The 60,948-nt window shown below is 39.2% G+C and overlaps 2 protein-coding genes across 2 annotated transcripts; one reads left to right on the forward strand and one right to left on the reverse strand.

The window, feature by feature from the left end:
- Nucleotides 1-6: 6 nt before the first annotated feature.
- LOC139954336 (tyrosyl-DNA phosphodiesterase 1-like) lies at nucleotides 7-22,017 on the forward strand. Its single transcript, XM_071954095.1, has 15 exons — nucleotides 7-145; nucleotides 1,241-1,568; nucleotides 2,306-2,479; nucleotides 3,285-3,512; nucleotides 4,150-4,249; nucleotides 5,263-5,394; nucleotides 6,040-6,132; nucleotides 7,188-7,352; nucleotides 8,026-8,104; nucleotides 8,642-8,833; nucleotides 9,816-9,931; nucleotides 10,543-10,650; nucleotides 12,612-12,714; nucleotides 18,165-18,273; nucleotides 20,302-22,017. Exons 1-15 carry the CDS (start codon nucleotides 95-97, stop codon nucleotides 20,376-20,378), a joined length of 2,055 nt encoding a protein of 684 aa, XP_071810196.1. The 5' UTR covers nucleotides 7-94; the 3' UTR covers nucleotides 20,379-22,017.
- An 8,863-nt stretch (nucleotides 22,018-30,880) lies between these two features.
- LOC139940297 (uncharacterized) lies at nucleotides 30,881-60,661 on the reverse strand. Its single transcript, XM_071936488.1, has 5 exons — nucleotides 59,874-60,661; nucleotides 44,191-44,326; nucleotides 40,142-40,265; nucleotides 34,057-34,237; nucleotides 30,881-33,238 (listed from the first exon to the last, which is right to left on the reverse strand). Exons 1-5 carry the CDS (start codon nucleotides 60,307-60,309, stop codon nucleotides 32,820-32,822), a joined length of 1,296 nt encoding a protein of 431 aa, XP_071792589.1. The 5' UTR covers nucleotides 60,310-60,661; the 3' UTR covers nucleotides 30,881-32,819.
- Between the last annotated feature and the right edge of the window lie 287 nt (nucleotides 60,662-60,948).

A 60,948-nucleotide genomic window follows, 5' to 3' on the forward strand; every position in this document is an offset into this window, starting at 1 on the left:
CGCTGTGGCAAACCATGCGTGTTGTGTTGTTCTTGATGGTGTTCTCTGTGCTAATGCTATTGTATTTAGTGCGTTGATTCTTTGATTATAAACAATGAGTCAAGTGGATGCCGATGAAATTTTGGCGAGACGTTTACAAAAGCAGGTTCGCATTAAAATTGTTACTATATTAATGAAATAAATAAATAATAATATTGTTTTTGTTCGCTAAAAATTTGCCCCACCAAACCTACCATATGATTTACCATCAATCCAACATGACCAACATGACCAACCAAGGGATTACCGACTCCAAGTCTAGGTAGTAAGGAAACTTCGGAAACTTCATCCATATGATTGATACACAGAACAGTACACATGCATTGTAATGCAATCTGGGTGGTTAGGTCACTGGGTTTCGATAGGAGACTAGAGTAAGCATTGAGGTAGAAATACAGCGGGTCGGTGAGCTGGTTGGGGGGGGGGGGGTGTTTGCAGCAACCTTCACAGTGTCTGCATATTAATTTAAAATTTTTACAAAATTACAATATGTTTCATATAATTTTAAGGAGTGTGTTGAATACTCTACTGCACAGTGAGCACCTTGTGCAATGGTTAGGATGTCACTGAGTAAGTCTTTGTTGTACTATGGGCATCCTACCAGGACTAACAAGAAACTCAACTTTACCAACAACCAGGGATTGTCTGAATTGGTGGCTATGGATATTATGGCTACAGCTGGATTGCCGCATCATCATGGGTTGAAGTATAGGACCTTCTGACCTTAACAAGAACATCTTTCACACTCACAGCAATCATACTAGCAGTAGCTGAGTCCCCAAATTTGCATACAGCCATCATACCCTGGTCATAAAGTTTCTTCCTTTCATACATAATTTTAATCTTCTTTTTTTCTAGTGCAGCCTTCATGATTGAAGTCGCACTGGTCGCACTGCCAGACCCACCAAGGCGAACCCATTCCCTTTGCGATAGTGTGTACTGGGGTCTTTAGCGTGTGGTGTTAGTTTTTATAACAATGCATGGGACCTGCAGCTTAATGTCCCATCCGAAGGACAAAGCCAAAGTTTCAAAGTGTTTTGCAGGACACAAATGTCACGACCAGGACTCGAACCCACGCTCTACTGATCAGATATAGCAGAGCTCGAGTTCGAAGCTCTTAACCGCTCAGCCACAACAGTTCCACAAATTGAAGCATTATGGGTCAATTATATTTTTAAAATGTCTTCATTTTAAATCACAGTTCGATGAGGAGTTATCTTCCTCTAGGCCAAAAGATCCAAATACATCTGACTCCGATTCTGACACCACCAACGTAAAAGAAGACAGGAAACCCAATCAGGACAAAGAACCCAAACTTTCAGCCAATCATAGAGCAGGATCCTCGGCGAATCAAAGTGTTGCAGCTGTGAGAAAGGGGCTACCAATGAAGCGGGCTGCATCTACTCATGATATTTCTGACTCGGATTCAGGGGATGATGATGGTTCATCTGAAGAGATCTCCCAGTCATTGTTGACAAGAAAAGATGAAAAAAGCCTGGACAAGAAACATCTGCAGTTTGGCTCTAAAGGTGATTCAATAAGTTCCTTAATAATTTTATGGAAGGAGTAAAATGTATTAGGGTAAAAACAAATTATATTCTTTATCCCTGATGCAAAATTAATATTGTGTAGGTACCGGCTGCTAACCCATAGGTTTCAAACTGCCTCCAAGTCGTCTGCACTGGCATTGCCAATGTCATGGGTCTGAATTCCACTCAAGGGATTTGCCTGTGGATTTTTTTCACAGAACTCTGTTAAGTACCGAGTATAGACATTGTGACCTCTGACGTCACACGAAAACCATAGCATGATTCGCGCGCATACCGCCGGGCAAAACCTTTGTTTTTTGGCAGCCAGCTAGAATTAGTACACGCTAATTTACCATGACTATGCGTCTTTTTGCCTGGCGGAACATGACGTGTCAACAGAGGGCGGTTTGAATGTAAATATAGGTCACATCGTCTAAAGGCCTACAGTGCTTAATAAATTAAAAAAATTATACTATTTATAAAAGAAACATTTGTAGAAATGTAACATTTTTCCATTTAAACAATAAGGTTGTTCAAGTTGAGTTAAGCCATTTTACATTGATGTCACGGCTGACGTTTTGCCCATCTTCACTTTTGTAGCCATTTCACTGTTTCAAAGGTAAAATGCCTCAGTTTGGTATCTGGCGTCACATTCCCTGAGTATGAAAAACCTTTTCTTGATTTGTGCTTGAACTGTAACAAAACAAATGTATTCACTTCTTGAATTTCGTCTTCAGGATCGAGCCAAGGGTCACCATTTGACTCTAAAAGTTATAAGATCCCTAAGAGAAGCAACTCCTCACCGGCATCCACCAGTAAGCCATCTAATAAAGAAGACAAACCCAAGTGTCCATTCGGAGCCAAGTGCTACCGCAAGAATCCCGATCATCGAAGAGACTTCATACATTCAGGTTTGTTGACATTCTTATTGTGGTTCACCGGTAGTTACCCTTCGCAGGGTTTGACCTTGTTTGACCTTACTTTTTCAGTGGCTAGCCTGTGCCACCAGTCAGCTTGTTATTTCACTAGTCTGCCAGCTTTCTTTACAAGTCTGTATTCCGTTTTAAAATATGTAAAGAGAATTCTAACTGGTCCTCTGGTGTTTTAACTGGCATCTGGCCAGTAGACTACTGTTAATGGAGATTGCTGCGGTTCTCCAACCTCGCTACCATGGGCAGCACGCCGTATCACCCCCTAACTCTGCGTACGTCTCTAACGTTATGATCGAGCAAGGCATGCTGGGAATAAATGGCGTGGCGAGATCGATCACCCCTGGGAACGAGGTTGGCGGTTCTCTTTCTTTGAGAGTTCTAGCATATAACCATTTTCCAGATTGAGGTGTTTGCTCTGAAAAAGCACTGGACATTAGTATTAGTATTAGTATTCTCACTTGGTGTATCCCAACGTATGCATGAAATAACAAATCTTTGAAAATTTGGACTCAATTGGTCATCAAAGATGCAAGAGAAAAATGAAAGAAAATTATCCAAGATTGTTACTTGGGTGTTTTCAGATGCCTCAAAAAGGCTTCAAGTCTAAAGTCTTTTAATATTTTACCTCTTTCTCCAAAAGAATGTTACTTTAGAGTGAGCCGTTTCTTACAACAGCTCTCCATTGCTCGTTACCAAGTAAGATTTTATGCTAACAGGTATTTTAAGTAATAACTATAGTGTCTAGTGCTTTTAAGCACTTCTGTATTTCCTCGTAACTCACCAGACAATGATGAGCATGGGATGCCCCCAACGAAGAAATTAAAGAGGGATGACTCGATGAAAGCATCCTCCTCCTCGTCAGCAACATCTCCCGCATCATCATCATCATCATCATCAAGGAAGAGGACTTGCATAGATGTCATCAGAGAAGCCTTCCCACTCAACTTCCTCCTGACCAAAGTGACGGGAATTCCTGAGAAACACAACAACTCCCAAGCTGTACATATCTCTGGTAAGTGCTGGTTGCTTTGAAGATTTAAAGATTTTTTAAGATTTTATTTCTAGTAATGAAACCAATGATTTCTCATAAGTGAACTTAGTCACTGTAGCTTGCAAGCCTGAGGAAACAGAAAGATAATGCCTGCTATGTGAACCAGAAACACCAGGGTTAACCCTACTCTTCCTCTATAAGCTGTCCGGGCTCTTTTCATGCACTACCAATCCAGTATACGTCTTAATTTCCCACTATGGGCAAAGCAATTATGGTGGAGTATCTTGCTCAAGGACACAAGTGCCATGACTTGGACTCGAACCATACTTTGCTGATTAGAAACACCAGAGCTTGATGAGTCAGGTGTTCCTAACCGCTCAACCATGACATGCCACAAATTATAATTACAATAAGTGCATTCAGTGCCAGCTTCACCGAAGGGCCCTTCTTGCAACAGCAGCTGCCCAAGTTGTCCTTGTCAGAAGACCCTTGCATGGGCCGCCATCTTTGATGAAATGTGCATGCATGAAAGGCTATCATTGGCTGCGAGACAAGAGCAGCACGGACACGCGTGCACTTTTCCATTGTTTTACATCAAAGGTGGTGGTCAATGACGTCATGTGCAATCCATTTCTACTCTGTGGTGTTTTCTTCGCAGATATCTTAGCATCGTGTATGGGGGAGCTAGTTGCATCAGTTCAGTTTAACTACATATTTGATATACCGTGGCTCATGAAACAGTATCCCGCACAATCCAGGTAGGTGACTTCTGAATAGCTTGTTTTTACTGAGATTTTTATTGTAATTGTGTAATTGTAGTTTTGGAAATAAGTATTAATGATGATGCAATTTTGGTATCTGGATCTGTCTGTTAGAGACAAAAAAATGTAATCACTTGTTTTTAATAATTAAACTCCTAACTCCTCAGAGGGCCAGGAGTTCTCTGCTTTTGGAGGCTCTAGACTTGCAGGTTCGGATAACAAGTGCTTATCACTGAGCAAGCAAACAATCTTAGGATACCCAAGCCTACATCCGTATGGACTGTAAAAGGGGTAACCCTGTTTCAGCCCCAGGAGTAGGTGGCAACGGCCTCTGGAAAAAAACCCATTGTAGCCCACACCTTGAAGTTGCCCTCAGGCCTTGTGTATCTGGCGACTTGCATAAAAAAAAATAATAATAAAAAAAAAATAAACATATTTGTTTAAATCTGTTCACATCAAACAGCTCAAGCACCAATAACTGGATGGTGGTTAGAAAACGATAAGAAATATTCAGTTTTAGATGTGGGAGGAGAATCTCGAATGGGGAAAACCCATGCAATCAGGTAGGGACTGAAAACCAAATCCACTTACAAGGTACCCGGTCTGAGGTGGGATTCGAAGCGAGGTCCACACAAATAAAAGGATGGGAAAAAAACCACTGAGCCAACCCAGTTCCCTTAATTCCCCAAGTTCAAACATGTTGGTGTTGAGCTATCATAGAGTAGAAGAGGGTGAAGAAGGATCTCAAACCAAAGACACAGGGAGTTGAAGGGAAAACGATTTGCACTGTTTCTGTGCTAGGATTTGAAGCAAGTTCCAAAGACTTGAAGGCTGGGATTGAAACAACAGTCACTCTGATTCCACTGACACCAAACATGCTGGTGTTGAGCTATCATAGAGTGGATGGTTCAGGAGGGTCTCGAACCAAAGACCTGGTATGGGGAGTTGCAGGGAAAACAATTTGCACCAGTTTTGTGATTGCATGCTGTTTATTTGTTGATGTTTTGCAGGTCCAAACCTTTACTGATTGTTCACGGAGAGCAGAGACAGAGTAAAGTAGCGCTGCATGAAGCTGCCCATCCGTACCCCAACATCAAATTGTGCCAAGCTAAGCTCGACATCATGTATGGGACCCATCACACGTAAGAAAGATTTCTTTACTCAGCTTTAGACCCCTTTCACAACACACAGTACAGTGGCCTATCCTGGTGCCATCTTGGGAGTCAAAATGTCAAATGTACACCAAGGATTTGACTCCCAAAATGTTTGAAATGGTAGGCATGCATAGTGCAAAGGTTTGTTTCGTGGTGTGACAGGAGTCAACAGGAATGTTGAATGATGACCTTATTCTTTGGCTTAGTTCCTCTTTCTCTGTCCTTCCCCTCAAGTATATGCACTTCATGTTTCAACACTGGTTTTTGATAAGGATACCGGGTCCAAATTTCATGGCTTTGCTTACCCCCAAATTCTGCGCTTACCGTCACCATTCTACGTAAACTGTGCAAGCACCCACTGTCATCTCACTAAACATGGATGGATTTGATGTTCCTGTGAAAAAGTACTGTGACAATTTTCTGCTGTTTTCTCAATGAATGGACACTGTATTCAACACTCCGTGATTCAACAGAAACTTTCACATGTGACTTTCATTGTATCTTTCTTGACAATTTTGCCTGCAAATCAGCATTACGTTGACAAAAACCTAATAATGACCCTACTTATTAGGTCTTTCAGGAATTATTAGTTGATTTAAAATTAATTTGTTTGTATTGTTGTTTATCCCCTAGTAAGATGATGCTGTTATTGTATACAAATGGAATGCGTGTTGTGATCCACACAGCTAACATCATTAATCAAGACTGGTTTCAAAAGACACAGGGGTAAGCAACTTTGACCTTTGACCTCATCTATTGCGACAGTTATCAATGAAGCATTTTTTGGAAAACTATTTTAGTATTTAATACACACCATAATTTTTTTGATGACACCATGTAGATAAATCTCTTTTGAGTGATAGTGGTTCTGAAAAAAAACCGTAGAGCTCAATGTTTTGAACAGCATACTCTGTCCGTCGTCAGGAGACACACAAAAGACGGAGTATACTGTCTGAAATCCTGCGCCCTCCGGTTCGTCTCAGAACCACCATTACTCAAAAGAGATTTACCTAACTAAATGGTGTCTCGCAAATTTTATTATGTCTATTATCCTTCCACCGTGCAAACCTTCAAGTCTTCGTATTTTGTATTTGATCAAAGTTGGAATTGAGCTTACACTTCCTTATGTCCAGCCGAAGGTAGGCAGGCATTGCTTTTGTATTTAAAACAAGAAGACAGTTGTGAGTTCGATTTGAATTATGTCTGGTAATTACTTGCTCAGTCACAAAGGCCAAGTTGGATATGGGACGCAGACACGCTATATTTTTTGTATTTCCACGAGTGCGCGTGTGATAACGTATTTATCTTCAAGCAAACTTGGCGCGTGACATAGAACACACAATACGCAGGTAGTGATATTAGCCGTGCAATATAGGTTTTTATCACCACTCCATTCTGCGAATTGAATTGGAGGATTAGCGTGGACTTGAAGATAATTATTATTATTATTAAGGTGATCCCTCTTTTTTGCAGCTATCAAAGTTCCATCGTAAACATGTGTGAGATCTCTGGCTACAGGTGCATTTTGAATGCCCCCGACTGCTACCCTGAACAAAAACATTGACAGCATAGGGAGACCGCCGACATATAGGGCTAGATAGTCCAGTTGGTACAGTGCCGATACATTAATCCAGAGGTTGCAGACTCAAAATCATATTTTTTTTTTTAAGTTTTTTTTATTTGATCAACCCCAAATTTATTTAGAATTATCCAGTCAGTTGCCTTTAAGAATCATAACCTAATGTTGTGTTATTTCTATCTTGGATTTTGTTTTCTTGTAGGGTATGGATCAGTCCACTCTTCCCAAAGACGGATTCTACGTCAACTTCCTCAGACTCCCCGACTTTCTTTCAGCGAGATCTGGCTGATTATCTGACTGCATACCGGTCGCCATCGTTACAAGAATGGATCGGACATATCAGGAGTCATGACATGTCTGAAGCCAAGTATGTAGATCTGTTATCGATTATCGCACAAGCGGGATTGGAACACAGAAATATAAAACGCTTTTGAGTCCCATATCAAACAAGGATGAAGGCTGAGTTGTATAAACGCAATATGCAATGTCGGAACAGCTGTATGTTTTGTGGAAAGCGCAATACACAGTTAGAACAGCCCAATACCTCTTGTTGCTATGGGTTAACCAATCATAATCTAGGATGTCGATACTGCATTCTCCAAAGGAGTTTAGTTTGTTTCAGGAATGTACAATAACCAATGAACAGGGGTAGTGTGAGGCGCTTTGATACAATTAATGTTTTAAAACACTTGATGAATGGCTGTTATTTGTTTCTGTTTGAGACTTTCTTAGTAGGTAAGGTTTGTGGTGACACCATGTTAAATCTCTCTGTGAGTAGTGGTGGCTCTGAGAAGAGCTGGTTTGTACGGCTCTACTTTTCAGTCAGTGTGGGACGTTTTTCTTATTTGTTCAGTTTTTAATCTGTGGTTCAACAAAATGGTTTGTTTTTGCTTGTTGTAATTCTTCATCTTAGTCAGGAGTCACTTGTCTGTCCTGAAATTAACCAAGAAAGCCACTTAAGATCCATTGAGTCATAACATTTTTTTAATAAAACCAACTTCACAAACATCAAACTATTGTTTTTGATATGACACGTTTAGGGTATTTATCAGTGCTTCCATACCTGGCAGACACACAGGCAGCAATATGAACAAGTGGGGACATCTCAAACTACGTCAGGTGAGTCTAAATAAAAAGCTTATAATTGTGGAAATCTGAGAAAATAATAATTAGCAAATGGCCTGATGCTTCGACACTAGCAGAGTCTTGCTAAAATGCTTAATAAAAATAATAATAATACAATATAATATTGATGTCGATATAGTGTATGCATATGCCAACAAGGTACTCGAGGTGCTTGGTATTATATAAATTTTTTCAGAAAGATATGAATTCTGCGACCCAATATATTACACGTATGTACCACCTTATAACGGTTTACAAGGTGCAATATACATAAATAGGTATACCGTTATTTTTCTTTTTACCACCCCACCCACAAGTTTGAGATATATGATTCACAAACAAACACCAAATTGTTTCATGGGTTGTTCAGTTGTCTATCATAACGAAAAGAAGAAGGACCATTAGATAGACTGATGTTTGAAATTCTTTGAGATCTTTTGTTATAATTACAGTCATAATGTTTTGGATATAACTAAACTAAACGAAGGATTTGCGAGAAAAATTTTTATTAAACCATTTTCTGTAAAACAGGTACTAAAAGACCATGGACCTAAGGAGTCAGATGTGAAGTCTTGGCCTGTGATTGGTCAGTTCTCCAGTGTTGGCTCCCTAGGTCCTGACAAAGATAAATGGCTGTGTAGTGAGTGGCTACAGAGTATGGCGCAATGCAGAGGTGTTGGTAGGAAGATGCAGGGGGAGTCGGGGAACAAGATGTTGAAGTTGGTAAGAAACTTGTTGGATACCTTTTTACATTTGCCAAATAAATAATAATAATAACTATGTTGGTGAAAAACGTTGTTTTTCTGTGTCGTTGTGGACACTATTGGTAATTGTCAAAGACCAGTCTTCTCACTTGGTGTATTTCAACATATGCATAAAATAACAAACCTGTGAAAATTTGAGCTCGATTGGTCGTCAGAGTTGCGAGATAACTATGAAAGAAAAAAACACCCTTGTAACACAAAGTTGTGTGCTTTTAGATGCTTGATTTCGAGACCTCAAATTCTAAATCTGAGGTCTCGAAATCAAACTGTGACTTCAGAGGGAGCCATTTCTCACAATGTTTTATATTATCAACCTCTCCCCATTACTTGTTACCAAGTGAGGTTTTATGCTAATAATTATTTTGAGTAATTACCAATAGTGTCCACTGCCTTATAGCAAAGTGAAAGAGTCTAGTCAAAATGTTATTTATCAAAGGGTAGCGACTTTTGACTGTCACTGGCTCTCAAAGCTTTCTAGTGCATTGTTACTTGCTTTGTTTTTGTATGAAGTGTGCCTGTCCCCTGCTCCGCTTTTGGTTGTGCCGTTGATCATTATTAAAGGGTTCTGTAGATTTAATAAAAGTTTTTAGCCATGGCATGAATCCCTACTCACTGTAAATGAAGAAGTATTTAATATAATTTACCTGTAGAAGTTTCAGCTTCCTAATAATTGTTGAGTTTTTGAGGAAAAAAAAGTTAAAATCACAGAGCAATGCTTTCAGGAGAGTGGCATAAAACCGTTGTACTTATTTTGCTAAAATAATTTTTGTCTCACTGGGACAAAAAAATATTTTCGAGAAATTGTTTTACTCATTTCTCAAAAACTACAGCACCTCAGCAAGTATTTTTTTTAAGGGGAGCTTTCTACCATCATTATCTTTAAATCTTGTACGTTTAATGTAAATCTGTCAAATTGTGTCTCTGTTTTTCTTTTCTTTTAGATCTTCCCTAGCAAGGATAATGTTCGGACCAGTCTGGAGGGTTACCCAGCCGGGGCCTCCATACCCTACGGCATCAAAACAGCAAAGAAACAACTCTACTTCAATTCATTCTTACAGTAAGTGTTCCTCTTAAAGACACTGGACACTATTGGTTATTGTCAAAGACTAGTCTTCTCTCTTGGTGTATCTCAAAATGTGCATAAAATAACAAACCTGTGAAAATTTGAGCTATATTGGTCGTCGAAGTTGCAAGATAATAATGAAAGAAAAAACACCCTTGTCACACAAAGTTGTGTGCTTTCAGATGCTTGATTTTGAGACCTCAAAATCTAATTCTGAGGTCTCAAAATCAAATTCGTGGAAAATTATTTTATACTATCAACCTCTCCCCATTACCCGTAATCAAGAAATGTTATATCATAATAATTATTTTGAGTAATTACCAATAGTGTCCACTGCTTTTATTTGACGATATTCCACTTTAAGCCCTGCCAAAATCACACGAATTGAATTTTTCAAACCCCAAACCGAGTTATCTAAAGAAGGTAATCAACTGTAAACAAGAATGCATACAAAGGAAATCTAGTAACACTACACAGTATTCTCCATTCACTGGTTCTGTACTGTCTTTTTCTTATGGGCTGTTTACCAATCATGTACCCTCCCAGTGAACCAAATAATAACCCGGCCTCTTTACCATATATTATCTCATTCTGATCTTTGGCAGTCAGTGGGTTTCCAACTCTAGAGGGCGCTCCAGAGCTAGTCCACATATCAAGACATACTCCAGAATGTCACCTGATAGTCAGCACATTGCTTGGTTTCTTGTAACGAGGTAAGTTTTCAGTCGAGTGAAGTTGTTTTGTTGGATGCAAAAAGCTTTGTATGGTAGTGATTACATTATTTTTGTTTCCCTGTGTAGTCATGAATAATTTTGTACAATTCTCTCACAATTTGTTTTACAATTATCCATTATTACTTGATATTTGAAATAACAAGTTGCAACATTTGACAAGGCGTTTTCTCTTCTGCCGCTTCCCAGCTTGTAAGATAATCAACTTATGAAGAATGGTTATAAAGTAATTCTGATAACACATTTTTTCAGTTCGCTGGTTCATTTTTGCCGAAAACAAAACATGGACCCCCACAGTGAACCTTTGCCTTGTCTAATACAGATCTCTGTCAAAAAAAACAGGAGACCGCCCAAATTATGGTAGAGTGCTGAAACGTTAATCTGGAGGGTGTAGGTTTAAGTTCCTTTCTCGTGAAAGGCACTGGACACTATTGGTAGTTACTCAAAATAATTGTCAGCATAAAAACTTACTTTGTACTGAGCCATGGAGAACCGTTGAAGTAACATAGTTTTTGAGAATGAGGTATTTTCTCACTCAAATATTAAACGACTTCAGGCCTGAAGCCTTTTTTAGGCATCTGAAAGCACACAAATTTGTGAGACAATGGTGTTTTTTCTTTCATGATTCTCTTGCAACTGAGTCCAAATGTTCACAGATTTTTTATTTTATACACATGCTGGGATACACCAAGAGAGAATAATAATAATAATAAGAAGACTTGTAATGGGCACATATCCACCCTGCTGGGTGTTCAAGGCGCAGTAAAAGACCTGAATACTGGTCTTTGACAATAGCTAAAGGTGTCCAGTGCCTTTAATTTTTCTATTCAACCCAAAATGATTGAAAATTTACAATGCATTATGTTGACGAGGACGAGAAATTCCTGTACAGTTTTTTATTTTTTAGAATATTTTAGAATCCACTAAACTTGTTACAGAGTGTAGTGAGACTTGTTTGTTTTGTGAATAATATCTTTGTTTGAGATGAAAAACATTGATTAATCTCCGAGTATTCAGCTTACAAGTACAAAATTAATTGGCATTTGCTGGCATGATATTCTTCCCACTTACCTCTGATTTCTGATTCCTTATAAACCTCAGAAAAATTGCGATTTAATGGCTTGAAATGCCTATTAAAGCATTCACCATGTGCACATGTACGTCGGCCCTTTTACTCAATAAAATATTGATTTGGTGTTGAACAAATAAAAATTGATGGGAGTGGGACTCAAACCATTAATGTGCTGGCTTTCTATTGGAGGTCGTTAGATCAAGTCCCTCTCAAGTAAATTTTTCTTTGTTCAACCCAAATTCATTCTAAATTTACCCAGTCAGTTTCCTTTTTGGTTTATAGTATGTGATATCAATAAAATAATAATACTTTTTTCCAAGGACCAAATATTCGGGTGGCATGTTTGGCTTGTGCGTTAAGCGCTCGCCTCTCACTCAGGTGACCCCGGTTCGATTCCCGGCCAGGGCCATATGTGAGTTGAGTTGTGCGTTGGTTCTCTGCTGTGCCACGAGTGTTTTCCAGACCATCCGGTTTTCCTCCCTCGGGGAAAATCAAACACTTTCGATCTTGGCTGTGCTCCGTGGTCGTAATGGGTTGATGTGGCTGGCAGCCATAGGCGCCCTTGCATGCCTGCTTCTCAAACACGTTGTAGCCGCGTCCTTCGTAATTCAGTTCTTAGCAGCAAGTAAGGATGATTAGCCCCCCAAATTATTATTTCTGCCTGTATTTGATAACTTTAAGATTGGAGAACCCTTCCAGGTTAAAATGTATCCCTATTTGCAAGTAGACACTGTACTCCACCAACCCATACACTAATTAATCCAATTCCTGCATATTTGATGACTCTTTAGATAAGTTTTTCTTCCATCAGCAAATAGTTTTCCACCCTTTGAAAGTTTATCGTTATTCCATTTCTTCTGCTCATCTGTAGCTCCAACATGTCTAAAGCTGCCTGGGGTGCCCTTGAAAAGAACGGACAGCAACTCATGATCAGATCCTATGAGATGGGAGTCCTCTTCCTTCCAGATATCTTTGTAAGTTGAAAAATTATTCTTTTTCTTTTTAAATTATACTTTGTAAAGGTTTTTTCTTGTTTAGCATTAGTAATTGTTTTTCTTATTCTGTATAGTGACAAACAGTTAGGGAAACTGACTTGATACATTTGTGATAATACATTATTTAGGTTGAACAAAAAATATAAAGGTTTTGAATCAAGGTGTCCATCCGTTTGCCAAAAAATTAAGAATGGATTGCACATTTTTATATATTATGATTTTTTTTATATAAATGACAAATGTAAAAAGGATGGACAAAATGATAAAAAAGATCCCCGTAGATGACCCAACAATCATGGATTTTCATATTATGTGATTTGGTGTTGGTTTGTTATTGTAGCCGAATGCATTGATGGTAACTTGAAGGCAGTGGACACTATTAGTAATTACTCTAAATATTGTTACCACAATAACTTATTTTGTAACAAGCAATGGAGAGCTGTTTACAGTATGAAACATTGTGAGAAACGGCTCGCTCTGTAGTAACGTAGTTTTTGAGAAAGAGGTAATTTCTGACTCCAATAATAAAAGACCGACCTCAGCTGAAGCTTGTTAATGTGCATCAGAAAGCACACAAGGTTGTGCAACAAGGGTGTTTTTTCTTTCATTATTCAGTGAGAATACTGGTCTTTGACAACTACTAAGGTGTCAAGTCCTTCTAACTGTAAACTGTTTGCAAGCAGTCCTAAATTCTCCAAAATCCTAGTCAGCAAGTTGTCTGACTTTGTAGGATTTTGTACTGCAATGCTAAACAAGAAATGGCAATCATTGCGTCTTCATCATTGTCCAAATATTTCGGGTTTTGAGTAACCATAGAGTGGAGGATTGAGGAGTAAATGAGAGTGTCTTCAGTATAGCCTCGGGTTAAGAGTTTTTAGAAATATTGCTGTTGTCATCCCAGAATGCAGGGCTTGATTTGGGGTGAAAATTTCACAAGACCACAGGGCTCATAGCTCTAAATTTTTACTGGACCAACAATTTTTGTGAAAGACCACAAGCAAAAAGAAAACACAATTTTCTTGATTCCTGGCAACATCCATTTGAATTTTATACTTGCACTAAGGCATGTGAAGAAGATTTATTTTGTTTGTCTCTTTTGGTATCACTATGAAGTATACTTGAAAGTCATCATTTGAACATACATTGTAGTTTGTTTCTGTTCAGGATATTACCCAGAGAGGTACACATATTAATACTCAATTGACAAACACAAGACTGCTGCAAATGACAAACACAAGACCACCGGAATTCACAAGAACAAAACTGCAGGACTTGTCCAGTCATAGGGTTACTGGTCGGAGACTAAAACCACTGGCTTAGGACCTGTGGAGTGTGGTCCAGTGACAAATTCAAGCCTTGTGAATGCACATCTCTTGAATCCAAATCAATAGAGCAGTGTACACCTCTGAAATAGTAATAGTAATATTGAGAATAAATAAAAATAAAAATAATACATTTGTAAAGCGCCTAATGCGAAAAGCCTCTGAGCGCATAATAAAAAGAACATTAGAATATACAATGAGAGAAAGATACAAATTACAAAAAGGAGCTTTAAACAAATGAGTTTTCAACAGAGGCTTAAAAATTGTAAAGAACTAGCCTGGCGAATATGCACAGGAAGACTTTTCCAAAGAAACGGTGCTGCGTAAAAAAAAGGGTCTGTAGCCATAAAAAAATGGAAGAAGCTCTAGTAGTTGAAAGCAACGACTGTTGAGATGATCGTAAAGTCAGAGCAGGGGAATAATGATGAACAAGTTCAGATAAATAAGCAGGAGATTGACATGTTTGAGCCTTGAAAGTTAACAGAAGAATTTTGTAAACAGCTGAAAAAGATGAAAGTCAATCACTAAATCACAGCACAAGCAATTTGTTCCAACTGATCATCAGAAAGGTTTTATTTGTATTAATTTTCCTTTTTGTCTACTTTTTGAAATTGGGTAAACATGGCAAGCTGGGATTGGAAAGATAGAGCTGTGTGTCACAAAAATATTGTTTCAGAAACTTTTAATTCATTGCATCGAAGGGACAACCTTGACTTTCATTTTGAATGAAGGAAAAACAAAAAAGTAATCAAGACATTTTCTGGGCAAGAAAAATTAACTTTCAAGTCCTCATAATTATTACATTTGGTATCTTCATAATGCAATCATAGAAGTAAATTGCAAACTGATGTTAGTGTACATGTTCTATACTCCATGTTAGAATGCGGTCATCGCAAATGCTTGACTATCACCAGTAGAAGCATGGAATAATAATTGGGGCAGGTTGTGTGAGCCTTAAAGTCACCTGGAAATAGAATTTTTTTTCTTTCAAACATAAGAGTATATGTTTACGAACAATAAAACAATTTTTTTAGTAATTGTTTGTCACGATTTATATGTTTAAAAAATATATAAAGTTGTTTGGGGGCTGACTCCGCCTACCCCTTTTGTGACGTCAATCGAGGCAGACTTTGCCTGCAATGCGTATAGTAAACACACGTGCAAAGTACATGTACGTCCAAGTCGTGAGTTGATACATTTCAAAAAGTGTTTTTCTGCATTCAGCAGCAATACACCTGGTCGGCATTGCCGGAAAAAAACACACATTTTTTTTTTGAAACCTACAAACTCACGACGTACATGTACTTTGCAATTGTGTTTACTCTACGCATTACAGGCAAAGTCTGCCTCGATTGACGCCACGAACAGCGCCCTCTCGGGTCGGGGTCTACTCTTAAATTTGTAAATAACATAAGAACTCATTTTTTAAAACCTTAGTTAACTGTTTATTCACATTCCACTCATCAAAACACATATATTAGTGACAAAAGCTTTATTTTGAAAAAATACCACTTCCAGGTGACTTTAAGGTCCGTCAGCATTTGAGATAATTTGACGTCCAACACGCAAGGCCCTTAGGTCTCAGCACCTATTAATACTGGGGCGTTATTTCTTTTCACTGTGACACCAAGCTCCAAAACATTTATATAGAAGGGAGACAAATATGTACATAATAATTGATAACTAGTTTCTCTGTGCTGCTAAGCAGTAGTGCCTAATACTAGCAAAGTTAAAATTAAGCTTGGCTCATGCTACAAAAATAAGCGTCAGGATGGGGCCAGTTATAGAGCTGCTTAAGCAGACAATAATCTTGTAACCATTTCTGCTGAGCAAATATAAGCAGGTTACCAGTCACAAATGGTACATGTGGCATGGTTTTTGGCTGGTAACCTTATCTTAGAGTAACATTTAGAATTGTGTTTGGCTAATGTTGTGCTTAATAAGCAGTTCTATAAAAATTTGTACTAGGTATTCGTCACTTACCCAGCTAGCACAGAAGTTTTGTGCTAGCCCTGTAAGCAGTAAGCAGTTGGGCCCTGGGCTGTTTACACGGCGGGTTGTGTCTGTGCTCATAACAGTATAATGTGCGATGAGTACCTCTATCAAATTATCACCAAAACCCCAAATTACACTGAGCTACCTAAGCACCAAACAATTTTTGCTTACCAAAACAAGGTAACCAGTTATAAAATCATGTCATTCATGTGAACTTTTTTGGGATCTGCTTGCTTTGTTTTAAGCAGGAAGTTGTGAAGCAAAATTGTATACTTATCACAGCTTTATTAAACTATGCCCGGATTTAAATAATGCAATTGGAGAATAAGGCTGCTACGAAATTAGCGGCTATGGCTGCCCTTGGCCACAGCCACAGCCTTTAGCCGATTAGGAAATAATTTTGCAGTGCTCTGATGAAGAAGAGAAACATTTTTGCACCCCTTTTTTTTGTGAACTGCTTCTTCAACTTAATAAAGGCACTGGACTCGTTTGGTAATTGTCAACGAACAATATTCTAACTTGGTGTACCCCAACATATGCGTAAAAAATTCACAAACCTGTGAAAATTTGGGCTCATTTGGTCATTTGGTTTCAAGAAAATAATGAAAGAAAAAACAAACATTTCAGTCAGTGTTTTATACTATCAACAGCTCTCCCTTACCAAGTAAGTTTTAAGGCAAATATTTGTTTAAAGTCGTTACCAAAAGTGTTCAGTGCCTTCATTTAACTACACAACACACTTTAGCTTTAAGTCTCATTCAAGGAATACCAGTCCTTATTTCAGATGGACCAGATAGGGGCTGATTTCACAAAGAAATTAAATTCATCGCAAGACATATTTTCAGTATAACCAGTGATTTGTATTGTGACATCACACTTTACTTAGCAACTACGATTGATTTGCAGTTACGATCAATCTTAGATCTTTGTGAAATCGGCCCCAGCAATTACCAGACAGACTCTCCCACCACAGTCTGTGGTTGTTAAATTTGACAGCCATCACTGTTTAACAGGACGAGTGACTTAATCAAGTAAATGAGACAGCTATATGCAAAAAGAAATCCATTGTTTTAATGGACACTTGATACACAAATAACATGCACAAACGTGTCTCTTTTTTTCCACTTGCTATGAATTTTCAGGAGTGAACAAACAAATTTGACATCTAACATGTTGTTCATCCAGAAGAAAACATCCATTCAACAAATTGGTACATTTTAATGATTATTACCTTTCTAAATATCCCCAGCGAAATGAGCATTGCTCTCACTTGCTGCCAGCTAGAGAGTAAAGAAAAACAGAGAGAAGAGATGCACATTGTGGCCATTTGTTGGTCTAGCGTTATTGATTTTGTGCTGATGGCTGTGTTTAATAGATAACACCCCCATCCCCAGCACACCCCTTATGCTAGCTTATTAGATTACACTCCATCTGGTAATGATGCTATAAACTCATCTTGGTGCCCAATACAATCGCCTCGTCATAATTGGAAAAATATTGTGGCAAAGTATTGCTAGAAAATTAAATGCGTCGCTGAGTGGGTTGTTTAATGCGCTGGTGACTTCATTGACGTAGATCGAGGGCACTGGAGACATGAAGAAGATGAGGGAGAATAAGAGACGGTAGTCGACAAAAAAAATAAAGACAACACTGGAAACAAAACTGATTGTTAAATTGAAGAGGCCAGAGTTACTTAAAAGCTTCTGTCCGTGATCATTTTCTTTTGGCTATTCTTTCTCTTGCCATAATTTGTGTAATTTTTGTTTTTAATAATACTCTTGAGTGAAATGAGGTTAGTGACTTGATTGCTTTTTAAAGTGGTTTTTGTTCGATGAATGAAATGGATTGATTGATTGAAGAATGATGGGAAAAAGAGAAAATATCACCGCAGTGGAAAAACAGAACTTGTGCAATTATTTTGTGAAGTAACAAATTGTTATTTTATGAAACTGTGGGTTTATTTATCACTACTTTTACAATAACAACTGTTTCAAAATGTTGGTTTCTTATCTTTACAATAGATCTGGCAGGTTCTCTTAACTGAAGGAAAAAAATAAGTGATTTTTTTTCCCAGTACTTATTAGAGAATGTTTGCTATTTTCTGTCTTTCAGGCATCAGAGGCGACAAGATTTGCCGTGTCCAGATCAGCTGCCTCCGAGGATAGTGAGCTGGTGTTTCCTCTGCCTTGGGACACACCATTAGTGCCCTATTCCAAGGAAGGTGAGAGAACAAAATTGTTGGTTAAAGGCAGCGGACACTATTGGTAATTGTCAAAGACTAGCCTTCACAGTTGGTGTATCTCAACATAGGCATAAAATAACAAACCTGTGAAAATTTGAGCTCAATCGGTCATTGAACTTGCAAGATAATAATGAAAGAAAAAAACACCCTTGTCACACGAAGTTGTGTGCGTTTAGATGGTTGATTTCGAGACCTCAAGTTCTAAATCTGAGGTCTCTAAATCAAATTCGTGGAAAATTACTTCTTTCTCGAAAACTATGGCACTTCAGAGGGAGCCGATTCTCACAATGTTTTATGCCATCAACCTCTCTCCATTACTCTTACCCAAGAAAGGTTTTATGCTAATAAATATTTTAAGTAATTACCAATAGTATCCACTGCCTTTAAGTTGACCAAAATGACCTGTTTCATGGCTCTACTTACCGATAGAAAGAAATGCGCTTACGTCAAGTGTATTTTAACAGGTTAGCTGGGAATTTTCGCTTTTGCATGTGTGTACCCATTACTAGGCATTCGGCACTTACACAGCTAGCCCAGAAATATGGCACTTGTCTAGTAATCGAAGAACGGTGATCGCAAGCATTGAATTCGGCAGTAAGCAGAGCCATGAAATGACTCTGCTAGGTTCGGCCATTAGCTTGACAGAGGCACCGTTTACAATTGTCATAATATTTTCATTTTATTTGCCTTGTAGCCAGTATTTTCTCCCCAGCAACAATGATTGAATTTATTTTCCAGAGCGTTTACTGGAGGAGATATGTGATGTATTTGTGAATACAAGTTTGTGTTGGTGTGCGTTTTACCTTCCTGTCTTATATTTTTTGTTTGCGTGTTTTATATGTTAGTTTTCAATATCAGTGGGGCTGGTGGACTATCTCAGTCTTGATAAAACTCGTATTAATGTTTCTTATTTTGATATCAATTACAATCCTAATATTGTTTCTTGTCGAGTCCTTTTCACATGGCCGACATTTTTAACCATGGTCACTTGCTTTTTACTCGCACTGATTGTTTGTTTGTTTGTTTGTTTGTTTGTTTGTTGTTGTGCTTGACTGATTTACGAAGCTTTCACATGGCCAAAGTGAAAAAAACAAAACATTCATGTGCTTTGACAGTGTACATGTCATTGGTAATCAGCCAACGACTGCCAAATCTGTGGAATGATAACTACACTTAAACTAACTCACGGCCCGCCTCTTTCATTACAGGTTACTGAGTTCACTTTTTGAACACTTTAAACTTCTCATTCTCAATGACCATTATTACCCTTACTTTATAGGTAAATGTATGTATAGTAGCAATCTATGTGTTATATTTCTTTATTTACCTTAACAAATATCAATTCTTATGATACTCTTAGTTCCTTTATTGAAAATCTTCATGTTCGTTTTTAAATGAATGTCGTTGTTTGACAAAAGTGGTACTTTATAGGAATAGACTCAGCAGTACTGTACAATCTGCAGTTATTTTGTCCCGTGTCCTATGCTTTGTCAAATTTTGTAAGCAAATAAAAGTCCACGTTAAACAATTCTCAGTAACTTAAGTAAAGTTAGGACATATTTCTAGATGATGTCTTGTCTCAGTTCCTACATGTTCATACAATTATTTGAGTCAGTTGTAGTCCGTACAGGCACACTAGCTCTTGCCTCATCCTTGGCCTATTAAAATATTGTCCTTTTTTGTGTTTATTTATCTAGCCCTCGTGTGAAATTTTTAGTATTATTACTTCTTTTCTGGTTCTGGTTATTCAGTGTTGTTAGTCCGCACAGGCACAAAAGCTCTTGCTTCACCATAGGCCTAAATGTTGTACTGTTTTGTGATTATTTATCCAGCCCCTATAGGTAATTTGTTACTGTTATTACTAATTTACTGGTTGGCCTGATATATTAATTTTCGCAACTTACATAATGTAATGAATCATGGCAACATTTAAATAAATTTGAAATAAATGTGTTATTTCAGCTTTCTATCACACTAATTTCATGTTCTTTTTATCCTTATCTGCAGATCGGCCGTGGGTGTGGGACATTGCATACACTGACCTTCCAGACTCTCATGGTAACTGTTGGGTACCTCCAACTTGAGCTGGGAGGCAGTGACCTAAGCTGGTAGGCAATGAACTCGGCTGGCTTAGGGACCTAAGTTGGTAGGCAGTGACTTGGCTGGCTAAGGGACTTGTAAGCTGGTAGGCAGTGACCTTGCTGGCTAAGGGACTTGTAAGCTGGTAGGCAATGACCTAAATTTGATGTGGTTGTCAGTGACTTCAGCTGGGAGGCAGTGACCTAAGCTGGTAGGCACTAAGTCCGACCATGATGGGTAGTGACCTAAGCTGGTAGGCAGTGACCTTAGCTGCTGGACAGTGATCTAAGCTGCTGGTTGTCAGTGACCCCAGCTGGTAGGCACTGACAAGCTGGTAGGCACTGACCCAAGTTGGTAGGCACTGACCTAAGCTGGTTGGAATAAAGCTTGTTGGTAGTGACCTAGTGTGGTAGGATGGTGCCACTGGATGTGCTTATGACTTGCAGAAAAAAAGGGACTTGCAGAAAAAGGTTCTTGTAGGAAAAGAAACACATCTCTGTTCTTTCATCATGAAATCAAAGCAAAGCTGCTTGAGGTCAAGAGGTCAAATTGCTGGGTTCATTGCATTTGGGGTAAGAGGTTAGAGGGCAGCAGATAAATGACAAATTTCACCCAGCTCCATACAGCCTACAAAGGTCATGTAAGCCTTGATCTGCTGTAGAAGCCATGCCATGAATATTCAAATCTTTATCATTGACACAAATGGCTTTTTAAAGTTGGAAGGGAACTCTTTTAGAATCTGATAAAAGTCCTTTTTATGGGCCTTAAGCTCCAGAGGTCACTCATTGTACTCTATCATTACTTGCATTATGTCCCTTGCAGTGTTTTATAACATCATTAACATCTTGTGTTCTGGAAGGGTTGACATCGCAAAGTACTCCAATAAAAAAATAAGGTACACAATTACGCCGGACCACAATTTATTTTCCCCACCCACCTCGGGTGATAGCTACTGCCCCCCCCCCCAGCACCCACCCATTCCTATTACCACTCATGCCTCATGCAAAGCCAATGCCAACTATTATAAAAGCCAAAAATGTGGAAAGGAAGTCACGCCTCCAGCAGATCTACTATTTATCCATTTTAGATGTTCCGTAATGATATTCCCCTAGCAGTGCCATCAAGGCCACTCTATCTCCATGTACAAATACTAACTGTGACTCCAAATGACACTAAATTTCATTTGTCATTCCTTTAGCATCTAAAAATAAAAACTCGGTTCTATACGTGCGTTTGGCCTCGCTAAGGGGCCTGTGTGCTAGGTAATAGAATTGTCACCCCCACAGTTCAGAGACAGTTGAGTCGGGGTTTTTTTCGCTCTTTTTTTTGCCATTATGAAGTAGAAATTGAAAAGTAGAGGGAGGTGAATAAACATGTGGTCGTTTTTTTCTGTGTTTTACCTAGATACATATTTTATGATATTTAGCAAGTAGCCTGAGCCAAAAAAGTTTGCTTCCTGGGCGAAATGAAATCAAGCAACAGTTTAGTGTCTTTTATTATTTTACTGTTGAATGGAATTTGAGAATGCAAACTTCCTTTTTGATGTAAAAACTTTCACAAATGCACTGTTTTATTACAATTTACTATATTTATGTAATTTGATTGTCTGTGAATAAATTTAATTTGAATTCCTTATTTCCCCCTATTTTGATACAACTTGCATGTTTGTTCGTCGGATTCCCTTTTATTCAACCGTTTCCCAAAACTGATTTTAAAGTTGTTTCCAAGACTAGAATAAAAAAATAAAAAAAATAAAAAAATAAGTACGGTTATCGAAATGTTAAACGAAAAAGATACGAATGACTCTATGAAAATGACGTGACGATTGGAAGAGCATCATCTAGGAAAATCCATCCAGGACAATCTTGACGAAGTATCTCGAAAATTATTAACTTAGTAGTTTTTAGCACAGATTTTACAAGCGTGATCACTATAGCCTACGAAGCCCAACCGTTGTATTGGTTTTATATGCTCTTCAGTTTGATCTAATTTTCTCTGCACAATACTTTTAAAAAACCCAAGGCTACATAGTTCCTCTTAACACAGATGATTGGGGGAATTCTGTTTTTGTCCAGAAAGGTTTTACCTCTATCAAAGGTGAACATAAAAGCCATTGATGTGTCGCCATTGACCCGTCAAGAAACTGGTAATGATCGTAGGTGAGCACATTCTGATATCAGTCAAACAAAATGGCTTCCATTATTAAAAAGGTCTTTGAGTCTTCGTCAAGTATACTGTAAATATCCATGCAAGGCAACTCGAGTCCATACAACCCGACGGCCATTTTGATTGGAAATGTCGATGTTGTAAGAGATCGCTTTAGTCAGTGGTGAAGTTAGTATAAACTCTGGACATGGGTTATTACTCAAAATGTTTAACTGACTTGGTAACAAGCAATGACGAGCTGTTGGTAGTACGAAACATTGTGAGAAACGACTCCCTCTAAAGCAACTTACTTTTTGTAAAGAGGTAATATGACATTACCTCTTTTACAAAAAGACATTGTCTCACTCAAAATTAAAAGATTTCAGCTAGACCTGAAGCCTTTTTAAGGCATCTGAAAGCACACACATCTTTGCAACAAGTGTGTTTTTCTTTATTCTTTGGCAACTTCGATGACTGATTAAGTCAAAAGTTTAACAGATTCGTTATTTTATGCATTTTAGGATACACCAAGTGAAAACAAATTGGTGTTCGACAATTCCCAAAGGCGTCCAGTGTCTTTACGTCTATCTTCTTGACGGTTCCTAATCGGAGGAACTTTGGTTGAAGTGTTTGAAACTCCCGTATTGAATCGAGTAGTTGCTTGCAGAACAGCGCTTAATAATGTACTCGATTTCTAATTGAACTGGTCCATTCAGCCACAGCTAAATGGTGAATTTATTATTACCGGTCTCGACAAGATACAGCCATTATTGCAAAAAAAGATGGCCAGGCCAATCTGTGGGCGTCCAGGTATGTGCAACACCTGGCCTAGGTATGTCTGTTGCATGAGCCGACACTCAAACCATGCTGGACATAGTTACAAATTAATAATGGCAGGGCCCACCAGTCGGGTCATCGTGTTTTTGTTTCAGGTAGGGATGCTCATTTTGGAAGTATGGCTCTGCCCGGGTTTCAGGGTCTTCAAAACATCCCGAGTTTAGTGCCGCAAAGTGGGAGAGGAAAAGTCGGCATCTTTAAGAGGATTCTGGGGAGTATTTTTTTGGACAGGTTGGATTGAAAACTGATTTCATCATATATGACGGTGTCTGAGGCCCAATTAGCCTTTGTAGGAATTCCTGTAATGACCAAGTGTCTCTTAATACCGTTTCCCTGTGTTTTTTAATTGGCTCTTTACCGGCTGTGTGGTTGAGGTGACGGGAGCGGGAGGGTGGGGGATGTTGTCCTCTGTACGCGGTGTCGTCATTCTAGAAGTCTGTCGTTAGGATATTGGGCCGTATTCATAAAACATAGAAGTTGCTTTTTCTATGATTTTGCTTACATCTTTATACATACATCTGTATAAACGGAAGCAAAAGCCTAGAAAAAGCAATTGCTATTTTTTATGAATACGGCCCATTGTAAATGAAGGTCTATGGGACCCAAGGTCCCCAAGACCCTCAAGGCAGGAGTGAATCTTGAAAACCAAACAAAATGGTTCATGTACCGTACGCCTAAATTAAGTTACGGAGTAAAACTGAGTGATATTTTGCGAGGATGTTCTTGCCCTCATAATGTTGGGCACATATTCTTGTCCATATTGTCTGATTGAATTCCATTTTGCATTATACATCATGAGCTTGGATTGATACGTGCTAAGAGAAGTAAAACACACTTAAAATGTTAAAGATGCCTAACTGTTTCATTGCATCAAATTTACCTGGAAAAAAATGTTTTCACGTTAAAGTGATTGTTGTGTATTCTGACTAATATACATATTGGCAAAGCCAGGCCTCATTTTCAAGGGGTAACCAAGGTTTGTTCTCCCCGTTAAAAGACACCTTGTGAGAACAAATGTAAATTTCTACCAGGACATTTCTAGCTTGGCACCAAGGCTATGACCAGGGGGCATGGAGGCAATCGCCTCCGTTGCCTCCGTGAAGTATCAGACCCACAAAAGTTAGCGTCTAAACTAATTCTTGAATGAAACAAGTATCGAACATATCACATCACGGCTGTCTTATGAGGCAACTTTTACTGGCAACTTGGAGGCAACCATTTGCCATGCATGCTACAGGATCACTTTGGTAGTCCATGAGTAATTTTCAAACAATTTTTTACAGTCCCCAAGAAAAACATGTGAACATTCAACATAAATGTGAATACCTTTTTCCTCTGCAAATAGCCTTTTGTGACATGGCTTGGTGTTGAAGTTGCCGTCCCACTGTTACATTGTCTTTATATTTGTGTGTAGTTCTTTAGATGTAATTGATTTATTTTAGAGGTGTTTGCTCTGCGTTTATGTGAGATCGTGCATCTTTAAGACTATATCTCAAGACGTTGACAGAATCCATAAAGCTGGTTTATGCCAATACAAAGTGAACCAGTACACACTGTGTGATGATGACACCTTCCTCAGATAGTGACACTAACTAGGTTTGACTGGCAGTACTGACTCGCGCCTGCTGTCAGTAATTAAGTTATCATAACAAATAGTCTGGACGCGGGACCCCGCCTACGCAATTAGCCCTGGACCCAAGTCCCCCGAAAAAGTGACTAGACTGAACTTTTCTTTTGATGCATGGAGAGGGGGTTTTGACTAGCCGGCTACAATTTGGGAGGGGTTGTCGCCCGCAAATTGGTTACCCTGCTGCGTCTGTTGACATAGATGGCACCGGGAACCTCATGAGCGACGAGCCTTGGACGGTGGGTAGCGTGAGTGCTTATTACCGACAAGGACCTCGGTCTCGGCCGCCCATCCCACTTGGGGTTGAGGCCCGACCCAAGGAAACATCCACCCAGAAAAAGAGAGAGTTGTGACGGCGCACGGTTTGTGACAGTTGCATGTCTCCCGCGCACAATTTGTTTTCTGTACATTAAACTAGTTAAGTAGGATTCGGAATTTTGCATGGTGGAAATACGGTGTAGGCCTAGTAAAGTTTACAGTTACACCATGTAATGATAATTTTTAATTGAGTTGGGGGTGATTCTGGAAAAAAAACACGTTTGTTTCTACTCGACGTTACGATCAGTATGCTCCGATCGTCTTAGAATTGCCATTCTGAAAAATTGTCCTGATTTTTTTTAAAGATTCCCTTTTTTGAATCGATTTAGAAGAAACTAAAATTCCCCACTGAAAAGCACTGCGACAGTGGCAATTTTGATGTACAGTAAAACAAATTGACTCCTGCGCACCTTCGACTGTTATGGCCTTGTCACATGAGGCAATTTTTACAGGCAACTTGGAGGCAAACATTTGCAGTGCATGCTACAGGACCACTTTGGTAGGGCACAAGTCTTTTTTCAAATATTGTCTTACGATCAACAAGGAAAGTACATGAACATTGAAATGCGAATGCCTGTTCTTTTTGGAGATTGCCTGGAACTGGTTGCCTGTAAATTGCCTTGTGTGACATGGCCCTTAGCTCTGAGAATGGAATGAAAGTCCTGTTGGCATGGAACGCATTACATCTGGCGTGATTTGTGACCTCCTTCGGCCGTTGTACCCAGCCTAGAGGACGGCCGAAGTTTGTCTGATGACCTCTGGTAACACACACGCCGGGGTTGTGGCCGATTTTTTATTTTATTAAAAAATTTACTTTGAAGTGGGAATTCAACACCACAATATACATCCCAGCGCCGTTTATTGACGACACATGGGGGCATTTTATTTAATTTGAAAACAGCTTCTACAAGGGGACCATGGACGGATGAATGTTTCTTTGCCGTCTGCCCAATGCCACGGCTGCCCTTTTAAATTTAAAACCTTTTGAGAAGTAACTAGCACTTAATGAGTTATTTATTGTCAACATATGAAGTACAATTTTCTCACATGAACCAGATCAACCTCATGAACTACATAATTCTGTCGAGGCCCTTACCCCCAAACGTCACAACGTGAACCATTTAACGGTAGGTCATGAGGAAAACAATTTCCCAGCAAATGAGTGATAGCCTTGTACCGCCCAAACACTATAGAAATATTTCTATCAATCGTTAAACACAAAACTATACGGGAAACACTGCTGAGTTTAGAAATAACCGATACCGGATTAAGAACACAAACAAAACAATTGAAGTTATTGCAATCACTTTTCCTTTTTGTTTATTCGAAATGCACGGATCCTCATTTAGTAGTGTTGATTTAGTGAGTCAACGGTACCTTGTACCATAGTGTCATATCAGGAACTGTTTGGTGTCTTCCAGTAATTCATCTTCATACAGCATTGGGCCATAGAGCAAGATATTGGACCCCCATAAGGATTCCCTTTTGTGGCACTAGACCATAAACATAAATATTTCGCGCAGAATTGTTCCAGCAATCTGCCTTTGGTGCTTTAAGGTTTTTCAACCACAAGTGTACGGAAGCCCAGAGTGACCAACAAAACCCCATCCTAATTAGCCGTATATGAGAGTCCCTGTCACCTTTCAATCACGAGTAATTACGATAGACCACACATCAAGGCACTTTCTGGGCTGAATACCATCGACTCGTCCGGCCGATAAAGAAGCGATTGGACCTGTCAGTTATTAAAGTCTAGACAGCCATTAATAGAGGCCTTAAGAGTGTAGAGGTACCGTATGGATCGGATCTTTTGTGGGTTTGGGGATGTCGGCGTAAACACGCTGACCATTGGGCAAATCTGGTGGTTGGCTGGTTAAAAGCACTGCAGCAGATTTCACGAAACGCTAGGATTAATCCTATCTCGTAACTCGTCCTAACTTAGGATGGGTTCAATGCGTCATAACGTTTATGATCACGGCACTTACCTTGTCCTAAGTCCTAAGATTAATCCTAAGTTATGAAGAGTTTGGTGACATAGACGGCTGGACACCTTGTCAAAGACCAGTATTCCCACTTGGTGTATCACAACATATGCATAAAAATAACAAACCTGTCAAGTACACAAAATTGTTACACTGTGCTTTCAGATGCCTAATAAAAGGCTTCTGCTGATGAATCTTATTATTTGAGTGGGAAATTACCCCTTTACAAAAAACTAGGTTACTTCACTGCCGTTTCTCACATTGTTTTATAATTGTCGTAAATAAGATAAGTTTTTATCTTAAAACCTATTTTAAGTAATTACCAATATAGTGTCCAGTGCCTTTAAACCATTGGACTCATTTAAGTTACCTGCTGGGTGAACATTTTCCTGGACAGATCTTTTGCATCGGCTGCTGTAAAAACCTTCTCTTTTGTCGCCTCTAAACTTTGGAATAGTCTCCCTCCGTCTCTGTGATTCAATTCACATCTTCAAGAAGCATCTGAAATCTCATCTATTAAACTCCACACTGGTTGCTTGTTTGTTTTTATGTTTTTCAATTTGTTATCAATGTTATGCCATGTTTGTTGATCATCACAAACTCCAGCGATCTTGATGAAATGGCGGTCTTTAAAACATTTGTGTATGATGTATGTTCGCACTGGACTTCAATGGTCAAGTTATCCATTTTGCTCGGTTAGTTAGCACCAAAAACGTCCACTGCGAATTAGGCCTATACCACGATTATGCCAATAGATAAAGACCCCTTAATGGCAAGTATGTACATCAGTTTTTCGTCGGTATCTCTGCAAGATTTTAGATTTATAGGAGGAGGTAAAGTGACGCGCTAAAATGAAATAATAGGAAAAGAAAAAGAAAAACCCATCTTTGTATGGTCCTTATTAGAACCGTATTAGGCAACAGGGTAGAACAGCTTCATCAGAATAATCATCTGATTAAAGGCTATAATAAGTACAGGTTATAGACTCTTAATGTATACCGGCAACAGGGGCTGAGTAATTTAGGGTAAATATCACGCGGTGTTGATGAAATAATTAATCAACTTAAATCCGTATTACCAATTCCGAGCTTGACTGCATTTTTGGGACAGCTCCGACTATAAGCCGGCTCCCGAGTACGGGACTGAACGGCTCTCCCCGCCCGCTCCGCAGTCCGATGGGAACACGCTCGGCGGTAGCAGTACCGCTTGACTCCAGTCGCTTATAATCTCCTTACGGGAAATTTACATTATTAAAGTCAAGTTAAACCCCTATCATAACATGCTTTATGGGTTTAATTATGTTCGTTCAAGGCACCGTTAACGAACGAGATCCGATCGCTTGGCCGAACCGGAAAAATGTCAGAAAACAACAGCTATTTTCGTACTTTGGGTGGGTGCCTTTGTGATGGGGCTTTACATTTCCAAGTCCTTCAATGTTCATGTACTATTTGATTTCTTAGCGTTAATCGTATTAGAATTACACTTTCCAAGAACTAATATCCTTCTCTATTCAGGGTTGACGAATTTTAAGAAGCCACAAATGATTGATTAAACATGGAGGAATTAACTTGGAATGATAATGTGCATTAAACTACGCAGCAATGAACATTAAATTGACAACAATTTATTTTTTGAAATTACGACCATGTATAATTTATTTAATCGTGGCTTCAACTAAGTCACACGAAAGTAAAGCCACAACTTTTGTTAACGATGACAACCTGTCTTATATTTAAATCAGCTCTAGATGGTTTGTAACACCTTTTGTTTCAGTAGGCCCACTACAGTCATGAAGGTGATCTGCCAATTCAGTACACCGTTTCGGGGGCCTTTCTAAAGCAATAGGTCTTGGGGGAAGGGGACCGAGCAATGGGCCACCTAGCACTGGCCTTGGATAAAGAGACCTTTTTAGGCCAAAGCATTAGGGCCAATGTTCATAGCATTGCTTTAAAGGCAGTGGACACTATTGGTAATTACTCAAAATAATTATTAGAATAAAACCTTAATTGGTAACAAGTAATGGGGAGAGGTTGATGGTATAAAACATTGTGAGAAACGGCTCCCTCTGAAGTTCCATAGTTTTTGAGAAAAAAGTAATTTTCCACGAATTTGATTTCGAGACCTCAGATTTAGAACTTGAGGTCTCGAAATCAACCATCTAAACGCACACAACTTCTTGTGACAAGGGTGTTTTTTCTTTCATTATTATCTCGCAACTTCGATGACCGATTAAGCTCAAATTTTCACAGGTTTGTTAATTTATGCATATGTTGAGATACACCAACTGTGAAGGCTAGTCTTTGACAATTACCAATAGTGTCCAGTGTCTTTAACAAGGAAATCTGCGCTAACGGTGTAAGAATAACGCGCTTTACCATGTTGAGTTATGCGGTACAGTTTAAGAAATTAAGCACATGCCTTACGTGTTCGGGTAGGCCAAATGACTGTGTCCGGACATTGGTCTAAAATACTGACCAATCATAGGCCTAGCCTATCATCAAGGCGTGGCTTTTGTACTGTCAAGGTCCTGTATGTATCTGTAAAAACAGTTTACCAAATGTGAACTGACAAATCGGGAGAAAAACAACATTGGAAGCACTAATGAAATAACAATCGTGGTTCATTGTGTTGCCTGCCGGCCTTCAATTTTACAGAGGAAAATTTAAGATTAATTTGTTGCAGTTTTCAGTCATGAGTTCCGCGCCGGGGTTTTCTGGGAAAGCCTTCAGAACCAAGATGTAAACAAACATGTCAAGATGATGAAAAATAAACCCTAAAATAGAAATTGATAATTTTTTTCTTCTTATTTTTTTCGTAATACAGTTTTCCTCCATTCTATTAATACACCGTGCTTGGATTACAACTGAAACGTGATCTCAACAAAGCAAAGTAGCCGAGGCCTTCCAGCAGATCTTGATAAAAATTAATAATGACCAAACCCTGAACATGTAACCATGAATGGTATTAAAACAAGTCGACAAATCATAGCCAATACCGGTTATACCAAGTCACCACTCCAGGATGCTACTGTATGCACGCATTCATAAATAATTCAGTTGTGCGTCCAAAATTAGATTTCTTGTATACCCCACCCCCAACTTCCTCATAATGCATCCCTTCGTTTTGACTTAAACTAATTTTCAAGTTTTCAATCATTGTCTACCTATAACCCATCGCAGTATCAAGACACACGTAAAGGCAAACCGTGGTTTTGGCTAGAGAGTAAATGAGGCGCGGTCAGTCCCAGTCACGGCCTGCTTTGATAGTCAATTTACTCAAATTGGAGAAATAACAGTAATTGTTTGACGGGCCTTGCCGGTTCATTGTTTGCTGATTGAGAATCAACCATTCTTGTCCACTGTGGACGTCTTCAAGTCAATTTCAACAATTTTCGAGAAGGGACCTTCAATACAATAAAACGTGTATTAAATACAAATGACAAAATGTGTCTTTTTGTGTATGAATAAAACGTTGAGAGTAAAAACTTAGTATTGAATCCAAGAAGTTACAAATAACTACAGGTAAAGAACACGATATATGGACAAAAACAACTTGTATTTAATATGCATGTCAAGTACATAAATGTATTTCTGTTTGACATAATAGCGGACAATAGAAAAATAATCAAATATTTTGAATAGCTCCAGTACTTCGATATCAGTTATATCGAGTTGAAAACCAAATAAATAGGTCGAACGAAGAAATCAGTGTTTTGACATTTGTCCAGTACTTCGATATCAGTTATATGGAGTTGAAAATCAAATAAATAGGTCGAACGAAGAAATCAGTGTTTTGACACATGAGCAATTTACTTTAACAAGTCTTTTGACTAAGAAAAAGAAAAAGCAAACACCTTCTACATTTTTTATCATTAAAAATGCTTATTTAATTATAAATTTGATAACATTATTATTCATTACACCTTGATAATTATTGGGGGCCAAGTTTTGTTATTGGTTAAATTAATTTGATTTAAAGGCAAGCACATCGGCGTTCTCGACAACCGTGGTCTCCTTTGCAAACACAACTGTCGAGTTTAGCTCGCGGTCTTTATTCTAGATAGTCAGTGGATTTCCTATAATTTTAAATTTTCAAAGAGGACAACAAAAGCATGTTTTCTCCTCTCGACTTCGGCACAACGTTAATTATTTAAAGACCAAGGTTGAATGAGAGTCATGGTTGTATGACCTTAGGCATACATTTCTCCCTCCCTTTCTCGTGGCTTGTTGCCGACCCCGTCACCTTTTCTTCTGTTATACCCAAACAATGCGCAGAACGATCGTCTCATTTTCGATCTCAGCTATCTTAACTTATCGCAGTGTTCTGCACACAGAATAAAATATTTTCTGAAACTGTTCAATCTTTTCTGTAAAATGGACTACTAATGAGGCTGCCATTATTTTAACCCTAACATCTGAAAACTTTCTGAAAAAGAATCCTTTCTCAAAATAGTTGCAGTGCGTCTCACCAAGTAAATTTGGGGGGTAACAACGAAACTATGACCCTACATTTAAAGACCTAGACACTTTTGGTAATTATTGTCTAAGACCAGTATTCGCACTTGGTGTATCTCAACATATGCATAAAACAACGAACCTGTGAAAATATGGGCCCAATATTGGGCATCGCATTTGTAAGAGAATGGTAAAAGAAAAACACCCTTGTTGCACAAAATGTGTGTATTTTTAGATGCACAATAACAGGCTTCGGGACTGAAGTCTTTTATTATTAATTGAGTGAGAAATTACCTCATGCTAAAAAAACGTCGGCCGTTTCTCACAGTGTTTTAAACAAAATCTCTCCATTGCTTGTTACCAAGTAATTTTTTATGTCAATATTTTGAGTAATTATCAATAGTGTCCAGTGCCTTTAAGGACGTTGAAGGGTACATTTGAACCCTTTTTATAAAATTGACCGAAACTACAATAAACCAACGGATCTCTAGTAGAGACTACATCTCGACATTTTCATCAACACTAACTTGCTTCGGACTGCCGACTACTGTGTAATAATAATTAATTAGTGACTGTAGTATTATAATATCTGAGGATGAAAATGTATATTAATCATTACCTGGCCGTCCTCCGTACTGCATGTGCGTTCTGAACAAACATTATTTACATATTTGACAAGTATTTTTACCAACAGTCATAAGCACAAAAAATTCCGAGCAATGCAAAAGACTTCTGAACAATGTTCAAAATAAAAATCCAAAAACATTATGAAAAGGTGTTTCTGTCAAATTCATTAGCCGTCGCCAGTACCTAATCCTGAAGGGTGCATTGTGGTAACTTAACTATAACGAATCTTCGTGTAGGTGAACACATAAACCAATGATTTCACATACTGCACACTTATCGGAATAATTAACTAACAAATTGAAATATATAAAATGAGTAAAATTGTTGTTTCTTATATACAATGTCAATATACTGTGTTAAATGCGGATATACAAAATGAATCTGTTTATAGAAGATTTTCATAGACACAGTCCACTATACTTAAAAAATATACACGTATGAATGACAGTAATTCTATTAATGCGCCGTGAATGTCTGTGGTATTTTCTCGTGCCCAACGGGTTGCCCGAGGGTAGGAAAGTGACTGTGGTCGCGATCGTGCAATGACGAGCGATCATCTGTACCGGCTTCCGACTCTGAGGACGAGCTGCTGATACCGGCTTCGTCGTCACCGCTCCGCCGTCCTGACGCGTCGTCCTCCCCGTAGGACCCTGTCGGTGACAGCCTCGACGGCAAAGTCTGTCCTAGGATCTTCGATGTGTGCTCGATGGCTTTGGCCCGTAGAGACGCTATACTGTTGGAACGAATTTTGTCTTTGTCTTCGTAGCAGGGTTGGTCTGGTTGAGGGGATGGGGATGATGGTCGGTCCTCTTCCCCTGGCGTTAAATCCTTCTCTTTGATCTTTTCGGCAACTTCGATTGATTTCTTGTGCATACCTGAATATTCAATTAATAGAACAAATAATTATGTAATTGCTTTAAAGGCAGTGGACACTATTGGTAATTACTCAAAATAATTATGAACATAAACCTCACTTGGTAACGAGTAATGGGGACAGGTTGATAGTATAAAACATTGTGAGAAACGGCTCCCTCTGAAGTAACGTATTTTTCGAGAAAGAAGCAATTTTCCACGGATTTGATCTAGACCTCAGATTTAGAATTTGAGGTCTCGAAATCAAGCATCTGCAAGCACACAACTTCGTGTGACAACGGTGTTTTTTCTTTCTTTATTATCTCGCAACTTCGATGACCGATTGAGCTCAAATTTTCACAGGTTTGTTTATTGTATGCATATGTTGAGATACACCAACTGTGAAGGCTAGTCTTTGACAATTACCAACATTGTCCAGTGTCTTTAAGGTTAGGTTGAGCCATTTTTTTTTTTTTGCGCATCACGCTGTAGCGTATACTGGAAGTTTATTTCCCTATATGCCCAGACCTGTTGGAATATATCACTTTATATCGAAGAAAGTCGCAAGAAGAACGACTTACATTGCTACCTTGTTTTTGTAAATTGGTGTATGAAATCTTGTTTTTCAATGGCTGAACCACAAGGCTTAAGGCTTTATTCAAAACTCTTGTAATCTTATAAAATGAAATAACGTGAAGTTAAAATTTTGAAATAAACAACCCTTATCGTCTACAAAAGGGGTCTTTGTGTATTTTGAAATCACAGGGCTTTATCAAAATAACACGCACGACACTTTAAAAAAATGATTGTTTAACAAAACTGTTTATTTCAAAATGCTTACCGAGTAACCAAGGAGCGCAACATTCCCCCTTCCCTTCCTCCGATGACTTAAGGATGCTGTCCGGTAGAGGCAGTGAATGCCTGACCATGGCACCATACAGCCCGTACTCGGCCATGACACTACTGCGACCCCAGCATTTCTCCCTCTTGCGCCACTTTGCTCGGCGATTCTGAAACCATACCTGGAATGTAATAAAAGATAAATTATAATTAATTAAACACCGTCAATCACACGCTGTTTCCTTTCATTTCATTTATTAATTCTGGTTGTGAAGCCAATGACTTTTAAGAAAAGTGAACCCAATTTTTTTACAAGCCAACAAACCTCCATGGACGGAAGATGCAGAAGGACGTTTCAGTATGAGGTGTAGGAGGAAGAACCCCCAGAGTTATTATTCCAGGGGAAAGCCCACGCAGTCTTGTAGGGACTGAAAACCCAATCCACATAGTGCCCCGGTGGGATTCGAACCACGGTCCCATATAGGTGGAAGGTAACACTACACCTACTCGACCGTTTATCGTTTAGTAAATCCCCCACTTTGGACTTTGCTGAAGGGATGATGTCTGTTCGCACCTGTATGTATTTTAATGAGCATTATAAAAAAAAAAAATAAAAAAAAATATCATTGTGTATATCGCTCGAATATTTTGCATAGCTTCCATTTGAAACTAAAGCATACATGTTTCTTTGTGTTATTTTTCTTAAAGATTGCCTATATTTTACCAGTATTGGTCTATATAGTGTGCTTTTTGTGATTTCTGATGAGTGCTTTCGAGTGGCAAGACCAATGAATTAAAAAAGAACTATTAATAATAAATAATTAACTCAATATTAAACTTATTAGGTCATTTATAATTTGTGTTAACATAACACGTTCCATAGAGAAACACCTTTGTTGTAGAGCGTTATAGGCCTTAAAAAGGTGTGTGTCAAATTAAGTATGCACCGATGTGTTATCCCAAAAACAGGTTTAGGGAAAAGAGACCAGTTATATAGATACACCGTGTTGATGTATATTTTGTGTCTGCTGTTGTTAGCGATGGTGTTTGGGAACTAGACCAATGGAAGACACCCAATCAGCTGTATGGCCTTGTAACACGAGGCAATTTTTACAGGCAACTTGGAGGCAAACATTTGCAGTGCATGCTACAGGACCACTTTGGTAGGGCACAAGTCTTTTTTCAAACATTGTCTTACGATCAACAAGGAAAGTACAATGTGATTGCTCTTCCCTCTTGGAGATTGCGTGGAACTGGTTGCCTGTAAATTGCCTCGTGTGACATGGCCCTAAGGCCGTGTCCAAATTTGGCGACTATAGCAACGGCTACCGACTGTTGCTAATGGTGTTGTAAACTCAATGCATGATGACGCGGACACTTAGCCGTAGCCGTTAACTGTAGCCGTCAATCCGGACACTGCCTAAGTCTGTCGCTTGATATCTAAGCTCTAGGTGAAGAAACACCCCGAGCACGAGGTTGATGAAACGGGCGTTCATTCAACTTGTTCCCAAGTGTTTTAAAATTAAGTGTCCATTATGATGCAGTCTCCGTCTGAAAACGAATCCTTTCACCTAAAATAAACAGATACAGTATCCGTTCCTGTGGGACGTGAATTAATACAGTTTTGTGTAATTCCTGTCGAATTTCAAACAATTACGATGATGCTGGATAATACTTTCGGCAGTAGTAGCAAACAAGACGTATATTGTAATAATGGCGGGCTTTTGTGTCGCTTTTCATCACTTGACTCTAACCCCACACGGAGTTGCCGTTATCGTCTGCCACTATAGTCCCCTATATAAAGACCGCCGTCCCCAGTGAGCCACGGGTAACGACTTGAGTTTGATGAATGTAACATGATTTACGAAGTGAGACTTTCAAGATTTCAAAATGTTTTAATATGTACTAATGGGTCTTCAATTGATTTCTAATGGGTATTAGAGTCTGAAGCGCTTGTCAATTAGGTCGGCATGATTTGCATCTGGGCTTCACAGAACGTCTACAACAGTGTCATGAACTTCATTTTGAGTCGACATCCCTTGACGAATAATATATATACATTTTATTTAACCTTATTGTTGAGGGTTGTTTGTACAAACTTAAACCCGTGGCTTCTTGGTAAGTCTCACTCTAATACAATGTGATTTTGAACGATGGTAAGATTGTGTGTTTTTTTCTCCCTCAAGTGGTTTTCGTGCCGTCTTTGAATTATCCTTGACAACTGCATATTTAATTTAGTATTTTACGACAAACTCGGGAAAAAAAATCAGCAGACGGTTAATTTGAATGGATTTCCCAGAGTCGGTAATGTCAAACAAGAAACGGACTTTGAATCTGGAAGACAACCAATCTTACAGAAGACAAGAAAAGAAGAGAGAAGACAAAAAATCTGGCGATGCTGAAGAAAAAAAAAGAGGAGTTGGACAGAAATAATTCGAGAGGGCTGCTTGAGCTCACGCGCAGGCAAGGTAATGGGAGCACTCCTACGTGACTAGCGGGTAGTGTTCTCAGCGTCATCCGCAAATCACGAGGCAGTTATAACGTTGCACTCGGCGGCCTGTGTGTATGACCGAGCCTCGACTGGCCTCGCGCGTCGTTTTCCCCGTCAATTCCAATTTCGTGACGTGGTCAGACCTCGCTGGGATGAAGATGGAAACAGAGAGAAGATAGCTCTGGCAATTAGTTCAATGGAAGATTGATAATCACACAATTGTTGATACTAGAGCTCTGTAGAACAACACTGTAGCCGGGTAATAACCCGCCTTCGGCTAACCGTGATAAAAAACACCAACCCATACAATTTAAGCCGTAATAAATTAGTAATTAATTCAGCGCATCCTTGTGTTCACACACGGACAAGGTTTATCTGCCCAGTAAGGAGTGAAATGAAATCCACTATGTATACAGTTTCACTTGTTATTCTAGTCTAACGTCTCTGATTGTCTCTTCCCCCTCCTCTTCTGACGCTAGTTGCCTTAATTTACATGTTCAGTTTGAACTAAGAAGACGAGTGTTCTTTCCCGTACATGTTGTTAATCATTTTTAAACCCATGCAAGAAGGTCTAGTTGTGTCTACTGAAAACCCTTAGGTGTGTTATGATCCCCGAGTACCCTCAGTCATGAATTACTTCAGAACCCCCCCCCCCCTCCCCCGTTAAAGGCAGAGGACTCGAATAACTGGTGGTCATGACAGTGAAACAAAATGACGGGATGTGAACGCTTTTAAGCGTTCATAGCGGCCTACCACACAAAATACCTACGAAGTAAGGGCTAAATCAGTCACGCTACGCAATTTACAGGCACCCAGTTCTCAAAAAAAATAGTTTAAAAACCCATCTATTTTTGTGAACATTTAAAAAAAAATGCCCTTTTTTGCCACCGTACTGAAGTGTTTCTTTTGCATGCAGTTGACTTGGTTGCTTTAAAATTCCCCATACCACTCAATTTCACAGGTTGTTTGATAAGTGTTCGGTGTTCAATGGACATCACAAGTTGAGGATGGAGATTTACACATCCTTCGAAAACCAAAGATGGAGATGCCTCTGATGCATTTGAAGTGTGTTTTTATGAATGAGGCGTCATGAGGTCTTGAAACAAAACGGCAACTGCTCAAATTGTGTTGCGTAAAACTAGCCCGAGAGAATAGTGTCGGCCTGAAAATGGTCGAAAGTAATGACTTTCTGGGTGCACAAATGTTTCCTGTCGTATTATGTCCTGTCGTGTAGAATCACAATAAACACACTGACCTGTATAAGACTTCGCCATTACTCCAGCCCTAAATTTATAGCTACACAATTTGAAATCCAGCATAGAGTTTTCACAATTAATTCACCGTCAACAAATTGAATTTTTTTTGCTTAGAAAAGACACTCGCTTTCGTATGTCGACTTGATTATTTTTACCAAATTTTTGTGAGGTAATCAAAATCGTTCAACGGATAAATTGTGTGCATTCAAGCAAGTGTTTCAGTCGATATTTCCCCTCCCTTGCTAAGAACGTAACTGTGGATGTTATTGCATAGAAAATACACTCATTGTTATTTCATGTTTTGATTTATTAAGTTATTGTTATTTTCATTTATTTTTTTGTGGACAAGAATTTTTTTCGTTGGCCACGTGGTAACAAAAGTCATGTCACGCAGCCGGCGAGCCGCGGTCAGATGATGCAACAAGCCAACAAAAATAATAATAAACTACAGCTCAAATATTGGTTTCCCAACAGAACTTCTAGTTTCTAAGTCTGTAGTTAGGATTATACTCTCGTTTTGAACAAAAATGTAGGTTGGACCAAACCGAAATAGTCCGACACCGAAGTTGCATCAGTGGAAGTTCTTTCAAAAATGGTAGACCAACAATATCTTTGAATGAACCACTGTACGGGATAGATTCATATAACGAAGGATATGATAGATTCCTTACGAAGGGACGACAAACCCCATAATCTTAAAACAATTGGGAATATTTTATTAGGCGTACGTGTTTACGTGATTGCCGCTAGGTTACGCATGTCATATATCATTTCATCTTTAAGCTCCCGAACAAATCCTCTTCCCACACCATCCCAAACCCCCGGGCGGGGATGAGTTTTTGATGACTTACAAATTGCTCATTTTCCAAATTGGAAAATTAAGAACAATTTGCGCTGGGACTTACGGAGTTTGTAACATGGTCCGTCTAATTGCTTCAAGATGCCGAAAAGAACCCATCGGTCTGCACCAATCAGCAGAGGTTTTCTCATTTTATTTTATCAGAGAGTATAAGAAAGGCTTGAATCCAAAGATTCGAGTAATTCTTTCATATAATCCGCTTAGTCTTGAATCCGAGCCGCTTATCTTTGCTGTTCGGTTCCCCGTATCATATTGAGATTGCAGCTTTCCAAGTCTGCAGAGACTTTCCAGTCTCGTACTTTTTTTCATGGGATTTTGTCAGCCGACTTTAATTTTCATCAAATGACAGTCAGAGGAAATCCATTCACTTGCAGTAGATCATTATTGCTTTGATACCGGTATTTGAAACTTGATGAAACGTTCGGTAGATTGATTTATCTGGATCTCAAATTGGGTTTGATGACAACCAAAAAGGTTTCCCGTTGTGTGTTTCAAAATAGACGTCTCTTAAAGATGTACGATCTGTGCTCCTTCATTTTGTTGGTATTTATTGTATATATTCTTGTACAAATTAAACCTTTTAATATCAAAGAGGTTAATTGTCCACGTAAAAGCAGACCGAGTTACGGTCGAAAAAGTGAAGTAGTTGTATGTATTGTTGTCTTGATTGAAAGTACTGACATGTGCCCAGTATTACGAAAGCGTATGAAAAGGGAGTGGGGTTGAGAACTTTTAGACGCCCGAAGTTAGTTTGGTACAAAAAACACCATAATACATAATTTCGGCAATTACTCATAAAACAGAATCCGTTTGCTTAGTTGTCGAACCAATACGGTAGGATTATCTTTTTTTTCTTTTTGAAATCACGAAATACGTTCAAAATCCCAACGGCTTAACTTTGAAGAAATGTAAAGTTCAACAATTTGTCAAAGAATATACTTAAATCGTTTTCAGAGGTCTGAGAGACTTGTAAATATTTGTAAAAGCACTTTATAAAACTGATAATTTTAATAAATATAAGAAAACCCATTTAGCATTGCTATATAAGAAGCGCCTTTAGCGGTGTGCGCCCCGCATAAGCTGTTTTTAAATAGCGCCACCATACAGGAATAATGCGGTTCTTTACTGAATATGAAAAACGTGGTTCATAATACAATTGAACTTGTCTTTAGTCGTTGTGTTTTCGTCTGCAAATAAAATGATGCGGGGTGGGGATCGATGTCTCATAGAAATTTACTCGTAACCCTCCTTATTCATTAGCAATTTAGCACATAATACTTTACGCGGAAACATGGGCTTTTGGGCACGTTGTCAAAAACGGACCATAACGTGTCCCAATGAACATATTTCTGAACATAATTCAGGCAAGTAGTAAAAGTATTTTTAAGGCAAATTGATAAGAAAGTAATATATCATAGAGTACACTTTATATTGAATCTTCTTTGTCTAGTTTTGAGGTTTAGGGTTATATCAAGCATACCTGAATCCGGTCTTCAGGCAAGTCGGTTTTAAGGGCAAGCATCTCACGGGCGTAAACGTCCGGATAGTGGGCATCGGTAAACGCCTTCTCAAGTTCGTCCAGTTGGTAGCTCGTGAAGATGGTCCTGTCATAAAAAAAAGATATACAATTCATAATGATTGAGGAGACTTCTTTAAATCGCTGTGGTCAAGTGGTAAGACTGCATGACTTAACTGCATGACCGTAATCACAAGGTTGGTTCGAATCCGGCCAAGCTAACCGCTGAATATACAATGACCAGATGTATTATAATATACGTTAAAGACAGTGGACACTATTGGTAATTGTCAAAGACTAGTCTTTACAGTTTGTGTATCTCAACATATGCATAAAATAACAAACCTGTGAAAATGTGAGCTCAATCGGTCGTCGAAGTTGCAAGATAATGATGAGAGAAAAAACACCCTTGTCACACGAAGTTGTGTGCTTTCTGATGCTTGATTTCGAGACCTCAAATTCTAAACTTGAGGTCTCGAAATCAAATTCGCGGAAAATTACTTCTTTCTCGAAAACTACGTCACTTCAGAGGGAGCTGTTTCTCACAATGTATTAAACCATCATTACTCGTAATCAAGAAAGGTTTTATGATGATACTTATTTTGAGTAATTACCAATAGTGTCCACTGCCTTTAAACCATGTTTACCTGAGAAAGGTTGGCTGTTGCCATCTTGGTAAACAAACACACCAACAAACAAGCATAACCCCAGATAAGGTTTATAATATTATAAACGAATGCTCAGAAACAAAGGAAGATTATTAAGAAATATTGGAGGTATAAACAAATTCATCTGAAAACAACGTATAAATCTGTCATTGCTAAAAACTTATCATCAAGAAATGACAAAACTGTCACATCTGTATTGCTTTAATAATGAAGCTTGACTAACTCTGAATCACACTGCTGCAATAATGCGTTCATAAAACAAGCAATTCACCAGACTTATTAAATCTGTTTAATGTTTTCACAGTATACTATTTCAATTTGTCGACATTACGACTCGCAAGAGCAAAGTACGGCAGCTCCGAAAAGCCATAGTAAGTTAAAGCCAAAGTTTCGTGTTTCTAATCATTTTGACTCGGGACGCCCGCAGCCGGACACTACATCCCAGTTTCCCACGAGTTTTCGATTCTCAATTTATCAATTTCTCACTTATCAATTTCGGGTGTTCTGCGTCTTTCAACTTGGCTTGCAAGAAGAACAACGTGTTCCTTTAAAACCTTGAAGCACTAATGATCTTCAACACAAATTGAGCACTGTCTATAATAATGGATGTAGACCCAGTCCTATCAGACAAAACAAACTACATGAGATTCTTTATTCTTTTAGGCGCGAACCATGCCAAGGGCGTCCCTGATTTGGCCATGAACGAAGCGAATCCCTAGCACTGTGATCGGTGACGAGCCTCAGCCGTCAGTCAGACTGTCCGAGCCCGCCAAAATTGGCTCAACAAGACTAAACATTTCCGATAACTGACAGCTAAACAGTTACTAATTGGCGGAGGCGAACAACGCACAAAAAGAGGAAAGTTGGCGATAAAACAAGGGGAGAGAGAGTGGTTTTGTTTTTACGAGGCAGACGTCAAGATAAGTGAATGGGGCATTTAGAGCCTGGAGCAACGGCTGGGTTCTGCACGTCGAGTCTTGACTGACTATTACAGCCCGGAATGCCTAGTGCTGTCAACCCCGGTGCTGTCCACGCTGGCCGACATAGCAAAAAAACTGAAGTGTTTGTTAAACAAACAACTGACGAAAGAAAGTCACCAAACATCAATTTGTTAAAATATTATCCGGACAAATTGCCAGCCACTTTGGTTAATCAGGAAAGCATCCTGCTTGAGTCGCACTTGACATGAAGTTGGTGATCTTTTAGCGTTCCGTTGCTTCAAGTTGTCCCCTTTATTTCAATTGCATGCAATCTGTACATGTATTTTTTGATAATTAAATTCTGAAGGGTAATGACACAGATTTTCGGGAGGACAAGTTTTTATTTATTTCGACTTCACGCTGAGAATACACCAACTTGAGACTCATCAAATTAGGTGGAATTTTTTTTTCCCCCGAGAAAACGATTTGTGTTTTTTTGTCATGATTTATCGACGCTTTAGGTCCGCTTTGCTGGATGGCCAATTTGACCCACAAATTTCGCTTATATAGAGTTGATAAAGTTATAGCCTGAGGCTTCAGTTAATTAATTATGGTATTACAGGAAAAAAAACATCCAATGATAGTGGTAGTTAATTATAAACTAAAAGAACGATTTCCCGTCCGTCTGCCATGAAAACAAAGTACGTCTGTACATTGCCTTTGGCACACCCGAAAGTTTTGTACCATGTATATAGAACTACGTCTTTCGCTTTGAAAAAGAATCTTCTGTCAAAATTTGTTCGTGAAAAATTATATGTGCACTAAATTGTTTCGATGAAAATCGAGCAAGGCAACTTTAATTTGAAACTAGTTTTTTGGGACAGTTTTATCGCGCGTGCAGGTAACTTGCGACATTCAAATTCAAATAATTTGCCGGACATTTTGGTACTTGTACACTTACTAAAAGCTTTTAGAACGAGAACGAAATAATCGTTAAATATACTCGATCCCCACCAATCAAGAAATCAAACCGTTGAGCGACCCCTCATTTCAAAGACGTAACACGTCAGGGTTCTGGAGCAATGGTAACGGTGAGCTGCAAGTGTCTCGTTAGGAAAAAAACGTTTACCATTATCCGACAAGTGCTTTGGGTCACTGGCAATAAACCGTGAACACTGTTTACACTTTCATGTAAAGGCCTACTTCATATAAAAAGGACATCGGGCATGCAACTTTTCAGCTGATTCTCTGGTTTTCTTGCAAATAGAAATTTGCATTTCTGAGACAAGTGTTCGTCATTAACCGGCAAGGCTAAATAGCAATGTGAACTTTCTTGATGTCATTCGTGCTTATATTGTGTTTATTTGGTACAAAATAAATATCTAACCAGTTCTCGAATCTGATTCATCGCTGCTGCCTGTAGACCTCTTTGAAAATAATATCTTTAATATAAAATAGAATTCCTTCTCCCAACTGAGGTAGTAAAGCAGTAGTTTCAACAACCAAGCCGACCCGTGTATTCTGATCAAATTAGGGTTGAATTTGGTCCATTTGCCCCGGGCCATATCTGGTGAAGACCCCGAATATTTCACGGACGATCACCTCCCGTTTGCTTGACTTGTTCCATGCGATGTAAAGTGTACAAGACATTAAGCTTCAACATTAACTGATAAAGGAGAATATCAGACGGTTCTATTTTCTCTATTCTGGATATATTTGTGTCAGTAAACCAGATATTTTCCCCTTCTTCTAATATATATTGAAGAAGACAAGATTGCGGATAGATAAAGTGGTTATACCGAGAGAGAGTGTTAAGGAAACTGTGAGTGCCATTGGCTCTGTGTGATATGCATCAAATTTCTTCTTATAACTCATTGATGGTCGTCATTTTGATAGCAAGTCAACATACATAAATATAGGCCAAAGAAAACGCAAGACATAGACTTATGTAGGCCCTATCATCATACTACCTTGATCGCTTTTGTAAAACCTCAACAGAAGAAATGGCTTGTAATTTGATGCATATCAAATATTAACAGATGTTTGAAACACTAGAATGAAAGAACACAGTTTGTTTGACCTTCAGGAAATAAGACCAGAAGACTAAGAGATGACTGCCTCGGCTGACTCTCATCAGGATCAAGCTGACTCGCATTGAGTGGTGTTGATTCTATTTGGGTCAATAACCACAAGAAAATATTTCGAGAATTTTCTTCTAACGATAATAATAGAGTTGTATTGGTCTGCGGTAAAACCGTGTGTATATCTTCTTGCTGGGTTGATTATGTTCTTTTGAGAACTTGTCTTGCAATCAACTGCCGCTCAGAAAATTTTAAGGTTCAGTTTTAACAAGGTTCAATTTCAACTTAATTTGTACAAGTTACGGAAGATTTTCAGAATCCTTGCTCCATTTTTATGCACCCACCTGTGTCGCCTCTTCTTTCGTTTCTTTTTCCCACCGGCCACCATACTGGAGGTCTGATTAGGGGGTGGGGATTGGCTGCTGTGCAAAAGCCCTGCGTGTCTGGTACCCATGTTGTCATCACTGCTCTCTGTTACATCTGAAATAGACAGAATACATATGTTTGTTTTAAAGACACAGGACACTATTGGTAATTGTCAAAGACACTATTGGTAATTGTCAAATACCAGTCTTCTCACTTGGTGTATCTCAACATATGCATGAAATAACAAACCTCTGAAAATTTGAGCTCAATCGGTCGTTGAAGATGCGAGATAATAATGAAAGAAAAAACACCCCTTGTCATACGAAGTTGTGTGCTTTCAGATGCTTGACTTCGAGACCTCAAGTTTTAAACCTGAGGTCTCGAAACCAAACTCGTGGAAAATTTCTTCTTTCTCGAAAACTACATTACTTCAGAGGAAGAGTTTCTCACAATGTTTTATACTATCAACCTCTCCCTATTACTCGTTACCCAAGAATGGTTTGATGCTAATAATTATTTTGAGTAATTACCAATAGTGTCCACTGCCTTTGATTACATGGCAAGTGGTCGGGACAAAAAAATAGTAAATGCTCACCTTGGATCTGGTATTGGAAGTTATACGTTTGGTAATTACTCTTAACATTAATGGCAGTTAAAACTAATACTTAATTTCGAAGTACAGCAGCTTTCGATAGTAATGCATTTTAAAAATCATTTCACTTTGGAGTAGTTCGGTTACGGAAAAATATATCAGTTTGTATTCACATTTGAATTTGAGGAGCGTTACTGACGGATTATTCTTCGTGTTGGCATTGCTCCGGATTTTGGGCGGTATCTCAAAATAGCGACCACCTTCTGAAATGAAACTTTCACAGGTACTTTTTACTATATGTTATTATTTATTTATATAGGATTAAAATCAAACGGCTCAAAAACCAAAGGCTTACATTCAATTTAATATACATTTGTTATATGTATGTTGTATCTGTGTGTTTTGTTCATTTGGTTTGTTGTTTAGTTTACTAAAGATTGATTAAATGACTGACTTATCAATGTGTAAGTAGTTACACAAACTATAACTGCTTATGGCCTGACGTGTCGAGCCTTCGGCAGACTTTTTCCCAAAGCTCAATTTAGCCTCGAGATCGGGTCATTTTGGTTGGTGAGCAGTGTGCAACAGCTAATTATATTTTCCCATTTTGTTTGTATTTAACTATATAAAAAAATCGTAACATTTGTTTTCTTTTCGCTATTTTTCATTGTCATTATTTGTTTTATGTATTTAACTTGTTTAGTTATTTATTTATTTGTTTGGGTTCCTTTCTAGGTTTGGAAAATCTCAAATTTCTCGGAATTACAGGATTTCTCACAGAACTAATTTTCTCAACGCGGTTTTCCTTCTCTGTTCTTAATGACTCTGGCCTCTCGATTTTGCAGTTGTTTTGTGTGGGCGATCCTTATTAGCGTCAGATCAAATGAAGACATTCATTCATCCGGTAATTACGCGAAACATGCATTAAGCATGAAACTATGAAACAATGTGCGTCAGCTAAAATACAACTAATGTTATTGTTTGACCTCTTGCTTCAAAAACTTACGTCACAAGCGGGTCATAACAACGAATATCATATTTGTTTGTATGATTTGTTACGCCAGTCTTGAAAGTGTTCAGTTTTAGAAAAACAGCCCGCTTGCAAATTTCTATCGTCCAAATGGACTGATGTTCGACCCCCTACCCCCCCCCCCTCCTACTACCCTGTACCGAATCAATTTTGGAGAAAAATGCGAGAAAATAACCTAATTTCATAATCAATTTTATTATCAACTCAATTTAACAGGTAATTTTACTTGTCGGCATGGACCCTTGCCGGAATTTGTTTGTGTGTTAAACCGTCTGGTAGATTAAAGGCAACTGCGTAACCTGTAAGTGAAGTCATGACCCACAAAAAGCATGGTGGCAGCCCCGCCCCTAAAGTCGACCCATTGTGTCTACGGAAGCTTCCGTCCTTAAAATAACATTGCTGCCGGTCCCCGTAATTGTAGTAGAGATGAGACCGTGCCTCGGTATTGTGTACCCGCCTCCGACTATCTCATTATTTTGTCTAGGCGTATATCTCAAATTTGTGATTCGATTAAGTGCCGCCAAAAGAAAGAGGTTGGTTAAAAAACAACACATGGAAGAAAAACTTGTTTTGATGAAAAATGTAATTATTCTAATGTGTGGATGTTTAAAAACAGAAAAACGGAGGGCTTTTAAAAAATAAAGACCGTTGTATACTGCTCGGCCCTGAACGAAGCCTAGAAAGGCTCTGCAAAGCGAATTTAGGTCGGCAGACCTATTTCTGAACAAGTTATGCCCCATGTTATTGAGTTAAGCCATTTAGACCTGCAGAAAAGGGGGTTATGCCATGGAAAATGCTACCATATATTTTGTTATCATTATCTAAGTAACACGCTGGTGACAATGTATCGGAGCAGCGGGTAGTATTGTGGTTGGTAAGCGTCAACTGGTGCACGATATTGTTGCGATTTAATAAAAGACCATCTCGGATAAACCTGAAGCCCACAGAAAAAGAAATGACTTCCAATTTTATTAATTTGTGAACCTTTTAAATTTCCGGCGGCCACGCTTGATCAAAGCTTTTTTTGTCAGGTCTCTTTTTACAACAGAGAAATTAACTCAAAAATGAGATGATTTCTTGACTTTTAAAGTCACGTGCATGTGATGGTGTCACCCGATTTTCATGAAAGGTCCCAATGCTTAAGTGGATGCATTGTCTCTTTTCGAGTTTGTATTTCTGTTTCTATCTGTGTATTATTCTGTTTTATTTCCTCCCTGCATATGTCCGCTACATTAGAGCACCAGTTCTAGTTCAAACTCCCAGCGGATATCCGATGTTTGTCACTTTAAGCCCTTGACTTTACTGGATCTTCTGCCTGCTTGGCTTGGCCTTAAAAGATGCAATGTGATCTCCATCCCCTGGGTCTGTATATAAAGGGAGTGTTTCGCGCAGTGGTAAAAACGCGTTATGGGGGTTTAACCGCACACAGACACCAAGATAATTTCCCTATATAAGAGAGAATTGCCACATTTGACTGCATCTTCCACACCGAAAGCACTTATAATTGTACGGCTGGACGGAGCTGGCTTTAATGCAGGGGGAGTAAGGAGAATACAGTTTGGGCAATGAAACAAGACATAACTCCCCCTGCATGACCGGGACTACTTACTAGCTAAGGTTCTGAATAGGAAACTATTCTACAGGCGGAAATGCTAATAACCTCAATTGACACGATGAACAAGAGTTAAAATAGGTTAATTTGATTGAGATCGCTGATATTACGTTCATATCTTGGCTGAAGATGGGCCCTGACAGGAAGGTACTCACATGTAATTTGATTAATATACATCAAATACTTCAGCAACACGGTACACAGAACCCCACGGTGCACAGTTGTTTAAAGACAACTTGCACAACTATTATATACATGTACAGCAAATAGACAGTCACACGTTACTGTTAACGGACAGTTTTCATCGACTTGTTTTCACTTTTCGGGGGGGATAATAATGCAGATGATGCATTTAGGCAAGAATCGAGCTAAGTATAAAGTGGAGAACAATTGATAGGTGACCCCCCCCCCACACTTTAGTCAAATTAAAATGAAAACACAGAAAATATAATAACAAGACAAACAACAAATACAGTTTTTATAGCTCCTATACGCACCGTTCGATATGTAGTTGTTATGTTTCTATAAGTTAAGTTTAGGGTTAGTGTGGTTCTTTTCCCTTTAAGATTCTGGATGATTTGTTGCCCGCTCTTTGATAAAAGTTTGATGAATTACAAATATTCTGAAATGATTAATACTCTGGAAATGTATTTAAATGATTGTTTGACTGCTACCTTTGATGCTTTAACAGATAAATGAAATAAACAGACAATGGTATAAAAGGCAAAAATATAATTGCAATCTAGTTTTGAACAAAAAAAAAACACGAAAAATAATATAGGTCAACCTGTACTCAAATTGTGGCGTTACCTTATACATCCATACATCAAGGACCAAACTATCCTTACAGCAATCGATCATTAACGTTATTTTCATCATGACATTGACCAAAAATATCTTCCGAAATCCAAAAGGAGTGAGTGAGAGCTTTTGACTCCCTTAAAAAGTCCATCTTAAGAATTACCTATATTTCTTCGTTCATCATACGGCTCAATTATTCCTCTTTACTGATTTGTACAAATGGTTAGCGGCAGAGTGAGAGCGACAGAGAGACAGATTTCTTATCCATCATGTCTTATTGTTTGTCTCAGATATAGTTCTGGTCGTGTGACGGGTGATTTGGTCATGCAGAAGCGATATAATTACACCACGATACACGGACAGCGATGCAATTTCAGCATATTATCATTTTTATAGCCCATGCAGTGATTGCCTTGACTGCTGTATTCCTTTTGATTTCTTCCTGCTTTCCTCTCCTCCGTGCTGACTCTTCCTCTCAACCCAACCACCCCCCCAGACATCTTTCAAAGACCACAGATTAGTCTGCAAGGGACCGAGAGCCCGGCACCAGACCACCCCTGACCTTGGCGATGTAAAAGATCCAAAATAATTTTGAAAGCAAGATGTTGTTCATTAGTATAGGTTTCCGGAGGGATGTGTGGTTTTCTTTGTTATTGCTCACGAACAAGAATAGGTCTATTCATCCACCATCGACACCCACCTACCACTTTCTTGTCTGTGCGATTCTCACTTTCTTCTTCTTCCCCTTTTTACGTTTTATACCAAAGTCCAAGGACTGCTTATTTCATTTTGCCTTTCATGGGGCTGGCTGATTTACCGCGGGGACGAGCATCAGCGACACATACCTCGCTCTCGCTCTTTTAACCGTTTATTTCCGACAAAAGGAGTCGACCTTGTGAGATTTCAACCAAACATTTTTCACGAAGAGTCACGGGTCTGTAATTGCTCGTTACAATAATGCGAAGAATGGCCGTTTCCCTAAAATTTCCCACTCTATAATGTGTATAATTCGCTCCCCTTAAATTCTTGCAAAACTGCTAACTCGATCAAGCCTGACTAGAGCACTTAGACAATTCAAGGAATGCATCACTTCCCCCAACACAAGGTGGCATTTGTTTCAGAAACACACGAATTTCTGTTCTTTTTTTCACCCAATACCTCAAGAAATGCATTGAATCTTTAATTGCAACACGTCAAAAGGCACTGCACAATACACATAATGTCTATACCTGCAATTCTGTGAGTACAAACACACGTGAAAACTTAATGAACTAAACGAATTACGACACCGGTCAATCTCGGTTCCGTCAATGAAAACAGGCTCCTTGGAAAGGTTTTCTAACTGGCGTCCTAATTGGTCAAAAGTTCGGCGCTCTAACGAAACACTCCGATTTTGACTGAATACGGTACACGGTTTCTCACAGTGTGTAGGCCAAACTTTCAACCAATCAGAGTGTCTTCTATAACCCATCATGTTATAGTGTCAACCAATCGGAGTGAGATCATCATGTGGGTTGTATAATGTGGAGGAAGGTCGGGTTGGTCCATGTACGCGTCTTGCCTCGTTTCGATTACATTGTGTTATGATGATGAAACACAAGATGGGTGCACCGCAGTACAGGTGTATTTGTGATTCCGCACTTTCAATTAGTTTGTGACCACTTTAGAAATGATCATCTTTACCAAGTAGGAGTATAGCTCCATGGTAGGAGGTATGGGATATAGAGGGAAGGAAACCAACCGCCTTACTGCTTGTTGTACGGTACTCATGACTGCCGAGCTTTTTACAAATGCAATCTATTGGGTGCGAAGAAAACATAGTTTTCGTACCCTCTGTTGGTGTAGTTACATTTTGTTCAAGTGTGTTCAGACGTCAAAAGCTGTAAACATGGCTTTGATAACCCTGTGCTTCCAGTCGTTCGTAGTTTGTATTTTACCATGAATTCATCGGATCAGCCCAAGTTGTGGTTATTTGTAAAACACGATCGTGTCCATGAAGCCACGATGTGTCATGTTGCATCGTGTAAATTGAAAACCTATTTGTGAAATTGAAATGTAGAAAATGATAGCCCTTCGGTGACATCTGTTCGAAAGTATCGGTAGACGACAACCACCCCGTGGACGGAAATAATAGTGCACTTGGCTAATTTTCAAGATGTCTACCGTTTCTAGCCTTGGGCTCTGTAACTGGCTAATCCCATGCGCAATGTTATTATACTCTAGATTAAGAAGTGTCGATCACACCTTCCCATTAGTATTCCTACGCCTTGTGAAAAAAGAAGGGCGGTCGCTACAAGGTATAAGAGTATGTAACTCCGGGTAATGGTGGCGTATACGGTTTCTCACGCACACGAAAACAAACATCTGAAGGCAAAGCTAATTCGATCATGTTATGAAATCAATAAGGTTGTTCACGAGGTATAAGAACGGTGTAAAAACGCCGAGTAAACTAGCCTTTTTAGTTCTAGCAAGTTGACCTGTGAAATTGAATTTATCAGGGCTTTTTCTGTCTCTCCGGCTCCGATGAAATTGTCTAACAGGATCTCAGCGCAATCAGCGTAATTGAATTTTTGGCTGCAGACTCTTCCCTCGGAGTTGCAGGAGCTAACAGAGCCATAATTAAACTAATCTCAGTATTACCGCTGGCTGGGAAATTTGATTTTGTGGGCGGGCAAGGATGTGTAATAATTGCTAAGTGAAAGTGGCCCTCCTGATCGGGTGTCCGGACCCTTTGGATTGGAACACTTGTACGATTAATTGAGTCAACACGTTGAGGAACGGCTTGAAAAGAGACTCTGAGATTACAAACGCAAACCTTGTCGCGTCTTACATGTACATGTTGTGTGTTAACACTAACTCGATTAATACTCGCAGGATCAGCGAATTCGCACTCACTCTAACTAACTGAACACTTTCCAGAGAGCTTGGGAGAAGGGAAAATAAAGAAAGCACTAACCTCTCTGGCCAATTGTTCTAGGAAGTGGGTTGATTCACACTGCGGATGGTGTTTTTACCTTCAGAGGTTAATGAAGTAATTTCGTCGCGTAAAGCGTATACGCTTATGTTCTATGGGTCGATATTGACAAGTACCGCCAGCGTCTGAAGCCGAATCTCGGCTATGTGCTGACAGTAAATGGCGCAACCTAATCAACAGATATGGTCGTCGTGCACACGACTCACTTTATATACCCGACAAGAACCACGCGGCCAATCTCGCATTATGGCCACTTGACTCCGGGAACTTGCACCGCGGCGGCCCTGCCCCGCTCCGAGGGCAGACACTTTACGGAATTGAAACATGTAAGCGTAATTTGATTCGCTTCGATCCGCCATGTTATTGAATTAAGACGGCGTGAAAGGTTCCTGAATAACCGCCGAACCAATCGGTGCGAAATTAATTCCAAATCCGATCGTGTGCTAGCACGCAATTCCCAATTCTAATCCATGTTACGGCAAGGATTTGTCGAACAGTGTAAGATAGCTAAGTGCAGGGCTGTATAGTGCAGACTACTAGTCCCAGACTATAATATCGGCCAGCCACACTTTTGCCTTTTTATTTATCTCCTGTTATATATCCACCCGGGCGTAGAATACCCTGGTGTCTCACACTGCCCTTAAACTGCCTCCATCTCCGAATCAATATTTGGTCAAATTAACGCATGGATTTCCCTTGTAGTTTTTGCTAGCACCATAACTTGATAAGGTAATCACACGCAACAACTCCCTGGCTTTTCCCGCGCCTCGAGCAGCAGCTCGCCAACAGAAAAGGGGAAAATATCGTTTATAAGGGGGTAAGGGCTATAGATCCCAATACGCAGATCCTAAACCCTCGGTACATGATCTATAACGCCACAGTGTTTCTAGCACATCGTATAAAAATGCAAATATGGCCGACTTTAGACGCGCCTCATGTAGCGGTCCCTTGCGGGGAGGAAACATTGCCCAGGCAGGCTGAGTAATGGTATTGAGTTTCATCAGTGGTAAAGTTTTTCCTGTAATCAGCTCATGGTTCGTGTTGGAAGGCTAGAAAACAGAGAAAGTAGCCTGATTTTAGCGAATGACGCGCCTGAAGGTAAAAGCATGGATTATTTCTTAGCGATGGAGAGTATACTTCCACACACACACACGACGCATGGTTTTACTGTCTTTACTATTACCTTGTAGTTTTTTCTTCTCTTCGCCTTCTCCCCGATGCTTATAATATTGGCAAAGATGTAGAATGCAATTCACACCGCAAGCTTTGTTGCGTTGCGCGCATTACCTGATTGCAAATATAGGGGCGTGGCGAGTGCGGTAGAGGCCACACATTTACACACATTTAAGCCGGGAGGTTTATTGTAGCAATTTATATACACTATCAACAAAGAAACATTTGGAAAACTTTCTTTTATGAATTTTTGTTGAGGAAGGTGAAGAATATTTATTGGTCTAATTAGTAATCAGAACATTTTGTATATGGTGATTAAGAATGCGTCATTATGAACAAAAAACAATTCAGAACTGTGTATGGCTTCTGTCGCCATTTCTAATTTCATGCGCCTATTTTGTTTTTCATTGAAATCATATTTTATGAAAGTACAGTACAAATCTCTCATTTTAATTTGTGTTACTTGACACTTAAGTGACAGTGTAGTAATAGCCTATACGTGTAAGGATTTACAGTTTTGTTGGTCGTGTTTATATAAATTAATTCATTACCAATACGGAAAGTTGATTTGAATTGAATTGAAGTAAAATCGATAGTTAATGCAAACAAGATTCGTCCATAAATTTTGCTATAAAAACATATGAAATATTAATATTCTTCAGTTTTAGTTCTACAGTAATAGCGGACCAGAAGTACTGGAACTATCCTGCCAGAAGTTAGAATCGTACAATCCCTTCAAAGCATCTGTACCTGGAATCAAATATATATACATCAAGATTGCTGTTTATACTCTGTAAAATTAAAGTCGTTTTTCAATTCAACTAAACGAAAGAGGCGAGCTGCCCTACATTGGCTGAACAGTCACATGGACAAGAATCCAATATGTGGCTTGGCGGTTCAAACACTGTTAAACATTTACTTGCCCGTTGAAGGTAATATTCTGCCAAAGTATTCAATCAATCGTTATTATTCGGTGTAGGGGATGAACTTAATTCACTTTCAGGCAATATTTGGACCCAAATACTGACTCCTTGGCTTCGATGATTGACGAGTATATTGAGGTATTTAGGGTGATTTGCCGTTCTACACAACCACTCTATATCCTGGGCCCAATTTCATTGAGCTGCTTAAAGCAGAAAATGATAATGGTGTGACACTGCTCTAGAATTGAAAAGGTCGTGGGTTCGAATTCCAAGCCTTCACTTGTTTGTTTTCACTGGACTCGGGAAAGTACAGAGTGCTACCATACATCGGTGTATATGGGTAAATACAAAAATAATATACTCTATCCCTGATGCAATTTTAACATATATACAGAAAATATTGCTTAACAATTTTAGAGTAGGATACGCGTCACAGCTTGTACATGTGACACGGTGTAGTTTAGCTGGTAACCTTATTCTGGTAAGCAGCATTTTATTGTGCTTATAGCTACTTTTTGTGCTTAAAGCAGCTCTGCTCTATGAAATTGTGCCCCTTTTGTGACCGCGCGGTCTTAGTGCATCGGACACTATTCTGATGCTGAGTCGTCAGGGTGTGGGTTCGAATCCCGGTTATGGAACTTCCTGCTACTGAAAATCATCGCTTAAACGATCACGCGACTATGTGTTACGTCACACCCCTTACCAAGTTCGGGTTAGCTTTTTGCAACTTAACAAAATCTAATTTAGTGAATTAAGTAACAATTAAACGGATAATATAAATAAAAAAATTATGTTTGTGTGTTAATCTCGTTTGTTTAAAAAACATTTAGTGATTTTAAAAGGAACCGTGTGGTTACAGTTTTTTGGGAATAGCGAATGCCCGTTTTCTTACTGTTTTTCACAGCGTCTTCCGCGTCTGTGTTTTCGATCCCATATCGTTACAAAGGCGTCTATCCTGCATGGGTATGTAAAATAGGTTTCAGTTGTGATGACAGGCAATTTGTAACGTTTATACGTAACGACAAATACCGTTTAAATATTGAAATAAATAAATCAAGAGGAATTCGCCAACAGCTGTGCGCAATTCTACAGCCTCGTGACTGTCAGTGCACTGTAAATAAGAGTTCGCTCATCATGTTAATTGATTGTTGGAGAAGCTGTCCCAGGCAGCATCACTTGAACAAGGTCTGCGTGCAGTGGATGAAACTTCATGTAAGTCTGTAACAAGTACAGCGTGTTCGTTAGCACACCCACTGCAATTAGACTTTGGTTTGTTGTACATGCACGGTTCACCAAATAACCCGCATCGTGGAGGTTTCTATTGGGTGTAATTAGCAAGATTACTTCGGCCATTTTGGGGCTGGGCACGAGGGCCGTGGAAAACGTTCATTCTCCCGGTCATGCGCGCTCTGCGCTGACACTCCCTCGCTCGTCATTTACATTGGGGAGTGAAAAGGCAATTGGTCACGCGAAGATAGTGCACTTCAACTTGAGGTAAACAGGGGGATAACTTTTTTGTGTTTGTGAGTCTGGCACAGTATCCTATGTCAGTGTTGCGTTGTGTAGTTTGAACAGCTGAATCGATGGGGTTGACAAACACTTTGGACAAGCGGATTTCATTTGCAGCTTCATGAACAAATCACTTCAGCTTATAACACGAATTAGCTGAAATATATTAAACGCAAATATACAGAGCTACCTCTTGTTACTGGGATTGTTTTAGAATGGACGTGGGTTTTTCACTCCCCGATCAATACAGCTGGGCAAACCATGCTAATTGATAGAGCAATTAACACTTTGGTGACGGCTTTCTTTGAGTGTTACCTTGATTATCTGTTTGTTGTTGTCTTTGTTTTTGTTTGTTGTGCTGTTAACGTGAGTGCCCTTCAACGTCAAACGAAGACGGATAACAAGGAAATGCGGTTGGCTTTAAATGTCTTGGAAAAAAAACCAGATACACCCTCGTCAATTTCCGTTCTTGAAGGTATCACTGCATCATTGGGTTAAGGAAGTAAATATTTCCTTGAATATATAAATGCAAAGATGTTATCTAATACGGCGTTAAAAGCTGCGAATAGTTCATGACAGCGAATAGTTCATGAACAGTGGTTCAGGATTTGACGGCTATTTTGCCATTTTTTTCAGAATTGAGAATTCGAAGTGAGAATTTTGTTTTGGGCCAATTTCATTAGCCACTTGCATTTCAGCAAGAAATAATACAGTTAACCGTGTCAGTTTACAAACGTTGCCAGATTAAATTCATTCACTATTATCAACCATGTACCTTTTAAAGATGACTTTAAGTGATTTTGCCTCTGACCTTTTTGGTCGTTCTTGAGCAAGGACATAATTTTATTTGCAAATTCGATGCTTCTGTCGGTCACACTTTTCTTCACAAATTGAATAATATATATGACACACCAACTGATCATCGAACGAGTTGCTTAAAAATGATAAACCCAAACGTTGTCTCCCCAAGATATATCTTGTTTCAAAAAAAGAGTGCACTCTCTGCAGGAATAAAATAAAATGTGACCGATAATAATGAAATAGGGGAGATTTTATTATTGGCCATTCCGTCGAGGAGCACTGGTCCATTTTGTGTGTCTGACACCTGCAAGCGGTAATTCCATCAGTCAGTAACCCGTGCACCACGGGTTCTCTGCCCGTGTGTGTACCGCGCAGTCTGCACCCTAGCTAGCTCTCCGTGGTCAGGCATTACGGCAAACAAGATTAGCCGTTTTACCGACACCAAAAAGTGTCCAATCTCGCGCGTGCATGTTTACTCTCAATTAGCCCGTTACACCTGAGGGTTATTCAGCTTCTTCTACACCACGTGCTGCCACAAGAATAAAAATGTATGTATTTTTTTTTATTGAGCGAGTTTTTATTTATGGCTTGTTCCGAGAGCAGAGACTTCAATTCCAGAGAAAACAGAATATTCCGTATGATACACTTGCGTGAGGCAGTTGGTGTATTTTATTAATGCTTAGTCACGCATTGAAGAATGACATGCGTTTAGAAGTGGGTACGGTTCGAGTAAAAAACTGTAAACAAGTTAAGAGAAGGTTTATAGCGCCAGTCTTAAAACTATGTCTCCTGAAGACACCTGGTGATTACGAATTATGTGGTCTGTTTTACAACTTAATCCAACAACTAAAAGCTTTTTGCTGTCCCCTCGGAAATGGAATGGGCAACATGGTTATTTCATTGATTTCATGGACGCCATTTTTTGTCACTTGGTTTATGACACCAAAGTGGGTCAAACTTACGCCGTCTTTGACTAAATATGCCGAGAAATAGTTTTGTGTACTATTTTGAAATAAAAAATTGCGTATGGATATAGGTCCATACCATCCACTTGACGTCAAGACTGCATGTAAAAACCTTATGGTGAAGCATCATGAAAGTGTGGAGCAAGTTATTTTATTTTCAGGTGTTGAAAACATGTAACAAATGCTACCATCAGTCTCAGATGAGTTTTGATCGCATGTCAATTAACACACGCGATAAAAAGTTATTCAACAAATTTGTAAAAAGTCACTGGACACTATTGGTAATTACTCAAAAATAAGTATTAACGAGCAATGGATAGTAACTTAGTTTGTGAGAAGGGGTAACTTCTCACTTAAATTTCCAAAGACTTTAAGGTCTTTTAGGCCTTTTTAAGCATCTTTCATTAATCTTTTACAAATTCGATGGACAATTGAGTCCAACAGATTTGTTGTTTTATGCATATGTTTGGATACACCAAGTGAGAGGTGTCAAGTGCCGTTCCATGTGAACATCGTACTAGGCCTATTGGAAAAGGTGCCAATATTTTTTGATTGACAGTTTTGTGGTCATATAGACATGGCTATTACTTTATCAATGACCCTTTTTCACGAAATCGGTTCAGTGAAAACAGCTTCATATTCTGATTTTGATACGTAGGCCTAGACCTATATATTTTTTGTCGCGGATTTGTGTTGCTTGTTTTGTTCCATTTTTGCAACAATCTAAAGAAGGAAGACCATATCCCTTGTCCTCCTCGGTTTTTATACAGATTAAAACTTTTTTTAAGCAAACACAAACCATCTGCCTGGCATATTGCATATACCATCCGAATAGGCTGACCTCTGAATCTCCTGGAATATAGTTACAAGTGACTGTACTTCGAAACCAATTTGTTGATTGGAAAAAAAGACCATTGTTCGCCGCTGCGCGGGGGTTAGCGGACGTATACGAATCGCCCCGTACACAGAGCAACCGTTGTACGTTTAATTAAACATTTTCTCCATTTATGCAATTATGTATACCTATTTAGTCCGACTGATTGATGAAAACGAGACCTCGGGTTTCTGGTAAAAGAAAACATGTCGTATCGGAGGTTTGGTGACAATAGTTTGCATTATCTGGTGTGTTTACAGTCGCCCACGGATGCTCTGTTAAGTCTTCCTGGCCTCACAGTTAGATTCCCGGACCCGGTGCTGTTCAGGGCATTGTTACGGCATTTGTTGTCCCGTTGTCCGTTCGATGCTAAATTAGCACCCAATTGTGGTCCCCAAAGAAGACATGTCCCCGTTTTTTGTGTGTACAGCACGGACTTTTTGATTTGGATTGTTATTTTGTTATGTTCATGTGGATGACAGATAAGATGATGTCCAAGGAATCGGAAGTGCTGATAGGGCTATCAGCTGAAATTACACGAGTTCTTGAAAGAGGGACATGTCTTTATTTGGGTCACAATGACTCCAGGTTGGTGGGAGATCAAAGTGATTGTCACCCGTTACTCTGTTGGCAAGTGACTGGCATGTTCACTCAACCGGGTTCCGGTCCACGTTTCTTTTTTACTGCAAAACAACCTCGGTCCGTATTCAATAATATAAATTCAGGAACAATAAATGTAATCAATCAGGAATAATAATAATATTAAACATTTCTAGCGCGCCATGTCTGTCAATGATGACACTCCTGGCGCAAGCAAATAAAAACTCTGCTAACACAAAGACAACAAAAAGTTAGATATCTTAGTCTTTCCGAAAAAGGGATGTTTTGAAATGTGTTTTGAAATGGGAACATATCCGCTTTTCTGAGTTGAAGTGGTACGTTGCTGTTCGAAAGAGATGACCCATTCTTTACAGTAATACCTCATGACACTATTCTCTGAATTAATTTTTGTTGACACTTTAAAGATTGGTAATATCGGAAATTGATTAGTTTCGATCTAAACCTCAAAGCAGATACAAGTGCCGTCAGAAACACTGTCAACGCCGGCAATCAGTATCTGATGGGGGTAATAAAAATACTATTGCTTATTTCGATTGCCATAGTGGAAAGTACGGTATGCGAAAATTCACAAAATTCCTCACAAAATATTCGTGATTTTCACTGAAATTGGACCACGTAAATGGACAATATTTCCAGAGGTTGGTTTGGTTTGTTTGATCTATAACACACTACATTTGGTGAGTTGTCTTCAAAAAAACACTGCAGAAGCGATCAGACACGTTCTTAAATGTTAGTACTATATTTTACCCGTCACAAGAACGATCATAGAGGCAAGCTTAAAGACACTGGACACCATTTGTTATTGCCAAAGACCAGTCTTCTCACTTGGTGTATCTCAACATATGCATTAAATAACAAACCTGTGAACATTTGAGCTCAATTGGTCGTCGGAGTTGCGAGATAATGACGAAGGAAAAACATCCTTGTCACACGAAGTTGTGTGCTTTCAGATGATTGATTTCGAGACCTCAAAATCTAATTCTGAGGTCACGAAATAAAATTTTAGGAAAATTACTTCTTTCTCGAAAACTACGGTACTTCAGAGTGAGCCGTTTCTCACAATTTGTTGTACTATCAACAGCTCTCCAAGTAAGTTTTTACCAAATAAGTTTTTATGCTAACAATTATTTTGTCTTTTTAAAATAACGCGCTGATTCCTGTTTGGCGTTTTGATCAGCATAATTATACAGGTTGTTAAAAATGTTTTGACGGTCTTTTATTCGAAACCTTATACACAATTTAATGTTTCATAGAAATCAACAAAGTAGTTAAGTGAAGGCCAATTCAAACGTAATCAGGACGTCTAACCTCTATGAAACCTTACTTTGTTTACATCTATCAACTACAATTGAAGATTGAAGAGTTGAACATTTCACTCATACTTTTGGACCAGTTGTAATTTATATTTTTAAGTGTAAAATTTACACGTATGTACCCCAAAAAACTTAAATGGAATTTTGGGTTTATATGTCAGAGTCACTCCTTAGTATGTCTGGTGCCCTATCGTGCTGGACAATGAAAAGAACAGTGTAAATTACCGGTACTGTTTTTAAGAAACCGGTTTGAAAAGCTTTGTGTTTTAATTGAGCCACCACACAGACCCTGGGCTTTGTCGATCATTAATTAACTGGAAGATTCCGTTATAGAAGTAGGTATTTTTTTTAGCATTTCCAATTTTTGATTATCGCATGCAGTCTTGAAAATCTTCCTCTGAATTGCATCCTTCCTCGGATTGAGGATATATCTTTTGGATTTATGTTTACTTGAAAATAACACTTCATCTTACCTGTGATATGGTGTCGTTCTTCACTTTGTGGCGGTGGCGAAGGTGGTGGGGGCATTGCAGCCGCCGAGACTAGCCTGTTGTGCATGGCAAGGGCCAGAGTTGCCGGCTCAAACATGGGTGGTTTGGCAAAGTACAGAGAGGCCGGGTGAAACCCAGGCAGGGAGGCCATAGCCTGTATATGGTGATGGGTCCTCATGATGTGAGCTGCCCGGAGCGAGTCGTGTCCCGCTACCACCGCACTTGGGTCGCACATCGAGTGCTCTGTCGTAGCTGTAGACCGGCCGAGTCCAAGCAGCTCGTGGATGGCGAACGGGGAGCGCTGTATCGGCGACGAGGCGAGGGAAGTAGCCACCGATGAGGCGACGACCAGGGGCCTGGGTGCCGATATATGCCCGTGTAGGTCCCCATGTCTCACTGCTATCGTCTCTCCCGTCATAGCTGTATCCAAAACGATGACTTCTTTCTACTAAATCTAAATCCAAGTCCAACAACAAAAGTTTCAATAGAGAGGGTATTGGATGGACCGCGTGCAGAGAAAAAGTTACCCCGGCGACTTCCGTTATCAAGTACTGACGGACTTCCACGTTCTGAAGTACAGAACTTCTGTATGCTGTCCTCGGTCAATTTATACGCTGATTACTCGACACCATTTGGTCCTTATCAGAGCAACGAGCTTGTATTGGGCGTATATGGCTTAAAGATGAACTCAAGTATAGCTTCACTCGCCCCCGACTTGCAAGACCCGACCCGTGTCAGTCGGCTCAATTTATATATGTGACAGGGAAAATGTATTTCGCCATGTAATCACCGACGACTGAAAACACTGTTGTTATAATTAGCTATTGTTTAATGAGTAAACGACCTTGCTGCCTCCCCCATCGTCATCATCATCACCATCATCAACATCATGACGGAATGCCATCAGAAGAACTCAGAAGCTGTCAATCATCCTGTAGCACCGACTCACTACCGCTGCAGGGAACCCGTGCGCCACATTGGTGACCAACCGATGATGGGTTAATTAATTAGGAGAATGGACTATACCGTTTGGATAATGCACGGACATGGAGGGTGC

This window comes from Asterias amurensis, chromosome 1 (genome assembly GCF_032118995.1).
Source record: "Asterias amurensis chromosome 1, ASM3211899v1".
NCBI lineage: Eukaryota > Metazoa > Echinodermata > Asteroidea > Forcipulatida > Asteriidae > Asterias > Asterias amurensis.

Bases quoted from the DNA above. Each gene is read 5' to 3' on its own strand.
- LOC139954336 (XM_071954095.1), top strand. From the start codon at position 95: ATGAGTCAAGTGGATGCCGATGAAATTTTGGCGAGACGTTTACAAAAG. The intron at 1,569-2,305 runs GTGATTCAATAA...TTTCGTCTTCAG, and splicing joins TCTGCAGTTTGGCTCTAAAG to GATCGAGCCAAGGGTCACCA. The intron at 10,651-12,611 runs GTAAGTTTTCAG...GCTCATCTGTAG, and splicing joins GCTTGGTTTCTTGTAACGAG to CTCCAACATGTCTAAAGCTG.
- LOC139940297 (XM_071936488.1), bottom strand. From the start codon at position 60,309: ATGACGGGAGAGACGATAGCAGTGAGACATGGGGACCTACACGGGCAT. The intron at 34,238-40,141 runs GTATGCTTGATA...ATTACATTCCAG, and splicing joins TGCCTGAAGACCGGATTCAG to GTATGGTTTCAGAATCGCCG. The intron at 33,239-34,056 runs GTAAGCATTTTG...TTGAATATTCAG, and splicing joins TTGCGCTCCTTGGTTACTCG to GTATGCACAAGAAATCAATC.